This window comes from Poecile atricapillus, chromosome 2 (genome assembly GCF_030490865.1).
Source record: "Poecile atricapillus isolate bPoeAtr1 chromosome 2, bPoeAtr1.hap1, whole genome shotgun sequence".
NCBI lineage: Eukaryota > Metazoa > Chordata > Aves > Passeriformes > Paridae > Poecile > Poecile atricapillus.
Genome location: NC_081250.1, coordinates 122,732,604 through 122,804,692, shown reverse-complemented (window position 1 = coordinate 122,804,692; position 72,089 = coordinate 122,732,604). Strand labels below are relative to the sequence as shown.

The window sequence follows — 72,089 nt, the reverse complement described above, 5'->3', positions numbered from 1 at the left end:
CAAACAGGCATGCAAAGTAATCACTAGGTAAGGATTTATGCTGAGAGGTATGAAGAGTAATAAATGTAAGTCTCACAGAGGACACTTAAACAAGTTTTAAAAATATATTTATTATAACTTTTCTTTCCTACCCTAGAATCTATTGAGTTATAGCCAAAGAAATACATAAAATGGTGTGAAAGATTACTTTTGTGAAATTGCCCAGTGTTGGGTATTGAATCATAATATTTGTTATGTCTTTTAACCTTAGCCACAGCACGTGAAAAGGCAAAGTAGATTCATGGAGGGAGATTTTTATAACCATCCTTTCATTCCTCTTATGGAATGAATAAGATTTCAATGATGTTTTAGTATATATTTCATTAATATAAAAAGGGCAGGAGGCAAAGTCAAAGTTTCACACTTTGATTGTCCTCTCCAATCAAAATGTTCAATGACTGCAATGAAGTGAATTCTGCTAACACTGTTCACCTTTGTTCATGGGACAATAAAAAGACCAGAGATGATTGTATTGCTTATTAAGACCAGTAGTGCAAGCAATGCAGTCTTTATGCTTGGTGTCTAAACAGGGGTGAATTCCACCTGCAGGCAACCTTGGCCTTTTGTACTGGCAATTATATTATTGTAAAATATGAGTTTTACAGATGAACTAAATCCCATCTAGAATCTTCACCCAGAAAAACCAGCACTGCTGGGCCTTGTTCAGAATTTTTCTATTCCAGAGCTGGCATCCAGGTGTGTACTTGAAAAATATCTTTGATTTTACATCTACAATAAGCATAACACAATTTAAAAGCATAGATGCCACAGAGATTAATTTAGAAACTGCTGCTTTTATTAAATTTAGCTACTTTTCCCCTGCAGCTTTACATCAATATTGACTTCAAAGTGCTAGTAGCTTTCATTAAATTGAATTACTTTCTCCTTTAATTTGAAAAGTAATGAGGCAGCTACTAAATGAAGATGTGGACAAGAACAGAGGCTATTAAAAATTACATGGAAAAGTGTGAGTCATAAGCAATGATGATTACTGTTCAAGGGTAGTTTCTGGATAAAATTGAACAAAATTCACAAAATAAGTATTTTTTCTAATCTCTTCTATGCATCTAAGAAATGTGAATTCTACCTGATTAATTATATTTCTGTTCTGTTTCAAGCACGTTCTATAATGATGTCCTGCTCATCTGAGTATCTTCCAGTTGAGCATTAAGTGATACAATTAGTATCTGCTTTCAGTAACTTCTGGTTTGTGTCATCTGTTCTTTTATTAAGGGTTGGACTTGATGATCTTTGGCATCTTAACCAACTTTAATGATTCTACAGTTTTGTGATTCTCCCCAGAAAGAGAAATAGAGGTTACTAGAGAAGAAATTTTTGTTTTGGTGTGCTTTGTAAGTGTCTTTCACTTTCCAATGGAAAGTTTCTCAGCTTACAGACAAACATTTAAATATGATATTCTGTAAAACTGATGAAAAGCACAGCAAACAGTATAGGAAGAGGATCAGTACAATGTATCTTCTCTGTTCTTCAATGATTTATGCATAGCAGCATTCACAATAACTGGAGTTTTCCAAATCCTAAAGCCTTTATATCTGAAGTTTATTTTCCTGGATTCTGTAATACCTTTCAGAGCTGCAGTAATGGGAAACTGAGTCCTGTTTTACCAGGTGACAAAGAATTGCCCACTCAAATAATCTAAGCATACTCGCATTTCATCTTACTTTTGTCTTGCTTGTTGGTTGGTAATTTAATGCCAAAATTGATTTTATCCTTGCAAGTGTTCACTTGATTGTAGTATAGCAGTCCAATATGATGGAACTTTGTACCAGTAGCTCATGATCAATTGAACCAAAGGGAGAAATTCCCCACTGGTACTCCTTGGATGCCTCCCTTTGCAAATGGTGCAGACAACATGTTTGATTTCCTGTGATCTGTTATGGTTTCAAGATCAAATGTCTATATCACAATTTTGGCTGCAGGGAAGTTCCTGTCAGTTCACAGTTCTGTTTCATACCATATAACAATAATGAGAAAATTGATAAAAAACTTTATGTACACACTGGAAGCCAGGCACTCTAGATAGCACTTAGGTGGATGACTTCAACCTCATTTCCATAAAAATGTGCATCTTCAGAGCTCCAGTAATACACTTCAGAGTATACAGAAAGAGCCCAAGTGGAGCTATAATGAAAATTCACACCAGAAATAACCCTTCTCTGCACTCTGTCACTAATATAGGTGTGCCCTTTGTGAACATTCTTTTATGAAAGCTCAATTTATCATAATACATTGTCTAAACAATTCACTCTGCTTCTGAAGAGCCAGCACTCTTCTATAATCAACTCTATAATTAAGTGTGAAAAGGAGTTTTTAGAGATTGAGTATATATTTGCCTTTTTTGAATGGATAAAGAAAATATCTACTGTGGTCAAGAACTACTGTTTCCTGGCCAGGAATTTTGGGGGTTTTTTTGTGAAATTCTAGTGCTTACTCTTTGTGTGGCCTGAACAGTGGGCACCACTGGAGAATGTGCCTCAGGTGAAGCAGTGCAAGAGCGACAGTGACCTGACTAGAGCTGGTTTTGCTGCCCATCAACTTTAGGGCAACACATCACCTCTCCTGTCCCGAGTGGTCAACATAACTGATGGAGCCCAAAGTGGTGAATGAATTCCTTGTTTTGGTTTGGTTGTTTTTGTGACTTTTGCTGTCCTTAGTAAACTGTTTTTATCTCAACCCTCAAGCTGTCTCACTTGCTTTTCTGATTGTGTCCCTTATTCCACTGCTGGGGAGTGAGTAAGTGGCTGTGTGCTTTAGCTGCCTACTGGAGTTAAACGTAACATACACAAAAAAATTTTGTCATTTACAAATCACAAAAATCAAAGAAAAATAAATGTTTATTTAGATTTGCTTTCTCTTGTGTTCCCATAAAAAATTAATTTCACAAAGAACTCCCAGTGCTCAACAGCAGTGAATGTTTAATAAATCATTCAATTGCCCACCTATGGATCCAAATAGGTAATTTTTGACATTTCTTTTAGAAAATGTAAGATTCTGTATCTTGCCTTAAGAGTTTAAAGTGAGGCCAATGTCTTGCTCAAAAGCAAGGATCAGCTGGTGTTTTTCCATTAACTAGTGCTAACTAAAACCTCTAGGAGAAGCAACTCCCCACAACTGCCCCCAACCCAAGTACTCACATTAGTGTTTAAAAGCACAATTTATTAATGTGACTGCCACCTCAGACCTCCCAAAAATACTTGAACTAAAGGCGGTAAATGTTGCACTATTAACTAACTCTGAAGACCTTGTCTGTTAAACAAGAAACCTGTTCATGACTTCTAAAATTATATCACAGATGGGTCTTACTAGAAGGTATTGCATGCTTGGCATTTGTCTCTAAAAGATCTCTGAACAGGCACTGAGCACAGTAGTCAGTAAGTATCCTTTTTATTTGCTGGGCAGCAAGGAGACTTACTTATGAAAAATGGTTCTTAATTACATGTTTCATGGGTGATAGCCAACTTTACTACAACTCAATGAGTGTATATAGCAATATTATTGACTCTTCCATCCAAAAGACCATGTTAAATGCTTAGTGTACAGCCCTGTATCTGTAAAGGGTTATGGATCTGACAGGAACTTCAATGATTTTTCAGTAGCTGGCTTATTCAGAAGTGCAAAGCGACAGAGATGAACACAACTGAGTGCCTGCTCAATGCATGGTCTCTCACCTTATGGGTTAAAGTCCCAAAGAGGGGAAAAGAAAAACTAGCAGCAGTGTCTAATCTCCCAGTTACTTCACCACTTCAGTGTAATTTGATAGTTTGTTTTATTTATTTACTAGATTTGCATCAGTATTAGGGGGTTTTAAGGACCAGAACATCAAAATTTTTTGAGAAACTTTAAATTCAGTGAGAACTCAAGTGTTTAAAAAACTCCACTTCTTCTGCTAGCTGAACATGACATTAAAACTTAGTGGTTCTCTTGGAGAAGGGCCTTGGAGAAGGTTGAACACATAACATTTTTACATTCCAGCAAGTAACTGCATCTCTCATAATGCATTCCACAAAACCTGACTCTGTGTTCTATATATCTTCTCTTTTTTTTAATGTCATAAGTCATAGGAAGCTAGAGTGTTGATAGAATGAAGAAGAGAGAAATGAAGGAAGTGTAGATTTATATATGGAACAATTTTCCTAGTGTTGAATGAAGTACAAGAAGATAGTAGAAAGTAAATATTAATAACACACTTGATTCAGTTTCAGAACAAAAGCACTTTTCAAGGGACCCTGTTGGAAAATGATATCCTGCAGAACTTGTAGCAAATAGAATGGGAAAAGTCAATCTGCAAAAGCAAAGCACTTACTTTTATTGAGTAATCTTTATTAGGAAATTCCTTATGTCAGGAAAAAAATTATTTCAGTTTTAGAACTGATTTGTCTTGAAACTGCTGCAGCTACCCATGAGCTTGTTGCCTAATTGTGGTCCTCCATCTTAGCACAGCCTCTGGGGAGCAGCGGAGATCCCTTTGTAGACAGCTTTAGACTCATCACACTTGTGGTTGGACTATAGGGGATGAAATCTGGCGTGGTGCAAGAAACTTTGCAGCCTCACTCTCACCATGCCCAGCCTAATAATGCCCTGCTCCTGGATGTGTTTCCTGGCCCTCCCCTGACACCCAGAGAGCCTCTGCTGTCCTCAGCCCGCTGGATCAAGGGATCTTCTGGCCCATGGGTGGCCAACAGTCGGAAAGTCCAGAAGCTGATGATTTCCAGGTCGGATAAAGGGGAGTGGTGAACACCAGGGGCAATCTTTTGACTCACCACCAGAGTATGATGCTTTTTCTAACTGGAGGAGTTTTGGGAAGGGAAGGTGTTCCTTCCAGTGACACACCTGATGGACATACTTACTACTGCCCAAGCTTCTTTAAAGGTATTGTTTTTGAAGGTAATTTTAATTATGCCAAATTCAGGAATCTCATTCTCAGATAAGAGTGGGAGAAATACATTAAGATACTAGTAATTCAAATAAATCAAGATAAATGTTTTGTTGTAGCCCATAGAACTTTGCACAGCCAAGTTCCAGTGAAATGTCAATTTTCATTTCAATAACTTTTCTTCTTCAATAGGAACTGCAGATTTTTCTTCTGTGGAAAATTTAAGGGGTTTAAAGAGATTATTATAAAGGCTAGCATACTTTTTCCCCCTCAAACATTGTTAGAGTCTCATCTTACCCCATTGACAAATGATTTTTCTTTCACTCAGATTTGCCTATTCACTTTTACCTTTCATATTAATACATCTGGTTTTGTTGTACAGACAAACTTTATAGCTCTGATTTTATTTTTACTGATCCTGGCAGCAACAAAATCAAGATTATATTGGATTGCTTATACATTCAAATAGAAAGGAAACACTGCCTGTGGGGATAGAAATAATCATCTGCAGTTTAAACTACCCCTTCAGGACCCTCCAAATATAGAGGATGTTAACCAATAATATGTGGACAAAAGACTGTGTGAGTGATGACATTTTAGAAAAAAGCAAATGTTGGCTTGGGAGTATAGACAGTAATGGAAAAGGAAATAAGTAAATTTTATTTCAAAACTGATCATGAGCTCCTACTTATTTCTCAAGCACGACATTTTTTGATTTCACCCCTTGAAAGTGGTGCTGTGCTGCATTTTCCAGCATATGTCTGTGTTAAATGATGGAGCAGTGGCACAGGTTCCCCTGAGAGGTGGTAAAGCCTCCATCTTTGGAAATATTCAAAATCTGTCATGGTCCTGGGCAACAGGTCCTAGATGGCCCTGCTTGAGCAGGGGACCAGAACACCTGCAGAGACTCCTTCTGAGCTCAGCTTTCTGCGGTTCTATGAAATGTGATGTTAATTGTGTTTATATGAATTACAGTATTCCATGTAAAAAGTTTTTACTGAAATTTGACAACCATCTGGGCAGATAAGAGTATAATATTTTTCTAGTGTTCAAATGGTTTGATTTCAAACAAGTAAATGTCAGGCCAATTGTTAGCACATTTTACTTACTATCTGTTTGGAAAATGGCTCTGCTTATCCATTCCAACAGAATGCAAAAACTGTCACACATATTTTAATATAGAAATCATTCTGCCAGTCTATAAAATAGGTATTTCCTTTTTTTTTCTTTTTCTCTTATTTTCTTTCTTTTCCTCCTCCTTGATATTCTCTGCATATTTACATACATACATACATACATATATATATATGCACACTGGTTTGCTAAAAGGTTGATGGAAACAAACAAGAGAAAATATGACAATCACAATTCAGTTTAAATGTGTTCATGATTTAGTAGCTTTTTTCCCAAGAATCACGTGCAAAAATGATTAAGTCAAAATACCTCTGATCTTATCTAATGCCTTCTACAAGGCATTTTTCAAAGAACTACATGCATTAAGAATTATTTTACTCTGATTTTATGTACCTACTTGTAGTTTTTAATCCTGTACTCCAGAAAGCAGATTTTTTAGAAAATTCGCCCGTAAGTGTACAGGTTATGTACCAACAAACATATATAAGTTCTCATATATGTACCAATTAAATAAAAACCCACCATTGTTACTACATTCAGGTTCAATTAGGACCCTTTGCATCATTAGATTTTTGCCCTGATTAATAGAAAACAAGAGGTGTGCGTGTGTATTTTTCTCTCTGAGTGTTCCTGAAGCAATGCTAAGGAGGAGAGATTTGGGTTCTGTAATACTGTACGTATTCATAGGATGTAATCTATATTCCACCAAATAATAGCAAAGACCAAATTCACAAAACTAATTTAAAGATGTTCCTGTTCAGTCTCCCTAAATATTCACTAGATGCAGAGGAAAACCAGAGCACTCTCATGGGATCTGGCACATTTTGGGGGCCTGGAAAAATATAATCTAGAACTGACTCACCAGGACACACCTATAAAAACAAGTACCTGTTAGTTTGTATGACACTGCTCTAAAAAACTGGCTTTTTACATTACCCATTATTTTCACTGTGCTTAGCTTAAACTCTGACTCTGAGCTCAGCTTGCATAAATAGGTTTTGTGCTGGGGGCTCTGCAGGGGTTACCAAAAGAGCTTTTCTCTCAGTCAAAGAAAATTAATGACAGTAAAATTACTTCATGGTGCAAGCTAGAGTTTCTGTCCCATCCATGCAGCAAATCCAATTCTCTCCTGCTTTATTTCCTGAAACCTTCATGCTGGAAGAGATATGCTCCATTGTATAACCAGTTATTTATGAAACATTTATTTCAATAGCAGAAACTTTTTAAAAATACCATCAATTTAAAAAGAGTTTTGTTTGTTTCCTGCATTACCATTTTCTGTTGTTGATCAGGAAATGAGCCTGGGAAGAGGAAATCATGCATGCATGCTCTGTTGTATAAATTTATGGAAGTGACAGACTATGAAACCAATTTAGATGTCTTTTTAAAAAGCTTTGCCAATGTTTATTTTCCATGTGTTTTTCAAGACTGCAGCTTTAGAATTCTAAACTATACCATCAGCTCATGTAAATTAGCACATTTTCCATGAAGTCAAGATCGCTGGCTTGATTGACACCAGCTGAAAATTTGGCTTGAGATTTGAAAAATCACTGTGAAAAAATGTTGGTGCTGTTTCTCTTGACTAAGACTGTTTGCCAAAGTGGAAAATGAAGTAAAAGCTTCAGGGCTAGAAGAGTTTCAGCTATGCAGCTCAAAGACAGCTGGGACAATGGCCCATTACAGGCAGTTGCTTCTTCCATAGTAAAGTTAGCCGATCCTTTTTTTTTTACTAAATCTGTGTCCTTTAAACCAATAAATCCTGTTCATTATGCTAGGGCATTTATGCCCTGGCAGAAAGAGAGCAAGGGAGCTGTCAGCTGTGTCAAGCACAGAGATTGTCTGAAAGCCAAAAGAACTGTAACTTCATCTCCAAACTTGGCATGCCAAGATTGGGACCAGCCCACATAAGAGAAGGCAGGGAAACTCATGGCTTATCCAAGGCAGAAAGGCCTCTTGCAGTGAGACCATTCCCCTGCTTCATTCCTTTGGATGATGCAAATTGTACCTTGCTTGGAAGAAGATCTTCCTGTGTCTTTGTGTACTGTTCTTATTCACAGTGTAGACAGTAACCAGATTAGTCACCTTGCTGTGCAAAAAAGCTGGCATACAGAGAGATACACCCAACTGGATCACAGCAAAACACCCCTAAAAGACATACAGGGATAAGACTGTTGAGGAAATGTGTGTAGTGGAGAAAAAGAAGTGAGACTGAGATCTAAGATTAAGCCTCCTCATGGAATTATAAACATTTCTACTCAGGCTGTTTGAAGTAAAATGAGATTCAGTCACTCTTATGCGACCAAGAAGCAAAGTATGTCAGATAATCTGTACACTTATTTGTTAGTATTTTTTTCCCTCTGAAATGATTTCGTACTGTTTTGAATATTCTATAATTCATGCTACTTCCTCAAACATTGCTAAACCAAAGTGCTTCACTTCCTCTGTTCCCCATAGAGCTGTTCTGGTGAAATCAGACAAATAACATTTTTTTTTAAATCAGTTCAGTCATCACACTCAAATCTCTCTACTTAGTTTATGAATATAATGTAGAAAAAAAATTTTTTTTTTTTTGAGTTTTGTCTCATCTCATGGTCCTGCAACACCTCCCACTTTGACGTTGTCTTCTGAGTTTTGCCTAAATTGATGCAAACAGGTATGCATAGACTGACACAATGTTTCACAATGACAAAAGTTTCAATGTCTGTCAGTGATTACAAGACTCAATAACAGCCACCTGAAATAGTAAAACTTGTCATCACTTTCAGCCTACTGTTCCATTTTGTAAAGGACATTGTCTGAGGCAGGTATTTCGGGTTCCTGACAGTGAAATTTGTGACACTGTTTAGAACCAGATGAATGTCACAGACATACATCCAGCTTGAAGAGTCATATGACGAGACTAAAAAGGTTGGGTTTTTTATGGAAAATAATATGAAAATATTACTACATGCATATATATATTTATAATATATATTTATATATATATATTGAACATTAAGAATAGTGTTTGCCAGTGTCTGTAGACTGCCCCCACCTTAAGAATGAAAAGCATCAACTAATCCGTACTAATCCCTGCATTAAACTTCCTGATCCTGCAGCCACTGGTTGAGCAGATTAATCACAGACTAGTAAAAAGCACTAGAGGCAAGGCATAAAGAGGATACTTTCTGTCAATAGATCAACACTGTTTCCCTTAAGACCCTTGCAGAGAAGCTTAATTAATTACAGCCTTGATGAGCAGAGAGTAAGGTGGATTAAAAACTGGATGAAAAGCAGCACCCAGAGAGTCATAATCAGTGGCACAAAGTCTCACTGGGGGCCAGTGCTCTCCAGGCATTGGGTCCAAGCCTGCTTAACATCTTCACTAATAACCCAGATTAAGGGGGACAGCATATTCTCAGTGTTTGCTGATGACACAAACTGAGAGGGGTGGCTGAAGTGCCAGGTCATACTTCATAGTCCTACAACTGAAGTGGAACAACTCTGTGCTCCAGTATGTACTGGGGGGCACTGTTGGAAAGCAGCTTTGAAGAGAACCAGGGGGTTTTGGGAGACACCAAGTGGGACATGAGCCAGCAGCGTGCCCTGGTAGCAAAGAAGACCAATGGTGTTCTCCTAGGCTGCAGGAGGAGTGCTACCAGCAGATGGAGGGAGGTGATCCTGACCCCTCTAGCCAGCCCTGGAGAAGCCCCACCTGGAGTGATGGGTTCAGGTCTGGGCTACTCATCATCAAAGAGACATGGACATACTAAAGAGAGTCCAGCAAGAGGCCACACAGATAATTAAGGCACTGGAGCTTCTCTCCAATGAGGAATAGCTGAGATACCTGGGACTGTTCAGCCTGGAGAAGAGAAGCCTCGGAAGGATCTTGTTAATGCCTATAAATACCTGAAGGGAGCATGAAAAGAGGACAGAGCCAGGCTATTTTCAGTGATGCCCATGGCAGCATCAGAGTTAATAGATACTCACTGAAACACAAGAGATTTCCTCTGAACATCAGGACACATATTTTTACTGTGAGGACAACAGCACTGGCACAGGCTGCCCAGGAAGGCTGTGGAGTCCCCATCCTAGGGGACACTCAAAAACTTCTGGACATGGTTCTGGGTAACTCAAGAAGCAGATGGCCCTGCTTGAGCAGGGGGGCTGAACTGGATGATCTCAAGATGTACCTTCCTACCTCAGCCATTCTGTGATTCCATGATCATGCTCCACCTGAATGTCCCAGTGAAGTAGATTAGCTACTTTTTTAAAAAGGTCTCTTCATATTAAAACACCTGGTACATAAGACATCATTCAGAACAGGAAATGCTGATCCTTCTTCCACTAAAAACATTTGAAACAGCAACATAGCCAAAATTTTAGATGTCATGATTTTTTAACAGCTGAAGTATTATTTTATTAGGGAAAGAAAAGTTTCCCTTATTCCAGTTTTTGAGGATCATAACAGATATTGGTGTGATTATTCTGTCAAATGACTTACACCAGTTAAACTAAGAAAATAATCCAGTCTCTCATTTATCAAATTTGCACCATTATATCTAGCAATAAAGAGCTTGATCGCTTCATAATACTTTTTGCTAAATTGCGTAGTGTTAAAAAACTGTTGTCATTATTATTACAATACTGAAGATGCCTTTGCTATCATGCTTCCTTGTGCTTGCTTGCTATGGCAGGACTCCTTCCCTCCCTCCCTCTCTCTCTCTCTGTGATTTCACATGAGCATTTCCAGCGGCAGAGCCCTGCAAGGAGTCTGCCATCCCTCTAGCCCTGCTGTGCAGAATGATATCACCACAGACATCCTCTCAAGATTTTCTCTTCTTTTGAAACTCCCACCTTTGACTAGGAAGGAAAAGAGGCGTTTATGCTCTTGCTGAGACACAAAGCATCTGGGTTAGGTGGGAGGAGAGACACTGCCTCTGTTTCACAGTCACTTCTGTCACTAGGCATGAGTTATGAGAGTTGGGTAGAAACTTCAACTGTGCAGACACTTTTTGTAACTCTGGGGTCAAGCCCAGAAGTTTTACTGAATAACAAGACCTTCACTAACACATATCAGCTAGTCAGTAGGTTGAAAGATGCTATTTCCTTTACACTGGCTTTTGGGAGAAACAAACTGCATTTCACACAAGCAGATTACTTTCTTTGCACTGTGAAGATAACCCACATATTATTAACTTTTTACCAATGTATATTCTCTGGATTTTCACTCCTAACACACTGCTGCCTAGAAATACATATATCAGGAGAGTATTACTGACCAAACTGGCAGAGATACAAAGTGAATTAAAGACTGGAAAGAACAAGCAATGAGAAGAGTTGAAAAGACTACAGGAATATAAGTTCAGTTTTAAGTTTTTGTAAATGATTTAAAATAAAATTATAGGTTGGCACCTCTATATCTACAAATTTAAATAATTGCATATCTGACTCTATAAATTAAGAGATTGTTCCGTTTAGAAGACATGAAGATATACTTGCTAACTTATCTAAGCAATCTGGGAAACCTGTTATGGCAAAATTATAAAACAAACAACTCTCCACCCCATCTTTGGCATCCATCGCCTCCTAACTCAGAATAGTTCTTAAAGGTGGAAGATCCACAATAGTCTTATTTCATCAGAGAACACTGAGAACTCTAGCTCTGTATTTATAAGCAGTTTCAAGGCATAAAGAAGTATTTCTGAAATACTTCTTAGGAAGTAAATCTGAGGGATATTTCTTATTTCATCTTACAGCTATCACTAAATGGCTTCAGACCCACATTTGTTAAAACTAATTGCAAATCAATTTCTTCTGCCAGTCCTGCAAAACAGGGAAATGCAACTCAAATGGATACCTATTTAAGTGTTTTGTTGGCAGAAAAATACAGCTCACAGGAAAACTGTTGTCTGAGAGTTGTGAGTGAACTTGAAAATTTACATCAGATTTTTTGCATCAGTATACCTCATCAAGTTCTTACCCTCTACCATTCAAATTCAAAAAAATTCTCATTCTCAGCCTCCCAGACCTCAGTATTTGCTTAATTTTACAAACAAACAAACAAAAAAACCAAACAATGAGCTTTGAGATGTTACTTAAAAGTTATTCGGTTTGGGAACAAACAGTTTTAAGGTATTGAGATCAATCTTTATTAATATTTACCCTTTTCTTTATAGTAGCATCTACCAGCTCTAGTCATGGATCATGTGCTACAAGCACATCAGTTCATCTCCTAGTGCCCTGTTTTCCTTAAGAGGCATTTCTCATATTCTCTGATATCTCAGCTATTCTAGCTTTTACTGCAATTTTGTCTCCCTTTCTTGTTAAACCTTTTTCCAACTCTTTGACTTACGTTAAATAAGGAGCTAGATTGGAGCCTCAGCCTTCTTAGGAGTCACAGACTGACATTTCTGTAGGAGTGGTTCTGAGTTGCTGTTTGGGTGCTGTACTGATGTGAGATAAATAAGAGCTTAATGTCTTCTCAGAGACTTTGGTAGAGATGATGATTTTCCTCAAGTATATTTAGGTGTTTTGATTGGACTGTACTTCACCAGGACTTGCAATGAAAACTACAAATTGAATTGGAGCATTAGCAGAACAATACTCTGAATTTAAATCTTTTTAATATTAATGGCAAGCAAAAAAATCACAGCATCTGCACATCACCAAACATGTCTTGTATAACATGCATAAACCCTCAATCACTGGCAGAAGGGTATGTCTTTATTAATAAGCCACCAAACCCATCTGTCTAGCTATTCGTGTTATTTAAAAATGCAAACCGATCGACTTTACCCCACAGTTCTTATTGGATAAGAGAAGGGCTCAGAGTACTTCACAAAATTATTCCTTGGCTCAGTTTTATAGCTGTGCTGGAATAGGACTATCACCTCCTGTACAGTAAGCACTAAATCAATCCATACAATGCACTTCTTTGTGTACTGAACTGAGCTAAATCCAAAATCTGAGACTAAGTCCTTTTGCATAAAATGATTGCCCTGTTTCTGTGTTCAGTGCAGCCCGCAGCCTCAAAGGTCTTGGAGTTGCTCTGACACAATGAAAGAAATTCTTATTCAGAGGACATGATCTTCAGTAGGCAAACAACCACCAACGAGAAACAGATGGATTTCAACTGATAAATACAGAATGAAGATTGAACTGACTTCAGGGAGATTTATTTAGCAACTGTTTCCAATTTATCTTTGGGATGTACAGTAGCAGCAATTTTTAAGAAGTCAGAGCCAGCTTGCTATTTACATTGCATATAAACAAGTCTAAGTGAATAATTAGACCACTGAAGTACTTGTTTTTTCAAACTGTGTAGGTTGTTTTGAAGCCCTACTACCTCCTAGCACTTTTAATTTCTTGAGGATCCTAAAAATAATTAGTATTACTACGAAGTCATATGAGCTTCTCAGCTTGCTTATATGTGAGCAAATCCAAATGCAAGTTCTTGTATTTATTCTAAGATCATACCCTTAAAATGGATATTGTCATAGAAAATAATTCATTCAGAAATAACTGCAAACACATCAAATAGTTTTTTAAACTGCAGAACCAGACTTACCAGACTTTATATTAAATTTCAAGATTATTGCTAATATTGCTATAAATGCTTATGCTTTAAATGAAATTTGGAGACTTAAAAGCCCAAGAGTTACCGATATTGTCAAGTTTTTTTGTGTGCCTACTAAGACATAGTGTTGTTTGGTCAGCATATCTCAGTTTTTAACCAACAGCTTCACTGCCAGCCCTCAGAGACCAGCCCTATTGTTAGCAAAGACAAAACCAATATTGGATAGAGCACGGGGGCAGATATTGAATTGAATAACTGGGGCAATTACTGCAGTAATCAATGCAGATAGTAACACACAGGAGCACCTTGGCCATTTTGGTTGCATGTTCTTGACTCTCCTCCTTCCATCTCTTATATTTTCCTGTGCCTTATCATACCAAGCTGGTCTGACTGGGGGGCTTTGCTAGCTTCTGAATATTTAACATTCATTATTAGCACTTTTTAAAAATTGCTATGATGGTTTAATGACATAGGCATCTGTCTCCCAGCAAAAAGTCTAAGATGAACAAGTCAGCATAGATCATTGAACAGCTGATGGCAAATTTCAGGTGTCACATTATCATCCTATGCTAACATGGAGCAGGAATTACACTTTATTGTATTTTCACTTGTCATGTCAAGGACTTCTGCCTTACTAACAATAATATCAATATTATACATTATGACCAGATATAAAATACTATTTCCATCATTTATTTCTGACAGCAAAGACAGGCTAAAGCTACGACTGACAGTATGGTTTCCTTTCCAATATTCACAATGCATGTTTTTAAAAATCATATGCAATTTTCTGAGTGTTAAAGTGTGCTGTCATTTGTATATCTAAAGCTCTCTAGGATGCATATTATACACTGAATGAAACAAAAATCTTCAGGCTTTTCACTCCTTGTATAATTCCCTAGAGTTCCACAGATGCTATAAAAACCCTTAAGCCATAGAAGTGTGACAGGAGAGTATTTCATACAGTATTTATATACATTTCTGAACAGAATATTGCACTGTATGAATAATCTTTGTAACTTCCAAATATTTATGTTTCTAAAACTTGCCCTTTGTATGACTACAGAAATTGCAGGAAATAAACACTCCCTTGTGTATTCACAGGAATCTGGGTTATCTGGCTTTTAATCCAAATTCAAAACATACTTCAAAGCAATTGCCACACAGCAGACACCGTTAATGTGAGTAACTTGGTTACTTGGTTACATCTCTTCAACATGAAGTGTCATGCATTGTCCTGAACATATATATGAATACATGCAAAAAAAGCTGATTATTTTTCTCTTTCAAATCCACTGAGAATCCATAGCCAGCTGACACTTGACACTTACATGAAACTTGAACCTATTTCTTCAGTTAAAAAACGGTAAACTTACACACAGGTTATCCCACCTTGTGTTTCAGGTTTGGTTTCAAAATCACTTTATGTAAAGTTTTTAGATCAGACTGTCCTCTATGCTGAAATCAAGACAACACAAAGTCTCTGAACCCTTTAATAAAAATTCCTCAGCATCCACATTTTAGGAAATGTTTTTGAAGTTTCCTTACTTCATGTCCAGCTAGTACAATATGTCCCAAGTTCTCTAAAGCCAAAGTATCCTCCCATAGCTTCTAAAATGGTGAGAAACTGTTAAAAGAATCATCTGTTTGGGTCCGACCACTTTAGTTATTAAATCAGCTACATTGTCTGGATGGAATGCAGCACAACAGGGCAATGCATCAACTGGTCCTTACTGAACGGCTCACCAGGCAAATAACCTATGCTTGACTCCTCTCCAAATTATTTCTATTCACTTCTTTGGAAAAGATTCCTCATGAAGCAAGTCTTAATGGGAAATACCACAAGATTGCTGGAAAAGGTTCATATGTACCCTTTGCTGCTTCATATATGCTTTTAAGGGCCTACTGTATTTAGCAGGTTTATATTTCTTGGAATTTGAGCCCTTTGAAAAATTAAAAATGACAAATATTAGAACAGTATTAGTGTATTAATATATTAACAGTATTGACATACAAATGCATTTTTGTTATGTATAAGTTGTAATAATTCTTGTTGGCTACTTCTAGGTCTTCCCTGAGAAGAAAGCTAAATATTAACTAAGGTTTACTCTCTTACTGGTTATCCATTTTTTTATTTTTTTTTTTTTATTTTTTTTTTTTTAATTTCAAGTTCAGAACACAATTTTTAAGCTGCTGGTTAACTAACCAAACATTATTCAGAATTTAAAAATTGACCTTTCTGTATTTTTTTTAATCAGCCAGGTTTTACAAGTTTTCCAATACTGTTAGTTATTCTTCAGGCTTTGTGTGAATTAATTGTGAGCATCTGGCCTATAGTTGCTCCTGCTGCAGAAAGAAATACCAAAGTGCAGCTCCCACTCTACAACTTCCTGGAAATGTGTACTCATTGACTTATTTCTTGCAGTAAATACAGAAGAAAATTTCTCAAAACTCCAGTGTGACCTGGAATATTTAGATAAGAACAAATTAGTATTGCCTGTGGGAAAGCAACAGAACTGCAAAAATTTGGGCAACAGAATATGTGAGGAGAAAGGATGGGGAGTAACTTTCTTCTTGTCACTCTTGATTAGTAGAGCTGCTCACAGCAATTATTCATACATGGAATGTTGGAATCTCTCTTTCTCCTCCCACCAAGAACTAATTTTATTGTTTTGGCCTCAAGGGTCCACCCCTGCCCCATTGCACAGGAACTTCCAGGAAGTGCAGGCTGGACTTGACAGAAAAGAGAAAGCAAAGATACACCAAAGAACAAAAAAAGGCACCAGGAAAAAAAAAATGGAGCAAAAGGGCAGAAACCTGGTGTGGCAACTGTGTTTCCATGCAGGACTCCATTCACCCACCTACTCAAAATAAGGAACTTGTGGCTATGACTGAAGGTTGGCTGCCTGCTCTTTCCCTCCCCGCTGGCTCTGCTCTGCCCGCAGGAAGGGATGAGCTCTGCTGCCCGGTGTCTGGACCAGGCTCAATGCTGGACCAGGCTCAGTGCTGGACCAGGCTCAGCGCTGGACCAGCCTCTGCACTGGACTAGACTCAGCACTGGACCAGGCTCAGCACCCACGTTCCAGCCCTCAGGCTTTCCAGGGGTTCTGAGGAGGCTGCTGGGGACCATAGGCCAGGCAGGGGACATGGAGAGCTGCTGGATGGCAAGGCTAGGCTGCAAGGAAGCACATCCTGCCTGTTTGGAAATGTTTTGCTTTGGAAGCTTCCCTTGTGTGTCCTTAATTTCAAGGGTGGTTTTACTGCATTCTGTGTTCTGATAATCCCAGCTGCAGGTATTGCAATATCTTCCTTCTTGTGTTACTGCTTTGGTGCTTTTAAAAAAAGGTGGTGCAAGTCTGCCTCAAGCCTTTGACTGACTTGGAGATTCATCACAGTCAAAGTCTACTTGCACTTTGGTTTCAATCCTGAAAAATGGTTAATGCCAGTATTGCAAAATCTATATAAAAGCTTCTTTCAATGGCCACCACTTGCATAAAAAAATAGAGTTATACATAAAAGACTCTTTGTCTCCCTCATCAATTTGACCCTGGTTAAAACTTGAAAAAATGAGATTTTTCCATAAGACTTGTGATGCAATTAGTGGAAGTTTGGGGTCCAAACTGCCTTTACAGTTGAGTAAAGTTTATAGTTTACTCAGACTATGGCTGCTTGCAAAATTTAGGTCAGAAAAACAAAGATATATATTTAGGGTGGATATTAATTTCTTTCTCTTGAATCAGGACCAAAAAACAACAACAACAAAAAAAGCTATGAAAGGTATTCTTACGATGTAAATTAATTTTATTCAAAACAGATTAAAAAAACTAACAAAGCTTGCCTAACTACATGAGGTAGTACATGTAGCAAAAGAGAAGGCAGAATATAGTATTCTGAAATATGAAGAATATGAATAAGTTTACAAGTTGGAGTGAAATAAATTCAACAACAGAAACAAAATATACCAAAAATAAAGTTTAACAGCTTTTCAGTCTTAAAGCACCAATACACTTTTCATAGAAAGAAACATATGTATCACCACTACATGTTCTTCATGTACCAGAATATGGTAAAATTAATGTACGAAGCTGTTCGCCATAAATGAATTCTTTAAAACTGTGAAGCAACAAATGACATAATTGCCACTTGGCTTCGTACCACTATACTTCCTGGCCTGCAGGAGTATTTGCCAGGTCACAAGGAGCAAGGTTAGCCTTTGTTACCATTTTCTTTGGTTTTTTTGAACATTTACTCCCATATTAATGTTTAGCATATTGATAACATGTATAGCTCAAGGCTATAAGCTGGCAAAATTTTTTGCATGTGTACAATTCTACATTTTTTCTGAACCCAAACTTAGGTAAATTGAAGGAATCACATGGCAAAAATAAAGCATGTGTTTGGGCAGAACTGCAGGCTTATTCCTTAATTTCAGGTTTCTGCACTTCTCAATACAAAGGTTTTATGAGATCCTTCAAGGTTATGTATGTCTGTTTCACACACCCATCCCAAGGCAATGGAGTATCTGTGAAGGATTGTGCCATAATGAATTATGGTTATTTGAACTAAAGAACTTAGCAGCATCCAATAAATATTTTATTAATTTATTTTAAAAATAATAGACATGAATGGCCCAGTCTCTTAAGAATATTTTGTAGAGGAAAGCATGCTAGCATGAACCGGGGCTTCTTCCTATATTTCATATTTCATATTTTATTTCAAAATAGGTATTTGTGCTTGTTGTGATTAGTGTGAAATTAAGAACAATCTAGCTCTTAATTTATGCTTTCATGGCTAATGCTACTTTAGCTCATCAAAAAGTTATGTATGTTTTTATTGTACTTTAAGGCATGATTGATGTTATCAAAATATTGGGATGACTTCTTTTATGAACATTGAAAATAAAAACTCAGGCCTCCCTCTGGTATAGTTTCAAGGTTACTGTTAGTGGCATATATAAAGCACCATATAATAATATATTCAGATGAAGAAAACAAAGAACATTTATGAGCTTTGAATTAACTGTAAAGGAGTAACTGCTAAGAAAATATAGCAATATTTAACACAGGATTCAAAGTATTGTTATATATCATTCTAGATTTTCAAATTAATTTTTCTCCCATGTTTATTTTTACAGGTTTTTTTTCATTAAGATTTATATGTAATTTAAACTTTTTGGTGGAAAGCAGTATACATCTTCTGTACAATAATGTTACAGCTTTATACAAATTTTAGGAATCACAAGAAATGGCCTGTATTAATCTTTTCCAAGTGCTCTGGTTTCACTTGCCTGTTTTATGTTTTACTTGCTAGATTCAAACAACGGCAAATACTCTGAAAGCCTTGCTTCCTGGAGGATTCTGTAAACTGAAATATAAAAACATTTCTTATGTTATTTTTAAGATCATAAAACTCCAATAACAACTTTTTTTAAATTTTTAATTGTTGATTCCAGTATCTTGCAGCACTTCTTGTTACAACTCATAAATTTATCTATCTAGGATTTCTTTAAAACTGCTACAAATAAAAAATACATAAATTTCAGATTTTTTTTTTCCCCAAACAGCTTAATAGGAACAAAATACAGCATAAAAAAATTAAGTAATCCTTTGTGATGAGGGGTTCTGGTTTAAAGAATTGAAGCAAAATACAAAAAGTGTTTTGGAAATAGACAAAACATATATCTTATGCTTACTATTCTAGCAACTGTATTTGGAGAGAACTTGCAGACCCAGGAGATCACTTGTTTGTTAGTTGCCTATACAATGAAGAAGAGATTTCTACAGAGACCTAATGCCTAAAAAAACCAAAGCTTTCTGAATGGATAAGTATCTGGCTTCAAAAGAAAATAAACAAAAATACCCAATTCCAAAGAAATGTTGTTAGAATAAGTATTTCTGCCTTAAAAGTTGGACCAGCACATCCTATTTAATGGTCCATTGTCTTTTCCTTAGCAAACCCTGTCTGAAGATTATCTGGGAAGGAAAGGGAAATGGAGGTGGAGGCAAGGAAAAGCACAACAGAACAGGCTGGTTACAACAGCATTAGAATTCATCGTCTTCTGCTTCACAGAAAACTTGCACAGGACTCTTTTCCCAACTGCTGAATTCCCAAACTTTACTAAGATGATTTATATGCAAAAGTATGTGTATTCATAAATATTTTAAAATTTTTATTTATTGATAGTATGTAAGATGTATATTAGATACAAAGCATAAATAATGATCAAATTTGCAACATTCTTCCTGTCTGCCTCTCTACTCAAGAAGATTTATATGGAGAGCAAAAATGTCGGTAAAGAAGCACTCTAAGGGAATTAAATGATCACAGAGGAAAGTAAAAAAATATGTAAAATAAGTTATCCATTGAGCAAAGAAAATCTGTATTTTACAAGCTTCCAGATTTGAATGGTCTGAGAGAGAGAAGAGATTCTCCTACCCACAATTAAGAACAAGACAAAAATGCTCAATATTTTCCTACTTCTGAGTTTTCTGCAGAAACTTTTTGAGTTTTTTTCCAACTCAAATTTCTTGAAAAGACTATAGTCTGGTTAGATAACAATCTTTTTTAGTCTAAGAAACAATCTTAGCTTTACAGGACAAAAAGAGTGGTACAATATTTTTAAAGTGATTTCTCTTTCTTTAGAACCTGGAGAGCCTTTTCGAGGGTTAAATTTAATCTGCGACATCTAGCCATGTGTTATCATCACACAGTGCAAAAACACAATACAGCTACTGAAATTTCAAAGCATCTTCATGTCTTTCAGAAAAACACTGTTAACAACCAATTATTAAAAAAAAAGGATGTCAAAAATATGTTTAAATGACTGTGAATTTTAATGTTTGTGAGTATTGAGTATGATTCAGGATCACTGGTTTGATACCATGTAAATCACTAATGAGTAATTCATCAGGAACCAATGAACCTGCACCATGGATGTAAATTTTTAAAAACTCCCTAAGGAAGAAAATGCAATTTTCTTACTAAATATTGTGTTAGTTGCAACAGAACCAGCAGAGCAAACAAGAGGTTTACTTTATTTCATAAGCAGCTTTTCAGGGTAATGTATGAGCTTAGAGGAGGCAGGCACCTCCACTACCACGGCTTCTCCAAAGTCACTGCAGCTGCTGTTACACAAGCTCTGTAAATCACCCCTTGTGGCCTGTTTGGCTTCTAGCACTGCCCCAGAGACAAACAGACACAATGCAAGACTGTGAACCTTATCGAGGTCAAGAGAAAAGTGTAATCTTTGCAAATGGGCCCGGTACCTTTCTGAATAGATCCCATTTTGAAAGGAAGCAACATAGACTTTTCTTTTGTCTACTGGCATCACATCAACATAACCGCCCTGGTTTCGGACCACACCAGCGTGCACTGCTGCCCGGCAGATACTGGAGATCTGAGAAGGAGCGAAGAAAAAGATCAGCTTTGCATTCATCCTTTTGTTTCATCATTTTTAAGAAGAAGACAAGTAGAGGCATTTAAATCAAGTCTAGGAAATACAAAATAAGTATATTTATTGCATGACTAATTTTATTAATCTTACAATATTTAAAATCAGCTTAGTTAGGAAGTTAGGCCATTTTATAGGAATTCAGAAAGAGATTTCAGATCACTTTCACCATGATGCAAAAATCATTTATTTCAGGCTATTTCACTTCAAGGATCAGGAAGATGTTTGATTCTTCACTCTTTCAAAATGAAAGGATCTATCAACCAAAACCTCAAATATCAGTGAAATGATCCATAATTAAAGGGAGCATCACAGTTTTCTATCCAGGCATGGGTAAACACTAAAAGCTAATTAAATGAAGGGTATAATGTGAGCATCAGACAGAAGATAGAGGTCTAACATGAAAGTTCTCTGTGAAGTTAACAGCACTTATAGCTGCTTGAAACTTCTATTTTCTGGCCACGAATTCCCCTCATGAACCCATGAGGAGTACACAATATCCACAGAAGGAATTCTCAGTGACAGTCTTGATAACGGTAATTTAAATAATTGATTTAAACTTGCAGTATTCTTTTACTCTTTCAGCATTTTATTAATTGTCAGAAGAATGAAACTTCTTAGATACTGCAGAAGGTAGGTCCCAATCTTTAAAACATAGCATAGCAAAGTGAAGTTCCAGATTCAGTGTATCTCCACTTAGAGACAACTTTTTTTGGTGGGAGAAGTTTTCAATGCAATAGGTTTCTCCACAAGCAACCTTAAAAAATTCAGCCAATATAAATATAAATAGCTGGTCAAACAGTCATGAATTAAACAAAAACTGATTTTTTTCCAGTTGTAATTGGAATAATTTATATATGTTACCACAGCCATTTTCAATCTCATTTTGCTACACAAATTCAGGAATTTAAAATAGCAATGCTTTTCCTACTTCCATTGTAAGCACAGGACTTGCCAGGTTCACTCATATATAGTTTGTCTTTTAATGTTACAATATTTAAAGCAGTAAAGATCTGAAATAATTTATGCAAATGATCTTTTGCAAAGATGCTTTAAAGTTTTTCTTTCCACACTGATGGGCGCAGTTTGTGAATATGTCAGAAAGGATACCATTTATGCTGTTCTTTTCTTCCTCCCAAGGTTGCAAAACTTTTTTTATACCCTGATCACCAATAGATGCCTTATTGTTAAGATTATAGCACCCCTTATTTATCCATACTGTGGAACAGCTAAAGAGTAGACTGGTCATGAGCAATTTTAAATACCCAGGGGAAAAAACGGCCTCTGCAATACAGGATTACAGTCAGAAGACATAAAAGATGATATTTACAAGGAATTAACACTACACTGAAGGACTAGAAGAATACTAGTCATTCTATTCATTCCTAGTACAATAACACAGCAGTAACTTTGTTTTCAGTTCCCACTGGAGATATAAAAAAAGGCTAGAGGTACAATTGGGGAAAAGAAAGCTTTTTCACCTCTGTAATAGTAACCAAAATGCTACACCCTTTACATCATGAAATAGGGATATACCTTCATAATCACATTTGAGCATGGCAAAGATACTGGCTGTTCCAACATTGTTTGTAAGTTTCTAGTCAAGTAAAAAAGGAAAGGAAAAGTCAGAAGATGGAGATTTTGGCAGAGGGGCTGACTACTTGTTGGAAACTATCTCCAGCAAAGCATGGGGCCATGGTTAGGGCTGGCACCACAACTGGACCTATCAAGTATGGCTGGGCCAATGCACAGTGCTTCAAAGGTGAAGACAAGACACTTGAATGGAATATGTGAAAAAGGAGATGTCAGAAGACTGGGGTCCATGAATATTGGAGTGTAAAAAAACGCTCGCTTGCAGTGAGAGACTTCTCCAGGGTCATGCTGTTCAAGTATAAGCAATTTATTATAAGGGTAAAAGGAGGGGAGACCCGTGTCCGTCACCAGCCTCGGCATCCACGTGGTCCAGGGGAGGGGAGAGAGAACAGGTAGAGCAGGGGAGGTGAGGTTGGAAGGGGGAGGGAGGGAGTAAGAGCAACAGAGGGAAAGAGGGAAAAAGCAGAGGGAGAGAGCAGGGAAGACGAGAGGGCTAGGAGCAGGGAGAGGAGGCTGAGAGTTAGGAGTGGGGGAGAGGGGTAAAGGGGTAAGAGGTAACGGGTCAGAGTTAAGAGTTAAGAGAGCGAAGATCTTGTTACAATCCAATATATCTTTTCCTATCATGAATATTCTAATTCTTAGTAACCAATCACCATGGGACACACCCACTAAATAATTTACATACAGCCTATGCGCTTCCCTATATTAACATACAGTGTTGCATTTTAGATTCTACAAAACCTTCTTACAAGTTCTTTCCTTGCTTCTTGACCTTTGCATTCTCTATCAGCAGAAGGACATTGTTTTATCAACAGGGATTCTCCTTTAGCTGGCTAGGCTATTGTTCTTTGGTTAACCAGTACTCAGTATCCTATGACTCAAAGCAGGCTTTCATTGCTACTTCGATTCTAGCCTTCATATTTTTAGAATCTTCTGCCAAACAATCACATTCATAAGGTTTCCCTGTTTCACCTTCCCCAACACATGAAGCCAGCTCAGAGGCTATTTTCAGACGAAAAATAAACTGATATTCTAATGCTAATTTCCAGATGGGACTGGAGAACAAATTCACATAGTTTTTGAGTAAATGAACAATTAAGTGAGTATAAATTCATAATTATGAACTAGTTTTTAGGAATAGCTACAAATAAATGCATATAGTTTTATAAACATATATAGAATTTTCTTTTTTACAAAGTATTATCTATCCTTATCTCTCAAGAGCTTCTCATTGTCTTGAAATAAGACTATTAGACATGCATCTAAATGGAATCAGATTCCAGCAGTGATGCAACAGTATTTCCTATGCTCAATATTATGTCATCCAGATCACACTCACTTGAATCACTAAGGCTGGCCTCCTGTTGATTTAAGCAAAACAGGATTTCACTAAGTCTATCACAAATTTCACCATATTATTTGTGGTTTATAGCAGTATCCTTGTCTCACTTTCTGGAAAACTTCAAAGATTTGGGGTTGCTTCTTTAAATTTGATGAAGAAATTCCAAAGGATATATAAGGCAGTATTTTTAAGTTACTATGAACCCTTCATACAGCATTATACAGCCCTGCTTTATTACCTGCTTTATTTATTTATTAGGAGTGTGAGCACTCCTAAACTTGCTACTACTTTTAGCAGGTCATAGGATCTGAATATCAAGTCAATTATTTTCCTTCTTCAGATATTCAACAAATATCTAGTATCTACCACAGCGCAGCATCAGTCTACAAAGGCATTTAAACCACAAGTGTCTTTAACATATCATTATAAAAATCTGGAGATAATTAATAGCTTTCTACATCATATTCTCTATATTTTACCATAGCGGAAAATTATGAATACTTTTACAAAAAGTTTCAGGGAATATTTCTATATATGGTTATTGAAACAAAAATTAGTATGACCAAGGTCCTCAAATGGTGTAAAATTATATAACTACATCAAACTCTTCAGATAAAAGATATTTGTTGGTCTCTAGACCCTGGAAGAACTAAGGTAGACCCACTGAAAAATTCAAATTAATTCTGCTCTGCAGATACCTATTTATCTCCTTTACCACTATACTCTCTGTACTACAAACTATTAAAAACATAATCAAGGACATTCAGTGTAAATATCTACCCTGACAGCATCTGAAGTTGATAAGAAGACTCCCATCTCTGTTTTTTACCTGTATTTTTGTATATTTTTTCCTAAAAGCAGTATGGCTGAACGAACACATTTCTATATAATGGCAATGAATAGATAGTACACCTAAAATAATTTTAAAATGTACCTCTATAACACTAATTAAAGTCACCTGGGACTTTAGCCAAAGAAAATACATATTTTGAGATTTCCTCCTGTCAAGGTTAAACACAAGCATATCTTCTTTCTCCTACAAAAGTCTCTTCTAACTCACTGGGAAACTTTGTCTGTAGCCCATAATTGCAACGACTGAGCTGAAAGAAAATCATCTTCCACAAACTGGACTTGCATTGAATCTATTTTCACTGCCCCTTTTGTACACCTTAAGGACCCAGTTCACAAATCAATTATCTTTCTAAACTGGAAATACTATTCACACCCATGATACTACTTATGGACAAGAGCATTTTCAGGACAAGACAATTACTCCTGTAATCTAATGGACATCACTTAGTTTCAAAATGCTGAGGAGTAAATATTTGCATATTATTTTCATACATTTCAAAGAACTGGAACGAACTGAAAAATCATCATTTGACTCAGCTGTTTGCCATGCTACACTTCTATGACATCCATAAGACTGTTAAACCCCAGAATTTACTGCCAAAAATATGAACTGCTTTCTCCGTTATCCTGGCTTCTCCACAGAGATATGACAAAGGAGGGGCATAAATTAGAAATCTCTTTTCAGACTTTCTACCCACCTCAGAACTAAACATGCTGCAGAAAAGACAGGGTAAAAAAGTTGACTAACAAACAGAAAAAAAAAAGTCTGTTAAAATAATATGACAGTGTGCGATATTTTACACAAATATATCAAAACACTGTAGCAAATGCTTAGCTATCCACACAAATAAGAAATATTCAAAATAATGTCACTGTGGACATTTATTTTAACAGCAATATTTTTTTGTATTGTCTGAGAGAAGTTATGGTTGCATCAGGATCTAAAGTGCAAGGGTTTAAATGAGTATACACTGCTAATGTTCAACAAATATTGAACAGTGAGAATTTTGATAAAAAAATTTAAAGTATGGGTCCAGAGACTAGTGAAGCCTATAATGAGTTTCCAAATAACTTTCCATATCTTCAGCATCTGACAACCACTAACTTAAATGGGAGCCTCTGAAAAAGAACTTATGAAAACATTGTGTAAAACCATCATATGCAGGAAAGCTGTATATCAATATTTTATCTTATAGTCACATTATAATTGTTTTCGTGGAATTTTGTATCTCATTTTTTAACACAATGTAAATCCCTATACTTACATCAGAATAAATTCGTGTGCCAATCACACGAGCGTAGTGTGGATTTGCCTGCATGCAGTTGTGAGGACAATACACCCTGAAAGATCAAAAACAAACCACACACAGTTAAGAAGAGTATCAGAGGATTAATATATCATGTTCAATGATAGCATTATTAAGTATAAATCAAGTTGATTGTCTGTACATATGGGTCCATAATGATATTTAAAAGCTGTCAGTTTCTGAGGCTTTGACCATACAGGTGAAAGCATTGCTGATGTGCTGAGGTTAATAATGAAGTGCTTAAAATCACACTTTAACAAGTCTAGTCTTCCCTCCTTTGGATGAGCAGATGGTGTTCTTGTTCAGCATAGGTGAGGTAAGTAGTAAAGTCAGTGAGAAGAGAGTCTGTTCATTATTCTATAATTTACCTGATTCTAAGTGCCCTATACAAAATGTACAGTCAGATACCTTCTCAGAAGAGGCAGATTTGACTGAGGACCTGCTTTGATGCTTTGATACTGATGACCTGGTGACACAAGCCAATTTAGCAATTTATCATGAAGCTGAGCATTACATACGTGGCTAGAATGTAAAACATTGGAAAGTAGTGAGACTCCTAGCTGATTCTGGGAGGTCAGAAACCTTCTGAAACAAACCCTGTCTTTATTAATTGCATTTTGTTAACATTTGAGGAAAACTTCCCCTGTGATTCATGTCTTCTGTAGCTTCAAAATGCACAGGAAAACCATGTGGGAACCTAAGAGTAATACAGAAGGTGTCAGCATCTTATTTTCTAACTGTGATAGGAGGAACCATCAGCTGACTCGAGGTCTACTCTGAGCTATTTCATTTGAAAAACAGTGCCACCCTACTTGCCCTGGGCAAGTGTTCTTCTCTAAAATATTATCCAGGCTCCAATCAATATTCGGAAAGTCAAATCACTTGGGCATGCTAGAGTCTTGCCAGATGGGTAACTAAAACATGCTGATAAGAGTCAGAAAATATATTTTTGTCAGAAGGAATCATGAAGTTGAAGCCTGTTGAAGACCTGCTGATTTATGAGTTGGGAGTAAGAGGGAAAAATGAGGTTGTGTAATCAATGCCGTGGCTGATTACTGCTTGTAATTCCCAAGACTACATTTTCAGAATTAAGAGCATGCACAGAATCTTGAAGAAATCACTGCCATTGTGAAGTTCCTTAAGCTGACACATCAGAATTTTTAATTTTGTATTTATTTTTTCATTTTCCTAAAGACAAAACCTATTTTTCTCTTAATGAAACTGGCTCTAGCTTTTCATAATGAAAAAAAAAAAGAGAAAGATGGAACATGGAGATTGTACCCATCCATTCCTGTATTCCACTCCTTAGCTTCCTTCTCCACATCTTCCAGCTAGAAAGCCAGGAGTCATAGCCAAACTGCAAGTGAGTCCATGGACCCAAGTGCTACACATGAAGGGATGTTTTCCTAGCAGTTTTGGCTTTGTACTTGTTTCCTGTGTTGGCTGTAGGATCGCTATGAAAGTAATCCTGTGGATATCTTCAGCTTAATTTGTGGTAAATCATGCTACAGTGTATTTACCTTTGACTCATCTATGGTTTTAAGAACTGTTACCAAATTCCTTTGTCAAAACATTGCGGTACAGGCGCCTTTCGAAGAGTTAAAACACAGGCTTCAAAGAAATGGCACAGATATTTAAAACCAACCTGCAGACCAGACCTTACCTAAACCAGATACATTAATTTTTTTTTATCCAGTTTCTCCAGAACTGCCATGCAAATTGGTAACTTGTATGATAATTGTCTGAATTTTATCCTTCTATTTTATCTGTTTAACAGGTAAATAAATTGAAATACAGTGTACTTTGTCCAAGGTGTATATGTATAATAACGGACAATGAAAAATACAAATGCACTTTTATTAACAGTCTTTCGTGTATTAATTTCACTAAGATTAGCAACAGGATCTTAATGAGAGAAAGAGATTTTTCTAATGAAAAATCCTGCAGATCATATTTACCTACTTTGCCTTCTACTGAGTCCAGAGACTAAAATATCACTTGAACATTTCTGACTTCATTTTTACAGCTACTGTTGACTCCTTTCTCAACAACTTAATGTAACGTAAAATAATTAGTAAGTGGCAGAAAACAGATTAACATTTTATTAACATTTTATTAACATTTTATGAACTTTACCTTGGACAGTGTGAGGCTGGCTTTTTAAATGGGCACAGTTGTTCCACTGTGGTTTCACAGGTGATAGCCTGAACTGAAGAAAATAAAACAAAAACAAGTAAATGTGTGATATTTAGAAAAAACAGAGTAGTGCTGGGCTTGTAAGGAATAAATACTAACCTGTTACTTTAGAGACAGTGAAGGAGTTAGCAGATTGGTATTTTCTGAAGAAGAAATATTAGAAATTATCAGTAAATAACATATTTCAGTGATTTCTTTTAGCTAGAATAATTTGTATTAGAAAATATGGAAATAAACCCAAGAGAAGGCCCCCAGTCAGTTTTTACTTACTACAGCCCCTTCTCCCCAGCTGGGAATATACTTATTGCAATGACACATTTACTTTGTACTCTCAGTGAATCTGTTTCAAAAATAGGAATGTGTATTAAGCTCTTTCAGGAGTCTAGTTTGCTAAGAGAATGCATGATAGGAACCAATTAAGCAATATATTGGTCCCTCATAAAATAGCACATGGTTGCTCAGAAGCTTTCATCTGCCAGAAGAACTCATTCACCTTTTTCTAAAGGTCCATTCCTATAAACAACTGCAACACTGAGAAGAGTTTCTCCTCACAGCCTTTCTGAAACATTTCATTAAATTTTATTTTTGGATCTTGCATCTCCTGTTATCATCAGCAGCATTAAAAACCCAGGATAACATGTAAGAGTTCTTTTTTTCCCCGTAAATATATGACACTCAGATGTATCTGCTTCCTGTTGATATAAAAAAGTCAGGTACATAGATTATGTTGTTTCATTACAAATTGATGAATGTTTTTATTTTACTCCCCTCATCCTCTATTTTCCTCCTCTTTTAACTCCTGGAATATGCCTCTGATTGTGATATATTTCATCTGTAACAAAGAAGCTGATGGTGCCTTTGGCACCCATAAAGTTACTTATTAAAAATTAAAAAAAAAACAAACCACCAAACCAAGGAAATTATTCCCTATTCACCTTTGGAGCAAATTGTACCTGTGGAGTCCACTTTTTGCCTGCATTATTTACTTGTATGAACCATCAATTTCACACTGCTCATTTATTGGATTCAAATTTGTTTTCACTGATGTAGCTCAGACTTCTGTGGCCCTAGCAGTGTCAAAAAGTGATGCAGGAATATGTATTCTATTGTTGACTAACTTGTTGAGACATTCAGAACAGTACTCTATCCTAAGAAATTTCAACTGCTGAAAAAACATTGGTATTACCAATCCTGATAAGAAATCAAAGGAGCTGACATTTGCTGTATGCTGCACTGGACACTTTTCTGTATTCTCTATTCTGCTTTGCAGTAGAGATGAGATTCACTTTATTTCATTTATTCTTGAGTAGATTAAATAGTAGTTTATGCAAGGCTCCATCTGCAGACACTGGTGAGAGTCAGGGAGCTGCAAGATATCCCCTGCCTTATTGAAGTCTTTTGAAGGCTTGAAACTTTGGCAAATAATCTTTATTTATCCCCTAGCCAAAATAACTCGCCCTTAGTTCCAGTTCTCAGAGGATAGGTGCTAAATACACTATGCAGGCTGGACAAGCATACAGTTTTGTTCCATACAGCATAGAAACACAAAGATTTCAGCTGATGGGAAATCAATTGGTTCCAGTTCACAGAGATTTTATAGCTTATCTAGTCCTATATTTGTAAGCAAGCTGGCTTCTCATATGTTAGCATTGTTATAATCAATATCTACTTCTCTCCTTGTATCAGAGCAAGTATCAAGCAAAAAAAAAAAAAAAAAAAAAGAGAGAAATGTTTGTCTCTATCTTCATTTTTAGGCAGGTAAATGAAACCAGAGTCAGGCCATCAGATGGTCCAAAGAAACTGATTGATATCAATGCCTTAAGTGCTACCCAGGTAGACCAAATTATAGGCCACTGAATTTAGTCTGCCATGTCAATGCTCCTCTCTATGCTGGGTTAGACATATCTGTTGAAAAGAGAAATGATGACAGGTGTCATAGCCTGTGTCATTTGTTTGCACAGCACAGAGTGAGAGTACAGTCTCTGATGATTACCTATCTCCTTGACTCTTGGGTTTACATGTGAGCTAAATGTATCATTCAGAAAAATTCTGTTTTCTTTCAGCTCAATATTACCCCTATGAGCCACACACATGCTACTATTACACATGTACTAACTCTAGACAGAAATAAATACATAAAATAAATACATACATAAATTAATAAATACAGCATAATATACATACATACAATAAATACAGCAATACAAAGCTCTAAAGAATACATTATGATATAGTGAAGTTTAATTTGCAAATACCAACAATATCATAGATTCAAATATATTAATATTGATGTTTATCTATCATTGGATAATTACATATGAAACAGCTAAGCATTCTCCATTTCTGTGTGTTGTTTTTCTCAGTTTTTCTTTAGCATGTCTACAAGTATTTGGAGCTGCTTTCACATATCAGTCTTAGGGAAGGCACCTCAGAAGTGCAGTACACCTCCAAATTAAGTTTCCACAGTATGGAATATTATTCCACCACCAGCCAATGTAGAAATTGTGTAAAATATTTGTGCAAAATGTCATATGTAAACTTTGGAACTGTAATGAAATTACCAAACTGTACAGGAAGAGGTGTATTTTCTTCTTCTTCCATACGCACTCGACAAGAGGGCCATTTACAAACACAACCTTTTAATATTATTGCTTAACTGTCATAGATTGTTCTGTCCGTGTCCAAAACACATAAAATATTCTGCCAGTATGTGCTAGCTTTTGCCAATAAATACATACTCTTACCAATTAATTAACTGAATACTCCCAACATTATTCAACTACAAATGCTAACTTACTACCCAAGTCATCCTGTAAATTACTTAACCTTCTTTCCCATTATTATTGTGCCAACTCTCTGTCCACCATTAAACACTGGCTAAAGTTTCAGAATTAATACAATATCTCTATATCCACATGCCTATTTATAGCACTTTCATATTCATTATGACAAAAAAGCATAGCAAAATGTTATTTAAAATGTGATATATTTTGTATGAAATAAAAATAAACAGATGAACATAATACATTTTAATTTTTTACATTTTATATTTACATTTTTAATTTTAAGAAAAAACTTACCCAATTGACTGAACACCATTTCTGTAAGACTTGATAAAGTAATTTTTCCTCCCTTGTCTAGTGACATCAACCCAACCACCTTCATTGTCTAGAATGCCATAATGTATGGCAGCTTTACAAATACTGGATTGCTGAAAAACAGAGCAGGAAAAGCAGATCCATGTCAGATAAAAACCAGGTTTTAATGACAATGTGTCATTAAAAACTTGGTAGAGAGTGTCCTATGTTTGACTTGGTTCATGTAGGTGTTATTTCAAGCAAATAAACCACCACTTTGCCTTACTCAGAGATAAACTATTCTCATTTTCAGTATACTTGGTCACAATAGCTGTCATTTCCTATGCTGTTTTCCCATTTGTAAATGGAATACTCCCAGCTAGTATTAAGGTTATCCACAAGCAGGCCCATCTTACTGAAACAATTTATACAAGCACACCCACAAATTGCTGTACTCCTCCTTTAGTTGCACCTTCACATATTTGCATGTAAATATGTGGACAGAAAAGTTCTACTTCTGGGTATGCATAAATATGGAGTACATTTGTACAGTACACACAGAATAGCAGATACGCATTTAGGTCATCTATGCTTTCTTAAACATTTGGTGCGAGCTTTTACTTTTGGTGAATGCTGACATCCTCAAAATCTATTTTTAATACGATTTTAACTAGTATGCCTACAGAAAAGACATTTCATTAAACACTGTACTGGTACAAAATCCAATTTAAAAGTATTTACCATTTCATAATGTACACTTCCAATAACTTTGGCTTTGCTATCCAAACAGCCAGCAGGACACTCATACCTAAGAGAATTAAATACAACTTGGTTTTAAATCCTGGGATTACAAAAAGTGGAAATATTCCAGCTCACGTACAAATATAGCCTTTCAGTAAAGTCTCAAAATAACAACTGTAAAATTTACCATACCTATTGCAAGTTGTTCCTTTGCACTGATCTCTTAGCCTTACTTCACATGAAACAATCTGAGCTAAAACAAGCAAAAAGCAAATTCACTGCAATGAATTTGATACTAGATAATTCAATTTTGTTGACCACTTGCACATCAGGTAAATTCCTTACACATTTGCTGCGTGCTTATCACTTCATTTTTCTCACTATCATCAGTGCCTGTGGAGGCTGAAGGTTGATGAGTTCTTGGCCGGCTTTGCACAGTTTCATCCTGGACTTTGGATCGTTGACGTTCAATCTCATTGGTTTCCTCTTCTGGTTCATGGGGGGAATAAGGTCTTTCTGAATCCTCTGTGTCAGAAAATGGGTAAAAAAAAAATACAGTCTCTCAGGAAAAGAAAAAAAAAATCAGTTTGGAATGTAAATCCCTTACCATGTTTCAGTAAAATGGCTTTGTTCTCATAAGACGGTGGACAAAAGGAAGAAAGCAAGGAAAACTCTCCACTACTTCATAAGATGGAGAACTCAAGATTAATAAAACATCTCAAGCATGTTCGTGATAGTGAGAAAAGTTATACTTTTTTTTCCCAGCAAATGTAGCACAATTGAAGTACGAAACTGCTCTTAACACTCCTGTTTTAGTATTTTTATACCATCAGAAAACCAATTTGACAAAGAAAATCTCTGTTACACATGGGCAAAGTTTTACCAAGTTTATAGATATCATGCAATTAAAGCTTATTTCATAGTAACATACACATGAAAATGAGACCCTTCTATTCATATATAGTGAAAATAATTCTGAAACTCATAACTGTATCTACATTTCTTACTTAGAAGCATAAGGAAGCTATTTGGGCATACACATGCAGCTTTATTAATTAAAATTGCTAAATGAGTTGTTCACAGAGTAGAACAAAAAGAAGTAGCAGCTTCATAATACACTGTGTTTCAATGCTACAATGCTATTCCAAAAATTGTAAGTTAATAATCATCTTAGCTGACATTTTCTTTAATTACTAATGTCTTCTAGCTTTGTTCCTGATTTTTCACACACACCACAGGACCATGTCACTGAGATAATGTTTCCCTATAAACAAATGACTGCATAGACTTCCAGTGTAATTACAGAGAGACATATAAAGAGCACACAATGAGTCTCCAAATTTGTGAGAACAAATTGAAAACCCTTGAATCAGCACTTATCAGCAGGAGTTCAGCGCACTCCATTCCCTCTGGCAGAGCTCAGCCCCACGTATCACAAGCACATATTCCCATTCATCATAGTAAAGTAGGGCCTAACTGGTCTTTGGGCACAAACATAATATACTTTATTCCACTATGTTAAAGCACAATAAGGAAAGAAATCAAAAGAAAAGTTACATTTCTATTCCTGTTTATAGTTGTAATGGTGAAATAGTACATACCTCTATAACAAAGGTTTTCTCTACAACCTCCTCCAAAACTAGGGGGACATGCAGAACAGGGACGGCCGGGTTTATAAGGTGCATGACCCCACCAGTTACCCCTTTACAGAAAAAAATAGCAAAAAATGCCTTAATCAATGAGTGTATTAATGTATTAATATTAAACAGCACTTAATATATTGAGAAATAAATCATGAAAAACAGCAGGCACATAGACCATAACATTGTTCTGATATTTCCAAGTTGCAAGCAATAGGATGAGAGGAAATGGCCTGAAGTAGTGCTAGGGCAGGTTGAGATTGGATACTAGGAAGCATTTTTCACTGAAAGTGTTGCCAAGCACTGGAACAGGCTGCCCAGGGAATTGGTGGAGTCACCATTCCTGGAGGTATTTAAAAAGTGTGTAGATGTGGAACTCAAGGACATGGTTTAATGGTGAACTTGCCAGCGTTAGGTGTCTGGCTGGAGTCAATGGTCTTAATGGTCTTTCACAATCTAAATGATTCTATGATTCTACACCAAATACACAGGATCTCACTGAGAAGTCCATGAAGCAAAAAAATTAAAAACTAACATAAATTGCTGTAAGATCTTTTCAGACTTGCATAGCAGCATAAGACCAAATTCCTCCACTTCATGAGAACAGGCACCACTCTCTCCTAGATTAAATATTCTATCAAATTTTATCTTAACCATGGGCTTCCTGTTACACATTCCTTTAAGTCACAGTGAGGAGATACCTTTATTTTTCAGAAAAATATCACACTATAATAAAGGTCTCTGACGCTGTATATGCACTAAAACACAGGCCAGAAAACTGAAGCACCAGAAATCTCACAAGAGTATTTGTGCAGCTGAAGGCTGTTTGGGAACAATGCTCTATTTTGTAACAACAGTACAAAAACCAGAAAATCCAGACTGATTTCCTTGCAGATTATTTCCTGGACTATTATAAAGTATCTTGCCCCCTCAAGATATTTTTGGGTGTCAATATACTTACTTAGGAGAATAATTGCATACAAGATAAACTGCTTTTGGCCAAATCTGCCCCCAGATGTTCATGTTATGACACAAATTAATTGCACAGCCAATTCTGCTACTTGTAGCCCAAACAACCTATGGAAAAGAAAGGAGGAAAACATGAAAACCAAAGATGATCAACTTAAAATCAAAATTATCACCAATATACAAAACTCAAATTACCAAAGTGACGTATTCCCTTCTGTTATAAATGTCTTGAAGTGGCCTAAATACAACTGTCAAAAAGCCATTCAGTTATGCCCTTATTAGAGAGACAAGTTTCACCTTGATGGAAAAGATATGGCTCTCATTTTATACAAATGCTCTAAGCATATATTTGAAAGTGTCTCAAAACATTTACAAAACATGATCTGAAGAACTGATCCTTGGAACCACAATTACTTGATTATTGTGAGTTAGAAGTTATGGTCCTGTGTGCTGGAGCTCCTAGTACAACCTAAGGACCAAGAGGGGTTTGGATTGGTTGGACTGAGACAACAGATTATTTTTCAGCAGTAAAAGGAGGTAACAAAGGATAAAAACATTAACAAAAATACTAATATACTGAATAGACCCAAGTTATGGATTTTAAATTAATATCCTTTCATACACTGCAGTCTAAGGTGGCTGTACTCCTTTATTCAGCTTTTTTTGCAGATCTTACAAATCATCAAAACGAAAAAGTCTGTGATGTTCAAATGATAAAAATATGACAGGTGCTGAAAATCTATTCCTTCAAGGTAAGACAAATTTGTAGATCTAGCAAGATTTAAGAGTTGAAAGAGATAAGTATTGTGAAGAACTAGTACCACAAAAAACTGTGTATATGTATTGATCTTGCATGTAATAGTAAATGCAATTACAGGTTATAGATACGGTAAATAAGAATATAGAGGTAACTTTATTTTAAAATTAAATATGACTGTAAATTAAGCTAGTAAACAGAAAATAAGTGTTTAAAAATTAGTATTTTTTTAAGATTTCCAATATTATATCAAAAATTATATGTGGACCATAGTATAATCTGAAGCTCATGTATTTCCCATTCACTGAAATCATGAGTGGTACCCCTCAACAAAAATTCAGGCTAGATACACAGATTTCAGAAGTATGAAGTAAATGATCACTGTGTAATTTTAAAAACTTCCTGAAGTTAAAACAAGGTCTTAAAAACTATTGTTTGATCTGAGCAATTCACCTAAGTAAATTTTTTTTTTTAATGAGCTGTTTCTTCAATATACTATGGGAAGGGCTATCCATATTATGCAAAATGCACTGAGTAGTAACACTCAGTTTAACACTAGGGTTTGTGAGCTTTTTCCTCAATCCTGCTGATATTTATGAAGATGAAATCTAAATATTTGTATGACAACCTTACCTCATCATTGATACCCAGTGCTTGTAACTATGGAGTCTAAACAAGCCCTTTTTGGGCTTTTGTGCTGTGGTATTTCCTGCGAGTTTAGTGTGCTCTAAGTGTCAGACAGTAACCTAGCTGGAAGTCTCTGCCACTCTTTTCCATAGGTGATTAAAACCAAGCACACCTACATACCTGTGTGTAATGTGTACAAACAGGACCAGAGCATCTATATGGACAATATGGATTGCATTCATGAGGATGGGGATAAGTGAAATCTCTCACTTCATCATACCATGCTTGGACATGAAATGTTGGAGGTCTGTACCTAGGAAAGCCAGTAGCAGTGTATTAGATCATTCAAAAGTTGTAGCTTCTGCCATTTTTCCTTTCAGTAACAAGCTAATTTTGTTAGTTTTTAAAAATCTTGTATATTTTATAAAACAGTTTCTTAAACTACCTTCCCCAGTGTGCCCCCAGATTCTGTCCAATTGATGGAAGAAGGCTTGCTGGTCCATGCTCCCACAGACAGGCTTCAGCCCATGACTCTGCAGATCTCTCCAGTTCTGTGTCCCATGTCTGAAATTTAAAAGAAAAGAAAGGGAAATCCTCTTAGAGATATTTGGTGTGTATTTTATTCTTTTAAAAATAAAAAAATTTCCATTTTTTTAATTTCTGAAGTTTTTTTTTACTGAGGCAGAAGACCGAAAAGTAAGAATTAAAATATGTGTGCTGCATTTGTGTTACATAAAAAAGAAAAATGCTTTCACCAGGAGAAAAGAAGTTTTAATCCCTTCACAGCATTCCCTTTAGAAACCACGTGCAGCCACACTGCAGTGAATAAAGCACAAATATGAAACTGAAAGGCTTAGTTCAACTTTCCAAGCTAAATTGAGTGCATTTTCTGTCTTGTGAGATTGTTTCAGTAATGGGCATTTTTCTTAACCAAAAGGATATTATCCAACCTGCTTTCAAACAAGGCTTTATTTCATCTAAACTAATAGTTTATGTGGAATGAATGAGACTTCCTCTTCCTTTTCTATAACCACCTTTTGTTGGAATAATACACAATTAAAACACAAAATATGAGAACTAGATTAAGGTTCATTGATTTTATGGATAGGTTGATATCCATGATAGCAAATAGGCATGCTTAGAAGTTCAAAAAAAGCTTATGAATTGCTGTTTATCCTTAATTCTTATTCTTCAAGGGAGATGGAAGAATAGGCTTGCAGCTGAAAGGCAAATCCAAGATTCTTTTTTTCAAAAGCATATTAAGACATACTTTTTTTGAAAAAAGTCATACCATACTGTGAATGCATAGTCTTTACTGCATTAAACCGGGGTTTGCTCAAAGTGGTCCACCACTATAGTCAAAAATATCCATATTTTTTCTTGGCTTTTGCAATTTCCTGATAGCTGCAGAAACAGTTTCCAGATTCCTGACTCTCTAATACCAACACTCAGGTTAGGAAACTAGAATATTTCCAGGAAACAATCACATCTTGATGGAACTTGGAGTATTTCATCATACATTCAGACCAAATTTCAAAAAGTGAGACTATGCTATTTAAATAACAGTAATTCAATATTTCCAGATCCAAATTCCCATGCAGACACTGGAGATCATGTCTACTAATTTTTGGCACAGATGAAAGGTAGAAAACTCCTCAACACAGCCAAAGATTACACAAATATAACAGACAAATTCCATGTGCTAAAATTTATTTTTCTATGGATTTTGACATGCAGTTTTCAAATTATTAATCGGATAACTCATTAAAAACAAGTATGTCCTTGGTTATGCAAGACCATTATTATGTAAAGACTTTATTATCATTCAGTTTAATCCTAGAATATCTGTTCTTGCTTCTCTTCTTCAGAAGTCTCTAATGTATTGGAAAGCATTTTGTCTCTTATTATTAATATTATCAGCAAGTAAACAATTTAAAGGGTATATTTTAACTCTCAAAATACAACCTTTATTATGACAGAAATACTCAAACATATAATAATGACAGAATAAATCTTTTAACCCACCTATAGATATAAAGACCACTGACTTTAGAAAACTGCATGAATTTTCCATTCACTCTCCTGGGCCATTAATTCTGTGTCATAAACCATATTTACTTTTGTTTTTGGTAATCTCCAGAAGAAAATATTCTAATTTTAAATCATGAAGTTTTATATGATAGTTTGTATAATTCTTTTCCTCTTCCCATTAGTTGTCACACCACTGTAAAATGTTCTTCTCCCTATTGTATCCATTGTAAAAACACATGAAGATTAACACACTTCCTCCACATGTATACTTTGTTCATATAGGCTGTAGTAGAGTTGCTTCATCTTCTACCATAAAATCACCAGACCACAATATTTTAATATAAAAGCCACTACAATTTGTCTTTGTTGCATATATTGTATGATATTAAGTAATCTAAAAATCTTATAATGTGTAAATTAAGCTCTTAGGATGAGCCAGCCATAAAGTTAATATATTTCCCAAATAATTGCCATTAAGAATGGTTTTGCCAACTGGACTCCATAACACAAATTTAGAATAATTTAGACTTAATGATAGAACAAAATTTCAGCACTTGCTCAGTTTTAGAACTTCCTACCTCCAAGGCTAGCTACAATTTCTTATCGCTCTTATGACCTTCAGAAAGTCAGAAAATAATCTCTTGTAAGGCATCCCCCTACATTTTCCACTCTTAAAACAGAAGTCATGGTTAAAGGAATTGTACTATTGTTCTATTTTTCTCACCTCACCAATTTAAAAATATTTTATGCAGCTATTTTAACTGAAATAAGAATACTGGGGGATTTTTTATGTTTAGAGCTAGGCAATCAGTAGCTGCTTAAATCAGCTCTTCAATCTTGTGAAACAGTTACCTTTAACAAAATTTTCTTTAAAGAGTGATGAAAGCTGTGCATGACAGAGCCATCCAGAACTCTGAAAGAACAGCTTTTTGATGAAAAACTTAAACTCATCATTAATCCTCCCAACAGATGAACACCCACACTCTAAGTACTGTTGAAATTGGATATGGTCTTCAAAAAAAATTGTGTCTTCTTTAACTGTTTCCCTGCCTTCAAACCCACATAAAATATTGTCTTTACTCCCTTTACTTTACCTAGCCAGATAAGCACACTTCCCTCTTTCTAGACCTCATCATAATGCACTTTCCTTGAAGCAGCTTCATTTCTGATTACCAAGACACAACTTAATTTCTTTCTCATTTTAATCACTTGTGATGGAATAAATATCAAAAGTGTTACATATTCAGGTGTAAAAAAATCAGTCAAGTGTAAACTGCACTATAGAGAAAAAAAACTCCTTAAGTGCAGTGCTTATTGTTCAATGGGCTTATTTTCTCATCAAAACCTCCACTTCTTGAAATGTATTCAGTAGAAGTTAATTTAAAAAAAAACAACAAAACAACAAACTCTACTAAGGAACATAAATTTTATAAAACATTCTGGAAGAATGTCCAAATGTCCCAGTTCCAAAGAATTTTCTAGAGATTAGAGTCACTTTCTTGATTATCAGAGGCTTCAAAGAAAAAAATGTGAATAAAGCATCACTAATCTCCTACACCCAACAGACGAAAAAGAGATAAAAGTGCTAGAAGACCCAGTTACTTGTGTCTCCAAGACCTACCAAGACAGAAGCCATAAATCACAAATCAAATTCATGTAGAAATGAAAAGGCGTCCCTATCTCCAGGATGTCTATAATGACCTTCAATAAAAAGAGGGAAACAATATTCAAGGACCAAGGATGATTTTCCAGGCTCAAGGATGAGGCATCCTGATGAGCAAGAAAACAGGCAAAAGGGGCAAGAGACCTGTGTGGATGAATAAAGAGCTCCTGTTATTACTCAGCCATAGCCAGGAAATACACAGGAGATGGAAACAGGGCCAGGCCACTTGGAAAGAATATAGAGAGGTTGCCAGAGTAAACAAAAATGAGAGAAGGAATGCCAAGGCCCTTCAAGAATGTGGTCAAGGACAACAAGCACAAAACGAAGGACTTATTCAAATATATCAATAACTGTTACTAGATGGAGGGGGGCCCTGGTAGCAGGACCCAGAGAAGGGCTTCACTGACAAGACCAGGGATCTCTGACCTAGGAGACCAGAGTAACAGAATCAAGACTTTCCCTCTGTCAAGGAGGACTGGGCTGGAGAACATCTAGCCAAACTTAACATCAACAAGTCTATGGGCCCTACCAGGATGCATTGACAAGTGCTGAGAGACCTGGCAGACACAACAGTGAGGCTGCTCACAATCATGTCTGAAAGCTTGTGGACATCAGAGTGGTGCTTGAGGACTGCAAAAAATCACGTCACCCCAGTCTTCAAAAAACACAAGAATGAGGACCCAGGAAATTATCAGAGTCAGCCTCACCTCAATCCCTTGAAAGGCAATGGAGCACCCCATTCTGGAGGCCATCTCTACCAGTGTGAGGGACAAGGCAATCAGGCATAGTAAGCACAGATTCTCTAAAGGTAAATCATGCTTCACCAACCTGATTTCCCACTATGATAAGCTAACTACCAGGTATGAGGGGAGAGCAGTAGATATCATCTACCTTGACTTCAGCAAGGTTCTTAGCACTGTCTTGCACAACATCCCCATAGGCCAACTCAGAAACTGTGGACTGGATGAGTGAACAGTGAAGTGGGCTGAGACCTGGCTGAACAGCAGATCCCAAAGGGTTGTAATCAGTGGCACAGGGTCTAGATAGAGGCTCGTCACACACAGTGTCCCCCAATATTTAATAGTGGACCCAATACTGTTTTTTTTTTAATCAATTAGTGGGATGAAGGGGCAGATGTCTTCTCAGGAGGTTCATTGAAGACACAAAGCTGAGAGCAGTGGGCAATACCCCAGAGAGCTGTGCAGCCCTTCAGAAGGGCTTAGACAGGGTGGAGAGAAGAACCACTGAAATTCAGGAAAGGCAAATGCAGATTACCTGGGAACAATGACCCCAGGTTCGAGGGTGCCAAGAGACTGGAGCCAAGCTCTTCTGGGTAGTCTCAGGACAAGAGACAATGGGCAGAAACTGATGCACTGGAAGTTGCACCTGAACATGAGGAAGAACTTTCCTGTGTGGATGACTGAACATTGGAACAGATAGGCAAGAGAAGTTGCACAGTCCCCTTCATTGGAGATATTCAACAATCATCTGGATGCTATTTTGTGCCATGTGCTCTAGGATGACCCTGCTTGAGCAGGGAGGCTGGACCAGATGACCCAGTGTCGTCCTTTCCAACCTGACCCACGCTGTGATTCTGTAAATGGTATCACAATCCCTGGTGCAACCACGAGGAAAATGATCTTCAATTTATATCTGACTACTCCAGTAATGCAAAAAATTATACACAGGTGCTAGTAACATGAATATGTGTGAAATTTCTAAATATAAATGAAAAACTTGTACAAGAAATCTGTAAGATTGCAATGCCATATCACAGCTTATTTCAAGAAAATTGGCTTAAAGGTATTTTTAAAGGCCAAGTCTACATGTAGGTGGAATTTGAAGAATTCAGAAGATTTTCTACTAAATTATCAACATGCCTAATCATTGCTTCAGAGATGAGATCAAGAACAGGAAGAAGCTGCTTTACATTTTTGATAACACCTTGAATTTTTTTCTTCTCTTTCAGTAACTAAAACAAGAGATCCAAATTTCTCTCCTGAACTAATTATTCTAATTGAAGTTATATGAAGAAAAACTGTGCATCTTACTACACAGGATAAAAGACTGTTTATTTTAAAGCTTTTTCATACTAATGGTGTCAGATTATTTCTAAATATAATGCATTTCACTCACAAAGCAGGCTAAATGAAACAAACATGTACAATAATCTGCCTAAGTATTTAAAACATACACCTTTACTGCAACAGGAATTTTATTCTTGTGCTTTTAATAGCATTCCCTTGTTTCACTAATAGCAATTTTTGTGCTTCAAACAATGAAAGCATCTCCATATACAAAGAAAGATAAACACCTAAGTTTTCATGTTCATTCAGATCAAATAAGACAATGAAGAACTTCAAACAAATACAAAATTAATTAGTGATCTTTAAAACGCCAAAATGCTAGGCATTTTAAAGGAAGCCAGAATAAAAATGGAAGAATATGAAGAGTCACAGCAACCTATTTATTTTACATCCTACCAGAACTAAGCATTTCTCAAATTTTAACCACAAAGTCATTAGTGATATTAAAATCTGACTATTGAAATATATATTGAGCTTTAAGCTTAATTCAATAAGTTCTTCCACACTATTCAGAAAAAGTTGGTATTTTACAGATTTAAACTAAGGACACTTTTAAAACAACTCTTTGAAAGAAATGGTAAAGTTGAAAAGAAATCTCTGCATAGCTGTAGGCAAGGTTCTTTTTGTTTGCCAAAGGATGAATTAAATCTTCAAACACCTTTACTTAAAAATATTGGAAATTAAATAAAAAGGAAGACTATAGTTTTTTGAAATATAGGTGTGCATAGCTCCTGATTTCTCATCCATTAGTTTCCTCATCCATGCTCTGATGTGACCAGGTTTCAATGACTTTGCTCTATCATATTTTCTTGGTAAATACAGGGTATTGAAGCGAGCACAAGAAGATGAAAGTGCAACAAGGCAGCTGATTCCCAGGTCTGACAAGCACTTTGACTGGGAATCATTTGGTACTACATGCAAGGTAATTCAACTTGTTTATCAAGAAAAAGTATAGCTCCCATTTTCAGAAAACTACATAAGATCTATCTTTTGGAAATGGTACCATCAGAGTTGGCTTTCTGCACTGAGACAAGGCACACATCAAAAATATCACAAGCTGCTCAGTGGTATGATCCTCCTTGAAACTATTCCTTTTGTTTTGCAGAACACTGCTAGAGTGCACTTTGAAGTTGTTCATGGATATTCATTCCACACAGAAAGACACAGCATAAAAAAAACACAAACCCTGAAATGGAATTAGTATGAATGTCAGGTTCTCAGCATCAATTATTTTGCTCTACAAATCTGAATGGCACCACAGCACTTGTCAACACGGACATTTCTTTCATCAGTATCCCGTTAAAACTAGTGCACCATCAAAGACACACAGACACGGCACTCTCAGTGTTCACAAATGTTCTCAAACACTACCCTGGCTGAAGCCAAAACCCAGCTGAGCAGGTTAAACTGAACGGTAGCAGCAGTTACTGCCTCCAGCTGCTGACTCTTCCTCTATCCCAGAAGACTGCACTGCATTCTGCAGCAGGGATATTGCAGACAATACGAATCCTCTGCCTGATTCTGGTTTACAAATTATCACACTAAAACAAACCAAAACTAATGCCAGTTTAGCTTTACAGACAAATTTTGGAATTTAACCTCTGTCAACACGGGGTTCAGGTAGAGTGTAGACCTAAACCAATGTTCTGCTTATTGGAGGAGCTGCTGTTTCAGTGAGGCTACAACATCTTAAATTAAAATTCATCAACAGCAATCAACATCAATGGGGTGGGATTAACCTCACCTGAATTTAAACAGCTTCAAAGCAGATAGCTATATCTGAGCGAATTATCTAAATAACTTCTGCAGTTATATAGACAAATAGGCATCTATAGAGGGAGATAATTTTAGCCACCCACCTTTAACTGAGAAAAACTGTGTGTTGGAGATTCTCATTTTTCTGTATTAATTAAAGGAGGTTGGCTAAATGCAGACATCTACACCACAGACATCAACAGTCTTGTGAGATAAATCTCACCATTTGTGTTGAGCAAGTGTTAAATCAAAAATCTGCATTCTCATCCAAGCCACACCAGCATGAGTCCATCTATTACACCAAAAGGTATTGCAACAGAACTGCAAAGGCCACTAGCTCAAAAAACATTTTCCAGTAAAAGCAATTTAAAAAAACAACAAAAAACACCTCAACAGAGGTAACATTTTAATTGGAGATATTTTCACATATGTTGGAAAGGAGAAAAAATCATATGGACTGGGACTATATGGAAATTAAAGAAGAGCTAAAATTTAAGCTCAGCAAAGATGGAAAAGTAAGTACAGTGGGCACCACTGAAAGTAAACATTTACCATGGCATAGTATAAATACCTCATTGCTGTATACATTCTAAATATAGGGAAAGCATGGTAAAGTAAATACCACGGTACAGTATGGGTATTTATTTACTTTTTAAAAGAATCCACTGTATTAAGACTAATGACACTGAGAAGGAAAAAAACGGAAAGTTGAAACATAGAATGAGAAATGCCATGAGCAAATTTGACAGAAATACAGCTGAAAACTAGAAAACACCAGCATGGTACCAACACAGAGAAACAGAAAGGTACAGTTAAAAATTACTTCCAGAGGCTGATCCTGACTGTAGTCTAGCCTTTTCCACTGAGGCAAATATATGTGTATTATCCACATTTTTATAATTTAAAATAGTAACAGTATTTTCAGAAAACCTATTTACTTTCATTTTCTTCTGGATTTTATGATTGTAAGAGTAAAGAGGATCCCCTCGATATGCAACCTAAACCTCCTGCCCTGCAATACTAGCTGATGTTTTATTGTCACATAAAAAGAAATCTCTCTTTCCTGAAACTGCCTTTATTTATTTCCCAGATTAACCAAATTAAGCTGTTTCATTCCTTGAATCATCTCATAAATCACATATTCTGTCTTGATAATCAATCTTATTAATCTCTTTCATACTTTCTAGAATGGGTAGACCATTTTTTTTAAAATTACCAAAAATGGACATTTGCATTTCAAGTAAGTTCTCATCTGTTTCACACACAACTCCTTTTACAGATTGGTGCCACATATTATTTTTTAAGTCAGTGCAACTCCTGCATCTTTATATTGCAGTTTTACCTCTACATTTTATCCATTGTATTTCACCTATTTAATTTCTTCCTCATTCCATACCTTGCAGTTAAGTTTCATCATGTTGATCCCTGGCCATTACTTCTACTTCTCAAGTTCTAATTTTGATCATGTTCTTTAAAAAAACCCCATCCTGTGCCCACATTATATACATATATATATATATATATATATATATATATACATACTGAAGTTTTCAGGTGTACTCTTTGCTGACACAAGTCAGAATTGTTTAACCAAAACCAAAGAGGCTCCAACACCTGCAATCTTCCACCTGTTTAAAAGGAGGTTCTGTCAATTTTCTCTCACAAAAACACTAGGGTAGAGAGTATCAAGAACTTTCCAGCCAAAATATGGCACCTAATACTTCCCTAAATTACTGGGTCATTAAAAAATAAAAAGGATTGATTTGACATGATCTCTTCTTGATTTACAGGCATTGGCAATTTTCATTAGCTTGTCTTTCATTCATGCTTCAGTAAGGCAATTTCATCAAAGAAACTGAAGGAAGTCCATGAAAACTAATGATAATTAGCACATCTGAAAAGTAAATAACTTGCACTCAGCTGAGATGCTTACCTCCAGTCATTTAAGTCAGAAAAAAATGTGGCCTCCCCACAGCCTGAGATCCCTTATGCAGCAGTGACCACAAAAACTCGAGTACTGCAACACCAGGCAAAATTCCTTTGAAAATAAAACACCCAACAATACTAACTGGTACCCATACATTCTTTAAGCACAAAGAAAGAATAGCTAAAGCTTTCCTCTACCAAGAAAGTTAAGACAGGCATTTTCTGCTGGAAAACTACTACCTGGCTAGAAGTGAAATGGTAAGGAACTTACATGCTACCATGTGGCAGACTGGAGTTTATAGAGCTTTAAACCGGGCAGAGATCCCTGAATAGACCTTGAGGTTTCAGCTACTCTCTTGGAAAAGAGTAAAAAGCAGGAAAACTGTGGCTTTTGCCTGGAAACAGGAAAGTGGTATAATGCCAAAAATATTGTTCCCAAACACTGAAAAAATTGCACCAATATTTAGAAGTATCTCCTTATTACAGCTTCATGTGTTTGAGCTTTTTGTGTTGAAGAAGTAAAACCAGGAATAGGAACCATCAGACATGAGTAATCACATTTAATACTCTGTGTACTTTAAGCATGTTAAAAAACCTTGCTGGAATATTCAGCTTTCCAAGGTGATCTGAAACACTGCATTTACTTTGCTACTTTTTAAAAGCAGTGCATTAAGACTGTCTATTAGAATATGACTAAAAAATCATCTATTTACTTCTATATTCTAACAGGAATGAAAGAGAAGCAACAGCATGAAAGGTGATCTTGACTTCTCTAGTTTGTCCATTGTCAAATTATGAATTGCACGCATTCATTGAAAATAGTATTCATGAATATTTATAGCTAATCACAAACTGACCAGAGCACAGGTCCTTACCTCAAATACTAGTAGTAATTACCACGTTAAACTCACTGTAACTGATTGCTTTCATACAACAGCTTTAGAGATGTTACAGAATTTCCTGGACTTTGAACAGGAATTAGCCATGGTATCTCACATACGTGTTAAAGTAAATGCTTTTAAAAGATGACCACTGTGTTTTGACATAAGTGAATTTAACTTACTGCCAGAAAGCATCCATTTATCATATGACGTGACCTGGCACTACTGTCAAGAAATATTTTCATATAAAATCTTTAAAAAAACATTGGAAAATGTATTAAAGGAATCCCTGACCAACAGGAAATTCAGGAAAAATCTACTGTGATATGTATCAGGCAGACAAATTCTGGATTTAACAGCCTCATTTTAAGAATCTCTGATCTTCTTCCATAATAAGGTGAAATTTATCCATCTTGGTATTATCAGAGGATATCTTTTGAATGAATCATCCTTTTTCTATCGTGGTCACTGATGCCAAATTTAAAACTGATTATATTGACATAGAACAGGATAACTTCATATCTAGCATTTCAATGAAATTATGTTAAGAAAAAAGTTGGGGTTTTTTTCTCACTTAAAAAGAAAAAAATTAGTTGAGGAAGATTCCAAGGCAAATATCATGAAGATGACAGGCAACAGGGAGTTACTTTTATAAATCTCATTGATTTTTTTTATGTGTTCTGTTCATATTTTTACTTAAGCTTAGATTCTGCTATGACTGATTAATATTTTAATATATAATATAGATTATAAAAAATAATGATCTTCTTTAATTTGGGGACAAAGGAGTTCTCTGACAGAAAAAATAAAAGATGAACAGTGCCTATCCTGTGTTGCTAATTATTTTATTTTGGGAAGGCTCCCTTAAACTTTGAGACAGTGAGCCTTTTTGCTGCTTTCCACTTTCAGTTTCTTTACTTGGAGTTGCTTAGTTGTTGTTGGCATTACATCAATAGAAGTCATGCCACTTTTTTTCTTGGCCACTTCACATTGCACAATCCTTTGCTAAAACTGCCAGGGAGAATAAGAGGATAAGTCAACGTCACTGTGCTCTTTGATGCAGAGTCAGTAGCCTTTGAGCACAGGCAAAGAAGCTGAAGAACTTCTACCAATCTTTGAAGTGAAGCAGAAAAGTGGAAAACCAGAGGGAAAGCAGGCAGGTTCACTCTGAATAGAGCTGCTCTGTTCTTGGCACCCAAAAGTGCTCTTCAGCCACTTAGGGAATTCCACAAACCAAAGCCCTCTGCTCAAAAGGAATAAGAATTGTTTTTAATCAAGCATCCCTAAAGAGTTTTGCCAAGATGGGTAAGATACACTAAACAGAGACATCAAAATATTTTGTCAGAAAGGTCTAAGAAATTTAACAGGGCATGTCAGAACAGAAGAATTCACCAAAACATGTATGTCCACTACAAGGTCTTCCTTTATGTTTCCTAATGCTGTTTCAATTCTCCTAGGAATACTACAAAAATAAAAAAAATCTCAGCTGGGAACTTAAAGATACACATACAGAGGAGCTGCTACTCCCTGACTTGAACTGACCATGGAACCCAAATGCATCACAAAACAGCAATAAAATTTATTTTGATACCTATTCAGTCCCTATGATGCCATAAATAACCTTTTATTATCATGCAAGAGCTCTATCCACTACTGGGTTCATATAATCCAAAGTCCAATGGTTTCTATATAACTATAACAGAAGACTGCCCACAGGAAAATTTAAAAAAATCTAAATAAGCAATATTTCTTAACTTTTTTCTTTTGAAGTCTTCCTGAAGCTACGGAAATGGAGAGGCAAATCTTCAAGCCTCCCAGAATATAAGGCCCTTCACAGAATTTTTGAATTAGTCATGGTTTTGAAAGGAATTATATGGTGTCAGCACTTTCAACACATCACTATTAAGGTTTTCAAACTAAGACCTTCAGAGGTATTATACCAAAATTATAACAAACTAAGAAAAAAAAATATTTTTCCCCCCTCTGTGAACAAAATATGGGTCCAATACTGCTGCCAGATACACATCCAGAATTTTCCTGAAGAACCACACAATTATACCAAATAAATGTTCAAATCTGAACTGTTTTAAAAGCACCTCTAGAACTCTGTGTTTTCCTCACAAGTTTTCCAATGTAAAACTTTACAGAAGAAAGTTATGGGCTTTGCAATGACATCCCTGGTATTTATTGGCAGGATCTGGCCAAAAGACTAGAGATAACGAAATAAGCAAAGACTTCCTTGCCCTAGAAGACAGCGGTGTCTCCAATTTCAGTAATTATAAAATGCAGTACATGGCTTGGGGCCAAGAAATACCAGGTTGAAATGCTCTGCAATCTATCAAGCTGAAACCTGAATTCTCTTTAGTACAGCAAAGGCACATGCATGGAATGAAGATCTCACATGAATCATTTGACTTATTTGTTTGGGAAAATATGTATGAAATCAAGGAACAAATACTAAAAGAAAAGTTCAAGGTAGAGTGCATTATAAATTCATTAAATAAAATTACTTTTGTGAATATTCTTCTTGGTTAACCATTCTATTTTGCAAACTACAACTCTTTGAAATATAGAGGAATAAACAACTTCCACTATCCAGATAATAACGAAGATTTTTAAAGTCTTGACTGCAATAATCATGAAGAAAATGAGTTTTCATTAATATATTGAGATTTACTAGGGTGCAATGTTACCAATGAAATTATTAGGAAAAAAGTTTGCAATTCAATTTCTGTTCATTCAAAAAAAAAACAAAAACAAAAACAAAAACAAAAAAACTTAGAAGTTCACAAGATTTTTCAAGTTTTATTAAGCCTTTAAAATCTAGTAAGAATTTATTAATATGCAGAAAAACCCTAACTGAATAAGAGAATAACATGAATCCACAGCAAACCATTGACGAGTGTATAAAAAAAGCATGATGGTTGCCATATTTTCCTTAAAGGATTGGCAAGAGGGGCTGGGCAGGCAGAGGCAGCTCCAGCACAGCAGAGGACCAGGCAAGGAGAGCTGGGCAGCTGCAGAGCAGCAGAGCCTCAGCCCCCTGCCCTGGTCAGTGAGCAGTGCCCACAGCTCCTGGCTGCAGGTCCCGGTACCCGCTCACATGTCTGTTCCATACGGATGTGCCCCAAGTGCATACAGGGCATGAAGGCCACACTGGTGCCAACAGCCTGGGGGAGACATGCTGAAAACATGACTGTTCACACAATGCTCTAAGCTCTGTTCAGGTGCTTTAGAAGGGGAGCAGGGAAAGCTCATTCCTCTCTCCTCTCTTTCCAGTGCTGTTAAATTCATGTGCGCAGCAAAAAGGAAATGCTCCTTGCATCTTTCTTTAAAAGGAAGCAATCCAGATAAAAAAAATACACAACATGCATTTGCCATGCATTTTCATAACACACTGTTCATCATAACCTCAGAAAAAGATTTTTCTTTTTCTGTTTAAGTCAACAGCCCAAAAACTCTCTCAGCTTTGAACGAGGAGGTCTAGGAAAGAATGATCTAACATGCAGTCATAAGGTTGTGTAAGGCCACTGCAGAGGAGTTTAATGAATTTTTGTAATACTGTTTCCTACAGAGGAGCTTATGCACGTTCTCACACCAGAATCCTTCCATACAGGAAAAGAGACAGAAGATGAGGTGGAGGATCCAAATCAGCCTTAAGAAACAATAGCCAAAACTGAAAATACTGACAGTATCAAATTGCCAGGACCAAACAATATCCTTCAAGAACACAGAAGAACTTGCTAAATGAACTTCTAATTACTGTGCAGTACACTATTTCTCTTGTTACTGCATTAACAAAAACCAGCACATGGTCAAAACTATTTTTAAAAGCTTCGAAAGATCCTGAGAAACCACAGACTTAAAACTGACTTCCAGTGGGATGACTTTATAGGGTAAGCTAAAAAAAAATGAAATATACAGATAATTAATCCTCCATATATTACACCTTGAAAGTGTCAACATGTGGAAGAGGGTTAAGCGCAGTTAAGTTTTCCACAGAGTCCCTAAGTTACTTAAAAATTAACAAACAAAAAAAACAAAATCAAGCTATCATAAGGTAAAGAAAGAAGTGATAAATGACTTTAAAGGGATCTAAGAATACAAAATAATTTTTCAGATTCCCCGCAAGATGCATTCATGGTCTCTGCAGCATACCTTCTCCACAACAGCCCAAGAAAAGATAACATAGTATAGTATTCACTATTTAAGATAGGTGAAAACCGGATAGGAAAAGTAAAATATAAAGACAGGAGACTCATTAATGCTAAGTGATTGGAAGACAAAATTATTTATAGCATTCACTGTGAATGACTACAAAGTAATAAGAACATCGCTGGAGATAACAGCCAAGTCTACATACACAGTAGTGTAGTAAATGACCTCTAGCACATTAGAAAAATCTTGAAGTCATTGTGAATAGCTCTATAAAACATGTCAGCTGTAGGACACTAAGTCAAAAAGTAAAAGAATGTTAGAAACTGTTAGGAAGTGAAGAAAATAAATACAACGATAACAATTTGCAGTATGCCATGACTATCCACAGTTTGGTTTGTCCCCTTTGCATTAAAAGGAAAATAAGAGAATCATAGCAAAATGGAACAGCTTTTCAGATAGAACAGTTTTCAAGTAAAGGAAATAGGATTCTTCAGCTGAAAACCTTGTCATCACTGAGGAAATTCCTATTTCTCATGATAAAGAAAAATAACGCAACAAATAGAAGAGCAAGTTTAAAGGAAAACAAATGTATTTTTTCACCCATTGTGTAATTAAATTTATAGAGCTCTGCAAATTGATGCCATGGACTTAAAAAATACAAGTGGACTCAGAAGCTTTCAAACTCATAAAGAAAATTCCATGTGAGAGTATTCCATCAGATAGAAAAAGAACAGCAGATTAAGGAAGTCCCTAAACTGCTGTTTGCTGGAAGCTGCAGTGCTTCATTGCAGAAGTTTCTCTTTTCACATGCTGTACTCTTATCATCTTATCTTAGGAATCCATTACTGCTCACCACCAGAGCCACAGTACTTGGGAAGATGAACTTTTCATCGAGTAAGTTCAGCCAGACAACCATGAGAACGCTTTGTTCATTAGACCTAGCTACTGTGAACCTTACTGCACTGTAACTTTAGGTCTCTGAACTATGACAGCCAAGTAATGTTTGCTTTCCAAAGCATATGGCAAGAGTGTGCAGCTCAGTCATGCAAATTTTTAGCTTTCCTTGGGTCGTTTTTTTTGTTGTTGTTGTTGGTGTTGTTTGGTTGGTTTTTTGGTTGTCTTTAACAGAACCAAGATCTAATGGTGCAGGCCTTATCTCAAAGGTAAGTCTGGACTTTGTAAGTGAGTAATTAATAAAGCTAATAGATCCTACCCAGTGTGGTTCTCCATCCCACCCATTCCTTAGTTATGCATTCCAATGTTCTTTTATCAGCACTGGTACTCATCTGGTTCTGCCATGCTGGGAGACAGTGTCATGACTCAGAATGAAAAAACCACTGAAATTACATTTTTAAAAACAAAATCTGATTCTTTAAGTACTTGGATCAGTCTCATCATGAATACAGGGTCATGACTGTGCCAATAGCAGGAGACCTGTTTGCCAGCATGTCTATATTAATAAACCACACCAAAAGTAGACAAAAGCATTTCAGCTGCACTCATCTATCTTGCTAAACATCAGGCAAGCATTTAGAGGGATGGTTTCCCTCTTCTGGAGCGCTAATTATCTTTGGTAAGACACTGAAAGGAAAATCTCTAAGAGTACCATAAAAATATATGTGCATACACTCAGAAGTCCTGTCCTTTCCTTGCTCTGTTCAAGCAGCATGTAGTTCCCATTGGCTTCTAAACTCTCCTGTCTCCATTCCCAATACTGACTCCCACCTGCTTCCTCCAGATACAATCTTCCTCCCCACTTACCAACAGGTTTAGACTTTTCAAATAGCCACTCTTAGCAAATTTCTGTGCTCTTAAACTCCTACCATAAACTTCTGATCCAAATCACAGCCACTGGTCTTAGCTTAAACACTTTTATTATTCAAATGTTCTTTCTCTGCATCACAACGATTTCTCAACACCTTCTTGACCACTCAGGCTCTCTCCACACACTTCTCATGGGTCCCTGTCCCTCCACAGGTATCTATCTCTCTGACCACACACTTTACCTTTGCCTTCACAGGTCTCAAACCCTTGCCTATCCTAATCCCTCGTTCCCTTGGGTATTATGCCAAATTGAATCCCACCCCCTTGAAAGCTGCTGCCCCGTTCTGAGTAACATCCTTGATGTTAAAATTGGGTAATTGTTTTTCCATGCTACTTGTACTCTCTGGCTCAGGCACCATTGGAGAGCACAGAAAAAACAACAAAACCAAAAAAACTTGTTCCAGATGTAGACCTAACACAGAGTCTAAGCCCAAGTGTGTGCAGTGCTGGAGGAATCTTTGAATATAGCTGTTAAAAACCTTACTTCTGTGAATATATCCAAATTCTCCTTTCCAAGGTATATAAGACAGGCAAATGTAGTATGGCATTAGGAATGGAAAAAGGCACATAACTACAAATCAGCTACACTTTCACAGAATCTCAAGAAAAAGGCTTGCAGTATTTTAACATAGGAAAGCAACAGTTTTCCTAATTCTTCTTTTACAAAAAGACTTAATAGCTTGTTCTTGAGCTTTCCAGAAAAAAAATCAACCTGAGTGACTGGGAACAAAATGTTAACCTCTATTATAACAAGGTCTGAAAAAGTCACAAGAGAAAACAAAATTTACAAATACTGCAGACAATTGTAACTGAACAGGTTAAAGGGGTTTCAGGTATTATTATGCCTTTGTTTGGAGATGATATGTGGCAACATATCCTGTGATTCCACGAACTAATTTTCTGATAGCTCTTAGTCTATAATATATATTACAATTATATAAGTATAATACAGTGACACTCGTAGAGGTAAACTTAAGTTAAACTGCCTGTAATGGGGGCGGACTAGAGAACCTGTAAAGGTCCCCTCCAACCTAAACCATCCTATGATTCTACTGATGGTTTAAGCAAGCATGATTTTTCCAGGACATATACATGCTCAGTTCAACCAAATATCCAACCTGAAAGAGTTGAAACCATTCCAGTCTAGGAAAGATATTTTGATCTGGAAATGTGTTAATATAAACTTTTGTCACGGAAAGTATAAAAAAACCTGTATAATATTTGATATAAACAACTCAACCTATACTTATACAACCCATACAATGTTATTTCTCTGGTGCATGGATAGATAAGTCAACAATATACCATGTGGATACAGGAAAAAGGTGCAGAAAAGTAGAAGTTGCCCATTTTTGTCAAACCTCTGGACTTCTTAAAAGCTCTAATGATATGATTTCATCTACTTAGCAAGAAGAGACAGAAATAGCCTTGAACTATGGCATAAAAACAAAGTTCAGAAACATGGAACTTAATGCCATTAATAATAGTCCAAACACAGATGCTTCTTAAGGAAAAAAAAATAAACAGATATTATGCATTACATTATTAATCTGAACACAGAAATAGACAGCCCTCCAGTAACACATGCCAACTTAAATAGAAGACTTTCTTGTTGTAAAACTCTCATTTTGCTCATAAATTCCATCCAACCTAGAAGCATGGGAAAAATACACATGCATGCTATTGTGAAACTTCATAGTTCAGTACTCAGATGGTAACTTTTTAGGTCACAATTATAATCAACTTTATTGAGTACTGCAATTTTGGCCCTTAACACTGAGGAACTGCCACTTAAATTTAGGAGAGCTGTGAGAGATTAAACACATTAATATAGATGGAGCATGACACTTGATCCACAAACAAGCATCTTTATCTCACAGTCCATACCTGTACAAAAAAAAAAAGACAAACAGTGACAAGTTCTTTAAATGAGGAAACAAGCAAACTAAGACTGAAATTATGCTGTTTTATAAAGTGATAGCAACTATTCTAAAAACATTTTTTCTGCATGTCACTATCCGTTTTTCCTTACCATATATTCCATATTGGAAGCTGGTGGATACACCTGACCCCGTAATTTATTATGAAGATCCAAGATACTTTGCATATCACTGTCTGTGATAGCCCTTTTCCCTCTCTGCTTGGCGATCCACCACTCACCATCTTCATCCATGTACTTTTCCAAAAGTTCCTCTAAGAGCGTGGCATTGGGAAGAACCATTGCAGAAACTGCTTGAGCTATGAATAGCAAGGTAGTTACTCTGAGCCATTCCTGTACTACATACTTCATGATGAATGATCTCAAAATGTTCAGGAGTTAGCTCCAAGACAAAGTCTTTCTTCCAGGTTTGCTGGCTGCAAATGCATAAGAGAGAGTAATGTAATTTGTAGACTGAAGGACTGGCCTGTCCATAGGAAGCAACAGAATCTCTAGTTCATACAGATTTTGTAATTGTTTTTCTAGGGGGAGAAAGCAGGATGCTGCATTTTTTACTCTAAAAGTGCACACTGTTGATTTGGGAAGATAGCTTATCTTCAGCTTTACTAACTTCAGTTTATTCAAGTGGTTTTACATATTACACTGACATGCACATTTCAGTGCCTGCATGCAAAAAGCATGCTTTTCATATCTACTTAAAAAGAGCCAGACATCAATGAAGATTAGACTGTAGATAAGGTCTTCCAGTATTGGAACTTAACAAAAGCAGGTTAAAGTCTCACAGTCATTGCCAAAAAGTAAACTGAAATCCTCAATTAACTTGATACAAAGTATCCCCTCTTAGTGCATTTCAAAACATGACTTTGATTAAAGCTTTTGTTTGACGAGTTCCAAAACCCTAATGAAACTAAAGGTATTGAACTCGTAACTGAAAGAGGGGGAGACGGGCTTTTCCAAGCCCCGAAAACTCAGAGAAAGTAGTACCGTTTCCAAGAATGCGATACTCTAACAACGACTGAGCGCTCTAGGTAGGAAAGCCGAGGTCACTCCTTCACCCCGGGTGAGCAGGCGCGAATCCCGCCACACCGCACCAGCCGCTGGGAGGGAAACACAAAGAGGCGCTCGGGCACAACCGAGCGCTCCCCGGCGCGCCGCCGCCTCCCGCACCCGGCCCCGCTCTCCGTGGGGCCTGCCGCCGCCGCCCGTCCTCCCGCCGCCGCGGGGAGGGGGCTGCGGGGAGGATGCTCCCCCCGCCACTGCCCTTACCCCTCCGGCGGCGGCTGCCTGCTCTCCCCGCAGCCAGCTTCGCCCCGCCGCCCGCCTCCTCGCCACGCCCGCCTCGGCCCGGGGGGCACGGCCTCGCCCCGCCGGCTGCGGCGGAGCAGCGCTGGGAGCGGCGCGGCGTGCGCGGACGTGTCCAGCAGCGGAGCAGCGGAGCGGGGCTGCCGCCGAGCTCAGCCGCCGCCGCCGCCGCCTCCCCCGCCCGCCTCCGGGTCGCCACCACCGCCCCGAGTCGCTCCACGCTTCTCCCCACGGCTCCCGCCCCGCCGGGCATTTATGGCAGGCGGCGGTGACGTGCGGCGGCCACCCCTCCCCGGCACCCCGCGGGGCGGGACGGCCGCGCTCCGGGCACCGCGCCCGGCCCCGGCCCCGGCAGCGGCACCCGGGGGCGGCGGAACTCGCACCAGCTCCAGGGGCCATACCTGCAGTCCGGCGGGCAGCGAGGGCTGGCCGGGACCGCAGCCTCAGCCAGAAGCTGGCCGCGGTCCTGCAAAAGCTATCGCCCAGAAAAGTCTAGGGGGGCCCCGTCCCCAGCCGCCTCCATCCTTGGCAGCAGGCAAGAGGATGCTAAACCGGCCTGCTCCCGCTGAGACGCAGCAAAGAGAAAAGGCTGTGAGCTCCGCAAAAGTCCAGAACTTATGAATATGGCTGGAGGTATCAGGACAGGAATTTTATTGTGGATTCAAACCCAGCCGCATGAGACTTCTCTTTACAAAGTACAATTCAAAAGTTTGTAACCGCTCATTTCTGTGCCAAGCAAGAATAGGCATCGGATACATACTTTCTGTTGTATCGAAGTCTTCTGGACTGAATTTTTTCACGAGCTGATGGGGTTGACGTTTCATTTACTTAGTATAATTTGTTTCATTGAGCTAACGGCAGGATTGACCAACTTCCAGTCTTCACAGGACTGCTGTATCAGCTTCCAAAAGTCTTCTGTATTTTCATTTTCAGAAACTGAGAGGCTGAGGTTAAAATTCATCAGAATCCAGCTGGCTTCAGACCAGCTCTATAAATGCTTCCAAATTTCATGGGCCCAAGAGAAACAATGCCATGCAAGTAACACACTGCTGCTTCTTGAGCTCTCTCTTTTTCAGTTTTAGTTATAATTTCCCTGAAGACTCTGGAACTAAGTGCAGGATGCTATAGGTACTCTTTTACTCACACACTGTGATACACAAAAATTCTTATGCTCCATATTGGTTGATCTTTATCACTTTTTTTCTTGCAATCCTGGAACTGGATTTCTCTGCTCAACTATTGGGCACTGAACTTTTTTTGTAACAAAACTGTGAGGTAAAATGCCACTGTGCAGCTGGATACACGGACTAGATTCAAGTTTTTTCTCTGTTTATACACCAGGATAACTTACCACTTGTCATTTTGGATACAGAAGAATGAGCCATACTTACAGACTGGCCATGCTGAAGAGTTTAAAGAAATTGGAAGGGAACAAAAAATGCAAAGTACTTGATAGAGTCTATATGTCAGATCTGGATTTTTTTTAATACTCACATTGTTTTATATTGCTAAATCTTGTTTCCATCCTCTTTAGACCTCTGGAGGTCAAGATGCAGATTCTGTACCATCAAGGTATAGCTTAGCATTATCACCTAGTAAAGAGTATGTGACATTTATTCTGTGTACTGGCACAAGTGTTATTTCATTGTAAAGCAGCAGAATAGCTTTATTATTAGACCCAGTAATGATTGCACGAAAGCAACTTAAAAAATGTTAAAAGAGTGAGGATATTTACGGGGTTCACATCAATTGGAAAGTCGCCTCTTTCCATCAGCACTGGATAGTTGCTGGGCTTCAAACAGAATATAGGTCAAAAATCACTTACTGTCTTTGATTTTGACTATTCATCATACTTCTAGGAAGAACTTGATCATATTTGGTCTTTGTCAAATTGAAGACATTGTTTTAAGATGAAAGTTTTAGATTCATTAAAATAAATACTAATAAAAAAACAGGTAGGCCTCTTTGAAATTGTTGGGGGTTTTTTTGTTCTCATAATTTTTCAGCAAATAAATAAATAAACCCTGTGTACCCAATGACTGTGCCCTTTGAGTTTGATTTATGGCTATATGGTTTGTGGCCACATAAAAGTGTTATGATTTTCACAATATTTTGACACATCTACTAATTTTTGTGTATTAATATAATTAAAAATTGCTGGATCTTTTCCTTAATTAGAATGAGGGAAGCTCTTTTCTCTTTTTTTTTTTTTTTTTTTTTTTTTTTTTGTTTTTGTTTTTCTGGATTGGTTTAAACCTCTGCCACTGGATATATAACTGTAATGCATAATTAAAAATTATTATAATAAACAGTTAAGCACCATTACATCTCCTGAAACTAAAACTAAATATCCTCCCTTCCCAAAGGCACAGTGCACATGCAAACAGATAGACTGAGTAACTGTTTTCTGAATAGTTGTGACAGCAACAACAAAAATTGCAACCAAAAACCCACTTGAAAGAAATTAGTAAGAAGTCACCAGGTACATGCTGCACAAACACAGAGAATATGACACAAAGAAAATCCTGGAAAGGAGTATTTTAGTCTGAACTTTGGCTAAAAGAGATTTAAAGTGTGAGGGGAAAAGGTATCTTCTGCTGTCTGAATCTTCCTGCATTTTATGAGAGCAAGATCACTGTAAATAAACAAGGGTATGAAAAAAAGATACTTTACTTCATCATTGATTTGTTTTCCTAATAGAAAAAATACATTGATAATTGGGCTAAGAAAGAGTTACATTGCCAATTAAAGAAGACAAGGAAAGACTTGTGATACATATAAAGAATCTTTAACAAATCTGCTAAATTCAGAAGGAATTCTAGGAATATTAAAAGCTGAGCTTTTAGTTGAAAACAGAAGGAAGAATCCAAATCCAGGTCATTTTTTTGTTGATTTTAAGTGTCTTTAGTTAATCCACCTTGTGATTTTTTGCCTGATAACATCACAGCACTGTATTGACTAAAATACCCATTAAAAAGTCTGATCCATTACAGCAATTTGGGAACATCTTATTTTTTACCCAAAATCTAGACCCACAAAAACAGTGTTTAGTTGTTACCTGGTCCTGATGCTGGCTAAAAAGGCAACTAATAATCAATAATGAAAAAGTGTTTTTGCCAGAAAGAACTGCTGTACACCTGAAGTTTAAGCACTGGAGGTGTAGATGACTGCATATATCACAAAACTGCTCTCAGACACACAAACTCCAGTGACTCCCAAATCAGGACCCCCATCTGCCTGTCTGTACCAACAATATGGCCAATTGCTTCAGACTCACACAAAAATGGCCAAGCAGGAGACATTTCAAGAGAGATGTCTGTATGGTGAGAGAGCAGTTTTCAGATTTAATCTCTTCCTAATGTGGAGCAGGTTCTTGAATGCTCCTTTTCTGAGATCTGAGATCATGCCTGCCATGGTGCTGAATGGTCTGAATTGATTTTGGTTTTGGTGACTTTTGTTTAATCTGTTTTTTAGTTTTGTTTTGTTTTGTTGTTTTTTTCAAAATTAAATATACATTGGACTAGAGAAGGTGAATATATTCATGTGAAGGCTGGTGACTAAAATGGATGAACTCTGCTCAAAGCACTGCTTTAAGCTTTTACCCATACTGTCCCAAACTGTGGTTTTGTGTTTTTTTTTTTTTTATGATTAAAAAACAAAACAAAACAAACAACAAACAAACAAAGAAAAACTTCTGGGGAGGACAAAAAATGAAGTAAAGAGATAATGGGCGTCAGTATCCCTGCTCTTCAGGGTGTGGTTACAATAATATGCAAGATTATTCCGGCACTTCAAAATCTTTTGATACATTATTTCAGCCAAAAATGCCTTGGCCACATCCATTGTTAAGGACTTTGTGAACTGTCTTCTTCTTGAGAAGCACAGCTATATTGGTAATTTAGAGACAGAACTCAGGGGGAAAAAAACCCACACACATACAAACACACACACCAAAAAAACTCCAAAAAAAACACAATAAAACAATGGGAAATAGCTTTCCTCTGGCTAGATTTACCAGAATAAAAATATTCATTAATATCCCATACCATCTATCAGCAGTTGTACAAGTGCCTGGACATATTGCATTTACCAGGTAGCATTTCCATGCATTTTCCTTTATCTTCCATACCTTTTCCTTTCTGTGTTACTGTACATTCCCTAGTAGTTTGTGCTACATGATGTTCATTCAAGTGTAGGTCATCTTTAGACATTGGAGCATCATAGATAAAACTTTGTGTCCATTGCTTTTGGTATTGTACCAGCAGAGTTCACAAAGATTGTGTTTTCCCATTGGTCTCTCAGAAAAATATTTAAAAGGACAGCATTTAACAGGTTCTTGTAGGTCATCATAGTTCCTGGCCTTCAGTAACCATATCTATTATCATGTACTATCCATTGCTAAGATAAAGAAGATTGGCAGAAATGTTTTTCTGCACCATCCTCACCAGCTGTTTCATAAAAGTAACTGAAAAAGTAATCATAAAGTTCTGTAAAAGTCAAATATAAATTGCTATATATAGATACATGAAATCTATGAAATAAAGTCATGCAATAATTCCTAGAACAATTAGTTGAACATAAGATTTTTATACTGTTTTTTACTATTTTTTTACTAGTTCAAAAAGTTTCATTTTAAAATGTTAATACAGTGATTGCATGAGGACAGAACTATTATTTTATATAATTGTATTACTTTGAAAAAGGCATTCTAGTGTATTTAGAGGGATAGGAAACAATTATTTCTGCTAAGGGGAGTTTCTTCGCTGCTTCTAATTGAGACTAAGAACCGTTTATTTTTTTAGTTTGATTTTGTCTAAGATCAACAATGAACAAAAGTTATCATCAATTAACATTCATCAACTGGTATGAAATCCAATAAAGAGTTTAACCAATGGAGATGTCAGAACAGCAAGCCACTGGGGAGCTGGGGTGCATGGAAGGCAGGATATCATTAAAAAGAAAAATGTCATGATTTAAATTACTCCGAAGATACATTTTATAAGAAAGATACAGGAAATTGTTCTGATTGCTGAACTGCAGTTTGTTATAAAACTGGTTAATTTTTTCCACTTGCCTCTTAAGTGCATCAAGATAAGAAGTATTTTGTTTACCAAACAAAAACTCTTGAAATAAAGAACAATGGGACTCTTTTGACATAGTCTCTGACATTAGATTTTAGCACATAGAATCATGATTTCAATATGGCCGTTCATAAAATAAAACAAAAGACAAATGCATACTGCCTTTTCCTTTATACAGTATCACAAGAGATAATCAGCCAACATCTGAAGGAATAAGCTTCCATTTCCACCCCTCTCTAAAAGAATTTGGGCCAGATTGCCCATGATTAATTTCCCCAACCTGTACATTACAATGAGCCAGAACAACATTCTCTCTGTCACTTCTATTTCACTAAATAATCAAGTATACTTTGAGCCAGAAGGATGTGTAGTAACACTTCTGTAACCCAGTGATGAGAATACTTTTGGTAAAATGAAGTCACACTGAAAACCAATATTTACATTTAATGTATTTGAAATAAAGTACTAATTGGGGCAGGTTTATGGCACCATATATATTCTTATTGATGTAGTCTCACCTTATGCTCACTCTCAAGCTCACAAACATATGCTTTTTGTTTTGGGGGATTAGGGGATTTATGAGCATGTTGTTTTTTCTGCCTAGACAGATATACCCAGACAGCTCCAATAAATTCAAGCCTTAAGCACCAAAACACTTTGTTCTAAATCCCTTTGCCACTGATTGATTTGAAATACAACTGAGAACTTTGTTGGAGGTTATTGTCTCCAGTTATTTGTCCTGTAAAATTAACTGAATTAAGTGTTGCTCTTGTTCACAGTGTTGCTGCAGAGACAGGGCTGGAGCATTTTGCCAAAAACTTACTTGTACTTCAAGAGAGGAGTTTTTTCAGGATAAGTTTGGAACAAAACCTAGTATCAAATTTTATTATTTTTCTTATATTTTATATGAAATTTGAAGAGAGATATCGCTCAACCCAGTGAACGGTTGTGCAAGAGCAGCTTACCAGGAAGAGATGTGACCTCTCTGGGGAGAATTCCAGCATGGCCTGTCCCGCTCAAACTGTGCACATCTATGGCACACACAGTCTGCAAGTATCAGCCTCGTACGTTACCCATGGTGATGTCTGCAGGGCCTCATCTCTACTCCGTGTTGAAAGTGGTCGGGAATCTTGGAGAAGAAATTGATCTTTACTGTGTGGGAAAAATGATGCAGACAATCTGTGCTGAGCTACTTCGACCACTGAGCAAACTAGAGTGTCCCACTGACAGTGAAGAAGATGCTGTGTCTATCTAGAAGCCACCATCTTAGGATTCCAAATATTATCATGCCAGCAAATTCTGGGTTGACTTTTACTGCGTGACTGCATGTGAATTGTGCATTTTGCTATCTGTAAGGAAGGTGAAGATGCATTGGTGTTAGACATCATTTGGCATCCTATTATTGTTTGTGTGCTTTGTCCCTCATGGTAGCAGTATGGAAGATGGTTACAAACTGTAACTTCACGTGAAATTGTCAGATTTCAGCAGCACTATCACCCTGTCTCTGGCAAAAGCTCTCTGAAGTACCTTGAACAAATATCAGTGCTCCAAATCCTGCAGGTTCCGAGCTCTTGTAAGTAAGCTGGGAGATATGCATGGGTGAGGTGATGAAAAGTATAGGAAATAGCACTGCCCTGCCCCAGAGCTAGAAATGGTGCAAGGCATAAATGCTTCCTGCTGACAGAAATGCTTGGGTCTGTTTTGTCCCTGTAATGTACCTACTTACCGAATCACAGAGTCATTGGTTGGAGAAGACCCTTCAGATCATCGAGCCAACTGTTAATATTGCACTGCCAAGTCCACCACTGGAACACGTCCCCAAGTGTCATTTGTTTGGTCTCTCTGGGAGAGACTCTGACATGTCTGTGCCCCTATCTTGGATTCATCTTCTTATTCCCACATCATCCTGGCTCTTAAAATCTGTTTGCCATGGTGAGGATAGGAAGCGAAGAACCAGCCTACTTACTTCGGTAAAACTTGGTACAACTGGAAGAGAACAACAAAACTAGGCTGACTGTGACAGCAGCAGAGCCTCTTCATGTGAGAAACATGTTCAGGTGCCAGTACAGAATCGTCTGAGTTAGCACCTGTAACACCTCACACCATCCATGCCACCCTAGTAAGTGCCTCTGGCAGCAACCTCCTCCTAGAGATCTCATACATCCAGCACCTCTGTGGAGGTACCGATATTCATTATCAGATCAGGCAGTAAAAAACAGTATCATTTACAAGTCTCAGGCCTTGTTTGGTCTTCATCATGTCTTTTTGATGTGGGCAAAATCAGTAAGAATATCTAATTCTCTTTTTATGTTGGCATGAATAAGCGTGCTAATTCTACTATTATGGGTTGTTAGTAATCCTTTTTTTTTTTTCTTCTATATAAAGCACTCATACCCTGCTGTGCAAAACAAAGTCTTTATAGATTATACCAGTATGGGCAGTTATGGTCAACTTATTAAGAATTAATTTATGTCATCCTACATATCACCTCAGTTTTCAATACCAACTCATTGCAAATGACAAAAATCAACACAATATTTAAAACAAAGATTTTAATATTATTGATTTTTGTTATTATTCTATTCCCTGTAAATTTCCAGATAAATGTAATTAAATATAAGTTTCCACAAGCTCATGAAAGGAAGGAATGTTTTAAAAATTGATTCATAAAGGAAGTTTTAATTAGAATTATGAAGGACGATGAAAGCAATGAACTTTGTCAGTAGGAATATGGCTCTTTCATAAATAGAACTTTGAAGAAGGTGGTTATTAGCATATTTCTATATTTTACCCGGGAGCACTTCAGCCAGACTTATTCAAGTTTCATTAATATTTTAAAATTTGTGGCAAAAATGTAACTTTAATTATGGGGTTGGATTATTTGAAAATTAAAATACCGCCTTTAGCTGTACTAAAAGAGCACTCAAAAGAGACCTTGTGAGAATCTTATTTCTCCTTAAATCCCACAAGATGGAATCAATTTCTATTTTAATTAATAGCTTATTTGCCAGTCATTTACAATTCAGTGTGTAACCTTGACTGTTAGCACCTCTAAATACTCATTCCTCATGCTGGGTAAATTATTTTCCAGCATCAGGAAGAGGTCTCTTCTGCAGTGTCTTTTTTAAGGCAATGATGGCTTTGGGAATTGATTCATGTGGCACATTTGGTAATATCAAGGAGATGCAGATATTAACATGGAAGACTAAAACCAGTGCAAGGATACCATGATGTGGATGGGCTGTCACACTCAGCAGCAGCAGCAACTTTCAGTTCTGTGCCTCCAATGCAGGTGCTGCAGGTGCATTCTTCCCTCATTTCTTCTTTAAACTAAACAGTGTCAAATGTTAATTGAAGGAAATCAGCCAGTTCTGCTCTCTACTTTCTTCTATCCCAGGCCCATGCTTCCCCTTCCTTCCACATGTCTGCTGTGTCCTTCCACTCACAAGCAACCAGACTCTGTAATCTCTCAGAGCAAGACCCAGCCCTTTATTTTATCTTCAACTTTGTTACTGAGTTTGCTTACCTGCCTCATACTGGGAAATATGAATACTCCTCAGGAGTGATGTCTTTACAATTCCTTAACTTCCTGCCTCACCACTCAGAATAACTGTACACATTTCTAAATAAATATGTAATTTATTTACCACCTTTTTTGCCTGTATAACAAGTCTGTGCATTAAAAAAATCCTACATTCAGCAGCAGTATGGGCCTGGGTATACAGGTGGCTGAAAAATATAAAGGGATGTTTATTAGAGAACTGTTTTTTCCTAGGAAGCTCCCATTTCATCAGTCTTCCATGCTCTGATGTTCTGCATCCCATAATCCAAACTTCCTCTTTCCTCGAACCCACTGTTAAAACAGAGCACCACAGCCAAGGACTGGGGAAAATTCTGCATCCACAGCTGCTGCAGTGGAAGGCAAATTCACACAGCTACTGCTACAGCTACAGCAGCAAGAGGGTATGTGAGGATTTGAGTTGCTGCTTTGAAGGAATAGCACCTTTAAGGGAGTGCAGGATATACACATCAAAATACGGACCTGTTTATGTTATAAAACATAATTAGTTGCTTACAGAATGTGGGGCCCCAGCAGAGGAAGTTCAAGCAAGCAGTATAGAGTAAGCTTTGCAAAGAAGCTTTCAGGTTTGCAAAGTCTTATTGGCGCTTTCCAAAACGGCGTCGCCAACGTCAGCCAGATAGGTGCCACTGCAAACACCACCAGGGTAAATACTGAAAGGTCAGCTCCCCTTTTGTGCCAGTTGTGTGTGCCTGCTCTTCAGCCTTTTCGCTCTAAACAGACCGATATCTGTGTGTGCAAATATTAAAACATACATTCTTACACTGGTGCCAGTGTCTGTTTTTCTTAAAGAAGCAGTATTCATATGTGCAAACAAGACAGTTACAGAGGGTATGGACAGCAATATTTACACACCACAGTTCCTTCTTGCCTTGCAAAAAGGGAAAAAGGGACAGGTCTTTCCTGATGAGGAGAGCTATGGGATCTTGGCATATTTGCAGTAGTACCTGACCTATCTGAGGAAAAACTTCGTGAGACATATGGTCTTTTGCAAATGATCCTCCAAAGGATGCTATAAATTTCAGTGCAGCCAAGTGGAATCAACATAACAACATTTACTCGAAGCCTGTTTCCTTTGGGAAAGAAATTTGATGTGGCTTTATTTTCATTAGTTTGTACTATTTGAGGGAGGAGGTGTGAAATGTTCAAACTGCGGTAGGACTCATGGTCTGGGTCTTGCAGGAGGCAGGGATTTGAAAGGCTTCCTCACACCATCCTTTTGGCACACATCAAATAGGATGCCAAAGTGACTGTGGCTGTCACAGCATGACCGTGCTATGCAGATGTGTAGCTGGCAATGTCACAGATGTTACCACCAGATCTGCAACTTCCCCACACGTGAGTACATGGCTAAAAAGGGCAAAGTTTGATTTCTTCATTTCCTCCCTGCAAAACATATTGATTCAGTAATGGAAGAAAAAAACACATATTGTTGATAGTCTGTATGTCCTTTGCAGTTAGCAAATCAAAATACTGCTGTGTTTGAGTCCTTTGCTATTGCTTGTCAGTCTTGTAATAGAATAGCACAAAATTTCTGGTCTCGGGTCTGTTATTAGGAAAGTGACGTTTTAGTACTTTTCGGTTTATAATCTGCAAGAGGTATACAGCAATTTGGTTTTGGGTTTGTGCTGTTTTTAAGTCTCATAATAGGACTTTGAAAAATAGTAAAACAGTAAAATACTGCCACTTATGTGCAGAGTTGTCAAGGTGCATATTAAGGAGGTTTTCTTAAAAGGCCTTATGCCTGGGGTAAATACTTCACAGAAAATTCTCAGAAGTTGAAAGTTTTTTTAGAAGATTGTGAAAACTGATCCTTGTGGTCTTGGTGAAAACTTGTGGATGACATTTTTTATATATTTTGGCCTTTTTCTCCTAAATAGTTCATATCGCATGAATTTACAACGGAATTACTATGTATGAATGATGCTGTATCACATACTCAGAATTATACTATCATAATAAAAAGCCACACAACATTAATGTGGTGACCCACCTGCCTTTGGGCAGACTTTAACTCTTCGTGTTTTCTTACCTCAACCAGGTTTCCCTTCACAATCGCTTCCTGACATCAGGACCACCCACTCATTGACATATGATAAGGTTTTGAAAAATGACTTGTCAGCAAGACTCAACATCTATACTTAACATATCATGATAAAAATAACTGAAATTTCCAAGGTTCCCAAAATATACATTAGAAAAAATGTTCTGAGGGAGCTAGATTATGCATTATTTCCAGATGTGTAATAAATATCATGCTTCTTTAAAAAATGCTAAGAAAGCAGTTTCTTCAACATTTAAGACAGTCTAACGTAAAAAGGCACATAAATTAAACAGCATTAAGTGCAGAAAGATGTTTTGGAATTGGGAAATACAGAAAATGTCTGTAGGGATTTCTGATAGGAAACTAAAGCCCAAAGTCCTCCTAATTCTAAAGCTTGTAATAAGCAGCTTAATTACACTGTATATATTTTCATGTGAAGAAGAGTTATTTAAAATATCATAGTGAAAATATTTCTATTCTATTTCACATTTCCCACAGCCAGCTGCTTATTCAACTTTCATACCCTTCCAGGCTGCTCTTTTCAGTCCAGCACCTTTGCAAGTTCATAGAGATACCTCATGCCTGTACCCAGCCTTTTCTTCTGCATGAAATGCTACTTCCAAATCTCTTTGGGAACACTTGACTCTTTCTTGGACTGCAGGTATTCTTCAAACCGTGCTTTGGACCTCTGGTGGTTCAACATTTTCTCTAATCTCCGGGCACGTTTGGTAACACAGGCCAAGGCAAGCTGCACACTGTCTCCTGCAACTGCATCTCCTATGAAAGTGGAAAGTATCTCGTTGTCCGGGAGAACCCTCAGGAAGACCAGCTGCTGGTTCAGAACTTGTAGACAACCATCTATCCATGACAGAGCCTAAAATATGTCTCACCAGGACTGATACATTTTGATACCTTTCCAGAGGGCTTGTATTAATAACTTATAAACAGTTACATACCATCTACAGAATACAAAGAGTCCACTAAGTTTTACTGGAATTTATTGATTGTTTTGTGTGTGCAGCATTCAATACTATACCCTCTACTTTGGGCGCTTACAGCTGTCTTTGTTCACATTCTGTATTTTTCTCCAGTTAGCACGTTTAAAATATTTCCCACTATTTGCTCACCACAATATTGTTCCAGGCAGTTCTTGCCTGCTAGAATGAATTTTCTCAGACTCTTTCATTCCACAGTTTTGTTTTACAAGCTTGAAATCCTCCTTTTTGCCTTTCTTATTCTCACTTTTCATTCTTGGAACAGAGCAGGTATTTGTTTCTTTGTCTCTCTTACTTCAATTCCTCATCATTTTTTCCCCCTTTCCTTGACTTTATTTTTCATCTTCTCTACATCTGTCTTTTCCTCATACTCCCCCAGCCTGACATGGTAGATCAGGCTACACCACTGGACGAAACTCAGGAAGACATGTCTCCTTCTATAAATGCCAAATATAGCAATGGCAGAAGACAGCTGGGCCCTGTTACACAGATTTTTCAGAAAAAGTTTGATTATTAAATGGCAAGTGCCTGTATTTTCTTTCTTTCTATGTCTGCTTTTATCTTTACCGTTCAAGTAGAAATGCAGTACAATATCAATTTAATATCACTGCTACAAAATATTTAATAGAGAGGAAGTAGAAGCTGCATTGCTTGTAGGGAAGGTATGGAGCTGAACCAGCAACTGGGATGAAATGGCTCTCCTTGGATGAACTGGGATCATTATAATCAAATTATTAGACTAACACACATCCCAAATTACTCACCTTAAAGGTACAACTGCCTTTCACTGAGCACGTGCTCTATATTTTATTGATTATAATTTTTAGAGTGAACCCATCATTAACAAGGGTATGCATGACTAGAGCCACTCAACCTCCATCTAAACATAAAGAAATAGTTTAAGAGTAAGTTAAGAATGGGGAGAAGTTAGGGAAGACTCCACTGTAACTTCTGGGGTCAGCTGATGGGTTGAATCTCTCTTCTCCCCCATTGGGATGTCCATTGGGTAAGAACCATATTCTGTGCTACCTAAATTATTACCTAGAGCTAACTTTTATTGGTGATTAGAGCATGTCTTCATACTGCTTTGAATACATTTTTGCAGTCAGATAGTATCACCTTTTCAAACCTTTTAAAATTTTCAAATTTTCAAACCTTAACCTGTCACACTTTTCTGCTAATAGGGTGTAAATAAATAAAGTGTGTTATTCCATGCACAGTGAGTGTTCACAGCAGTCACCAGCAGTGGGTGACATGCAACAAAGAGTGGAGACTCTGCAGGGGTGCCTCTTGTGCTGTGACCCTGAACATATTACTCAAACCACCCTCTGATCCAGCAATGGAGTGTGGCAATGGGACACAGACAGACTGGTCAGACACAAGGATCTCAGCTTTCCTGGGATGCTCACAGACCAAACCAACAAAAAGGATTTTAGGAAATCCCTCCCTCCCACCCCTCCCCTTCAGGTGACAGTCCCATCTCTTCAGTCTCTCACTTGGCTACAGGATATAATATGGATCCTGATTTCATTGTTCTTGATGGATTGATTGATTAATTTATTGTTATTAAACATACTGTGGAATATCAGTGAGTGAAGAACTAGAGCAAGCATTTAACTTCTCTGTAAGGAACTTAAAAATGTAGTCTACCTTGTTTTTTTCATGTTTTCTCTTCATTGTCTGAAAGTATCTTCAATGATCATACACAAAGAGCAACAAACTGATACGCTTGTTAAAATATTTCTATTGTTTTGAGTTCAAGCATGCCATTTAATTGTAACCATTTCAAATCTGATTTGTCTTTGAAGAAGATCTTTAGATGTCTTACCAAGATCTGAAAACATGATTGATAAAAAAGAAATTCTTTGGTAAGCATATCAATCCACTAAAAGAAACATAAATGTGGCACAGGTAAATTGATGAGATGATGAAAACAACCCATAATTAATTAAATTACATTATTTTTAGGCCATGTTCTCCTGGTGAGGAAAGCGATTTTAATGAACCTCTTTTTTTCCCCATTAAAAGAAAATCTGTAATAATATTTTGTTAGTGAAATAATTCTCTTTACTTAAAAGACTATCCTAGAACTCTGCAGTTCTAATTTCAGATAGATGTTTGATTTTTGGGAATTAATGTACCAATCAGAAAACTATTAATAGAATCTGAACTTAACAATTTGCCAATTTTTAAGCAATTTAATGGAGAACTCTGATTTGCATCATCATCTTTTCATACCTAAAACAAAAAATATTATACTGGAGTAAAAGGTCAGGGCTGTACTATAGCTGGTAATTCTTTGTACTTGAAAATAGCCCAAAGTCTCTTGTCTCTGTCTGTCTCCTTTCCTTCCTGGACTGCTGAATACAACACCTCATTTGTATTTATTAGTTAGTGCTACTTTTCTGTCTTTTTATTCTGGCTTTCTGCCTTCCTTTATATGCCTTTTTAATTAAATTTTATTCTGTCCTTTGATTACTTATTAATGTTTTCATTGGCAAACATGGTTTTCACTCTCCTCACACAGCAGAGTCAATTTATTTCAATAACCTTATTTAGACCTAGTTATCAGCAATAACACAAATAATCCATTTGTTAATTATGTGAATTGAAGTGACAATTTCAGAACACATATTCCTAACACAAGGTCAGATGGCCATACCTGGAATGTGGCTTCTGCTTCATTAGCAAATGTGCTGACTATTAACGTGACAGCATCTGATAGAAATTATTTACAATTTCTTACTAGGAACACTTGAGGTAGGTAGCTAAGTAAGGATGGTTTTCCTCTGTATCCATTGTGAAGGAGACTTTGAACATCAAAGTTAACCTCCTGATTTTGGCCAGTCCTCTAAGGCAGCCTGCATTGAATGTACAGGAGTTCAGACTCCCAGTTTAGGTGCCTGAAGTCAGGAGGTGCAAATAACCTCTTCCCAGTGTCTCTGAAAATCCCCAGATCTCATTTAACAAAGTATTGACAAAGACACTTTAACTGTATCTCTTCTTTTAGCTGTGTTCTCATTGAGTAGTTTTCTGGTGATACTTCCAAACTTGTGTTATCTGTAAACCTCAATCCACATTTTGTACTGACTGCTACATTTCTTGTAAATTTGGTCTTCATTGAGTAATGGTTTGAAGAAAAGACTCTCGTTTTTTGTTCTTTGTCTTGGTTTCTCATCTTCTTTACCTTGCCAGTGGACTAATTCCTAGCACTTTCACTCCTACCCTAATAAATAACAGTAGCTATTAACATCTACAATTTCCTTCAGAAATTATTTAACAAATAAAATGTGAAAGCACATCATTTTGTATACTTTCTTTGGTTTTCTGATAGCTTCTATATGCAGTGAGTAATTTAAGCAACATCATTTCTTCTTTTTGGTATTGGCAAAGGCATAGCTTACTTCTAGTTCTTCTTTATGCCATAATGAAGAAGAGTACAAGTAAAAGATTACTTGGCTTCAGTCATGTGGCCTAGTTAAGTTTACAGGAAATATTAGTGGGCTATCATCTGTCACATGGCTGCTAATAAACTGTGATTTCAGTGGCTGCCAGGATCACCCTGGCTTGCTGGGTAACATCAGTCTGAAATGAAGAAGAATACACAAGATAATTTATGAGAATCTCTTGCTTTCAGAGAGGCTGCAACAGAAGCATGAGGGACTCTGTGTGGAAGGCATGGACACACTTCTGCCAAACAAGCATTGAGCTCAAGTAGCATCAGCAGCTTTACAGTTGTAATCCAACCCAAAACAGTCTGTAAAGTGTAAAAGTAGCTCACACCAGTGAAAAGTTGCTGAGTAGCAAGTGGATGGGTATACAAAAGGAAATTATTTGGAAAACAAACTATTTCTGTGCTTGTACAAAGGGAAACGTGAACTTTTTCAGACAGGTTATTGGAGCTTTGAACTATCCTTTCCATCTGACTCAATGCCCTGTTTCAAGCTTCTCTTCTTCTGTAGCTCACTGGCTCTGGACTAATTATAGGTTAATACGTTAAGGAGCAGTTAGACAGAATTGCCCTCTGTATACTGGATGTTACACACCAGCCCTTGGCTGCTATCCCCACCGCAACATCAGGCTGCTTGTGTGAGTGGGAAAATAGACACACAGGACACTGAGGACAAACAGGCATCACCACGGCAGCCACAGCCCCACAGTGGCACAACCACAAAACTAGCATTCATAAAATAAGGGACTATATACAAAAAGCTGCCTACGCAGAAGAAATAGACTTTTCAGATGCTGGAGTTGTTAAATATAAGTGAGAACACATTTTCACCCTGGTTCCACAGGAGTTAGCAGTGATATCTCTGCAGCTAAAATATTGTGATAACATGACATTTTATGGCCTACAGCATCAGAGGACAACCCCATTGACATCCACTCAAAAACAGATGTAGAAAACTGAATATTAAGAAGACATGTTGTATTTAATTGCTCTATCTGAGGAAAAACAAAGTTTCCCAGAAGAAGCAGCTGCACTTTACTTATTGATTCTATAGTGTTCTCGCTTTCCCAGAGGTTCCTACACATAAGACTAAACATGCTGGGTCATGAATCTGTTATAACTTCATGAACACAGGGACCTACAAGTCCCTTGGCTGTGTATAATGCCAGGCATGCTTTAGCATCACATTGTCTCTT

At 37.0% G+C, this 72,089-nt stretch overlaps 1 protein-coding gene across 2 annotated transcripts; it reads right to left on the bottom strand.

Annotated features, from left to right (window-relative positions):
- Positions 1-17,421: 17,421 nt before the first annotated feature.
- CRISPLD1 (cysteine rich secretory protein LCCL domain containing 1) lies at positions 17,422-55,966 on the bottom strand. Of its 2 annotated transcripts, XM_058833612.1 has the most exons (15): positions 55,707-55,966; positions 54,534-54,856; positions 36,622-36,740; positions 36,357-36,489; positions 34,785-34,900; positions 33,785-33,885; positions 32,529-32,708; positions 32,376-32,436; positions 32,184-32,250; positions 31,446-31,576; positions 28,465-28,508; positions 28,306-28,378; positions 26,128-26,203; positions 20,891-21,021; positions 17,422-18,989 (listed from the first exon to the last, which is right to left on the bottom strand). In XM_058833612.1, exons 2-15 carry the CDS (start codon positions 54,789-54,791, stop codon positions 18,938-18,940), a joined length of 1,542 nt encoding a protein of 513 aa, XP_058689595.1. In that variant the 5' UTR covers positions 54,792-54,856; positions 55,707-55,966; the 3' UTR covers positions 17,422-18,937. The 2 variants fall into 2 exon arrangements, with proteins under 2 accessions (XP_058689595.1, XP_058689596.1); XM_058833613.1 differs by lacking the exon at positions 55,707-55,966 and having other exon boundaries at positions 54,662-54,802.
- Between the last annotated feature and the right edge of the window lie 16,123 nt (positions 55,967-72,089).

Excerpts from the sequence above, each read along its gene's own strand:
- CRISPLD1 (XM_058833612.1), bottom strand. The coding sequence starts at position 54,791 with ATGAAGTATGTAGTACAGGAATGGCTCAGAGTAACTACCTTGCTATTC. Across the intron at positions 31,577-32,183 it reads GAAGTGTACATTATGAAATG|CAATCCAGTATTTGTAAAGC; the intron begins GTAAATACTTTT and ends TCTGTTTTTCAG. Across the intron at positions 28,379-28,464 it reads CACTGTCTCTAAAGTAACAG|TTCAGGCTATCACCTGTGAA; the intron begins GTTAGTATTTAT and ends TATTTTCTTCAG.